At 44.2% G+C, this 72,089-nt stretch overlaps 3 protein-coding genes and 1 long non-coding RNA gene across 4 annotated transcripts; all 4 read right to left on the bottom strand.

The window, feature by feature from the left end:
- Positions 1–4,572: 4,572 nt before the first annotated feature.
- Positions 4,573–6,351, bottom strand: LOC129638776 (melanoma-associated antigen B4-like). Its single transcript, XM_055563437.1, has one exon. It carries the CDS (start codon positions 5,964–5,966, stop codon positions 5,034–5,036), a length of 933 nt encoding a protein of 310 aa, XP_055419412.1. The 5' UTR covers positions 5,967–6,351; the 3' UTR covers positions 4,573–5,033.
- Positions 6,352–24,584: 18,233 nt separating this feature from the next.
- LOC129638686 (uncharacterized) lies at positions 24,585–29,376 on the bottom strand. The gene is made up of 2 exons (XR_008707968.1): positions 28,080–29,376; positions 24,585–25,246 (listed from the first exon to the last, which is right to left on the bottom strand). It is a non-coding gene; the product is annotated as an uncharacterized LOC129638686 (long non-coding RNA).
- Positions 29,377–37,951: 8,575 nt separating this feature from the next.
- LOC129639689 (melanoma-associated antigen B2-like) lies at positions 37,952–39,187 on the bottom strand. Its single transcript, XM_055564875.1, has 2 exons — positions 38,139–39,187; positions 37,952–38,042 (listed from the first exon to the last, which is right to left on the bottom strand). Exons 1-2 carry the CDS (start codon positions 39,185–39,187, stop codon positions 37,952–37,954), a joined length of 1,140 nt encoding a protein of 379 aa, XP_055420850.1.
- A 13,237-nt stretch (positions 39,188–52,424) lies between these two features.
- Positions 52,425–57,861, bottom strand: LOC129639003 (melanoma-associated antigen B1-like). The gene is made up of 2 exons (XM_055563796.1): positions 57,752–57,861; positions 52,425–53,991 (listed from the first exon to the last, which is right to left on the bottom strand). Exon 2 carries the CDS (start codon positions 53,932–53,934, stop codon positions 52,924–52,926), a length of 1,011 nt encoding a protein of 336 aa, XP_055419771.1. The 5' UTR covers positions 53,935–53,991; positions 57,752–57,861; the 3' UTR covers positions 52,425–52,923.
- Positions 57,862–72,089: the final 14,228 nt, after the last annotated feature.

Raw genomic sequence — 72,089 nt, forward strand, 5'->3', positions numbered from 1 at the left:
CTTCTCAGGCAACCTCTGTTCTAATAAATAAATTTTATATTTTAGATCTAATAGATATTTTTTTATTAAAAAAATGGTTATGTGATGATTGTTGTGTGAGTCCTTGATCTTTAAGCTTATCTGAAACCTCATATGTATGCATAGATGATCTTATTGCCAGCAAATATTATCTCTTCTTTCCTCTCTTCATATGTCACATTTGTTTTGGCATTATTATTATTATTGCTCTGGCTATGTATTACAATGTAATAGTTCGACCTCAGAGTCTTTCTTCTTATTGCTTCCAATACATTTCACAGTAATGAGAATAAGAAGGGAATTAAGGGTACAAGGTCAGCTCAGGCTTGCAGGAGTGAGAGGGTGAGCTTTAGACTAACTCAGATCAAGGACCTATGTCACTTACCAGCCATGGAAAAGTCTGTCACATCATTAAAGTGAGAGAGCCTCGGGCTCTTTAACTGTGAAGGGAGTTTGACAAGCCCTGTCTGGAAAGACTGGTGGCATGTGGTGGTAACTGTAAAGCATCTGCCACAGGGCCTGGCAGGCACCATATCCCTCCCTTCTCATGACTGGTGGCTGCACTTTCCAACAAAGATCTCACCTCCCTTAGGGCTGATATCGAGCTTCCCTGGTGGCTCAGCAGTAAAGGATCCGCCTGAGATACAGGAGCTGCAGGAGACGCAGACTCAGTCTCTGGGTCAGGAAGATCCCCTGGAGGAGGAAATGGCAACCCAGCCTAGAATTCTTCCTTGGAATATCCCATGGACAAAGGAGCCTGGCGGGGTACAGTCCATGGAGTCACAAGAGAGTCAGACATGACTTAGCAATTCAAGAAGAAGAAGAAGAAGAAGGCCTGGTATAAAGAAGTGAGGGAGAGCCTTGCCTGACAGTCTTCCCCTGAGCTTTCTAGAACTGACATCAAAGGGGAGGGCATGACTCTCCTTTGTCCCCTCTTATTCAGGGATGAGTAGACCCCTCAGTCTCTACTTGAGCTTCACAATTTGACTTCTGGTGGGGCCTGGGGAATCCCCTCCTTCTTGACCTGAGGCCTATCTCCTCATAGTAAGACCGATACCTCCCTGTGAGCCTGGAGGAGGAAATAAGAGTGGCCTTATCTAGCCACCCCTACCCATAGTCTCACAAGAATGAAAGCTGTGGCAAGGTCCTTGAGGATGACAGGTGGTTCCTCTCAGGGTCCCAAGTCAGGGTCCCAAATTTGACTCTCAGCCAAGCCCAAGACTCCCTCTCTGTTGACATGGGACCACCACCATCTGACCAAAACCCTAACTTTCCTGCTACTCCTCGGTCAGAGCTGAAGGGCCCCTTGGCCTGACAACTCTACCTGTGGCCTTCTAGCCTGACAGTAGGGAAGATTCTCTGTGGCCATCCTGGCATGTATGTTTAAACAGTTTTACCATCCTCACCCTGACTTGGAAATAACCTGGAAATATTCACAAACTGGAAATGTTCCCTGACTTGCCTTACAGCTTCTCCCCTCAGGCCCCCAATTCCGAGACCCCCCAGGAGGAAGTGGAGTTTGCCTCATCGGGCCACAACAGTCTGTGGTCTTCCGAGGCCAACAGTAGTGGAAGCAATATGTTCTGCCCTCATTGTTTTGAGATGGATGGGCTTTTCAGTCATCAGGGTCCTTACCTTCTGGTACAATCTGGAAATCATCCTTCTGCTGACCTGTGGTCTCTCTGTTTGATCAGGATGAGATTCCTTACCTCCATGTGATCGTCTGGAGGGAGAGAGTAGGACTCACCATGTCACCAGGCCTAAGTGGCAGTCTAAGACCTAACGGGGACAGTGCCCTCCGAGGCCCCCTTCTTTCTGAGAGGGATCCTTCATTGTCAGTCAGTGCCATCGATTGAATACTATTAGGAACTGGGTACCCTACATCAGCTAAATGAGGCCTCCCCATTAGCCCAAGGACTTTAAGGCCCTGAAGCCATTCACCTTCAGAAAATAAGGGATAAACTTAGTCTGAAAGCCCTGCCTGTTCCCTCCCAGGGCCCATTACATTTGCAGGACTTTCTAAGAATTTATCTGTAATGGGGTAGTTGCCTGCCGCACTCCTCAGACAAGTGTGCCACTGTCATACCTGGGATTTCCACTCTCTGATGAACAGCCAGCCTATAAACCAAGGTCCTCATCTCCTTGACACCAACCAGGCAGAAGTCACGGGGCCCTTGAGCTGGCCAGCACTTACCTATGCCTCCCAGGGCTAACCGGAGAAGATGAGCTAAGTGTAGTCCTGTTGGCTGTGAGTTGAGGGGCTTCCATATCCACACCCTGGGTCTTCACTTTGACTCTTCACCTTTCCTGGGGCTCTATTCTCTGCTGATCTGAGGCTGAGGGCTCTGCTGATTCCCAAAATCCCTACCTTCCCGGGACCTGAGTTGAAAGTGTTAACCACAGCAGCCCGGATTGTTCTGGACTTCATATACTTGCCAATAAGGACAAGTATATCTTTACAGGTTCCTACTATGGGGCTGCGTCTTTCATTCACCCTCATTCAGGTTAATCACTGTCATTTCTGAGAGATTGATCCTCTCTGCTCTACCAACCTCAGAACTCTGCACCAAGACCAAGTTTCTTAGGTCTCTGAGAAGCCTGAAGAATAAGCGAGGCCATGCTTAGCCCAACAGTTCTGAGATCCCCTGTGACTGAGAGCAGTTGGGAGTGCTGTTCCAGTGACCAACCTCCATATTCTGGGGTGTTGCTCTCCTCAGTCCTCCTACATGGGGCCCTCATCTTGCTTTCTGTGTCTTGGATTAAAGGCTTCTGGGGAAATTCCACATCTCTGCAAACACTTGAACTGTGTTTGCTCTGCAATGCTATGGAAAATGAAAGGGGCCCTGTCCCAGGAGTGATAGGAGATGGAGAAGCTACAGCCCAAGGCAGGAGTTCCAGGATAGGTGGTCATCCATCAGAGAAAAAAAGTACATAAATCTATCTCATCAGCCAGGTGAAGATTCTCATGTCATTTCTGTTCTGGTAGATTTACTTTCTACAGACAAGAGACTGTAAGCATGGTATGGAGAGCCCTTGGTCTTCAGAGCTTATCTAACATGGCCAATGCACATGCTAATACTGTCACCGAATAGTGTCTCTTTCATTTATCTATGAGTAATGAATAAGGGATATGCATTTCTGGTTAAATATATTTGGTATTCTTACTGCTCTGGCTACACATTCTGATCCAGGAGCTTGAGCAAAAGGACATTCTTTTTTTATCACCTAGGACAAATTTTGAAGTACTGAGAAAAACACTGAAATAAAAGTTACAGGGTGGGGACTTTCCTGGTGGTCCAGTGGCTAACACCTCAGGCGCCCGATGCAGGGAGCCCAGGTTCGATCCCTGGTCAGGGAAGTAGACCCCATGTGCTGCAACTAACATCTAGCACAGCCAAATAAATAAATAAGAAAAAGGACAAGTGAAAAGTGAAAGTGAAGTTGCTCAGTCATGTCCGACTCTTTGTGACCCCATGGGCTATAGCCTATCAGGCTCCTCTGTCCATCAGATTTTCCAGGCAAGAGTACTGGAGTGGGTTGCCATTTCCTTCTCCAGGGGATCTTCCCAACCCAGGGATCTAAATAGGGTCTCCTGCATTGCTGGCAGAGGCTTTTACCATCTGGACTTCCCTGGGCCATCAGGGAAGTCCAAAAGAGAGAATTACCATGTGAAAGTGAAAGTCACGTCCGACTCTTTGTGACCCCATGGACTGTACAGTCCATGGAGTCCATGGAATTCTCCAGGCCAGAATACTGGAGTGGGTAGCTTTTCCCTTCTCCAGGGGACCTTCCCAACCCAGGGATCGAACCCAGGTCTCCCGCATTGCAGGAGGATTCTTTACCAGCTGAGCCACAAGGGAAATGAAATATCAAATGTTAAAAGTACTTGTTTAAAAGACAAGACAAGGGTATGTCTCAGGGTGGGGGGAGAAGAACAGTATGTACGCTAGAGTAGTTTAGGGCAGGAGTCTAGTCCTAGGTCTGTCATTTACCAGCCTTAAGTATTTTGGCACAAAACCAAACTCTAACTCTATGAGCCTTGGGTTCTCCCCTGTGAAGTGAGTTTGATAAACCCTGCCTTGTCAGACTGGTGGAATATATGTATTTATCGAAAGCATCTGTCACAGAACCTGTCTCTATTGAGAAATTAGGGGCAATCCCAGTTATTACGATGATCTTGACCTCAGATGTTACATCAGCTGGGTTTCTTTTCTTTTTTTGCATCTATCAGATGTCAGAAACTATGCAGCGTTCTAACTGAAAGAAAAAAAAAAAATAACCCAACCTCCCCAATCAGCCAAAATTCTGCTTAGCAATGAAACCAAAGTAATATATTCTCTCCACCCGCTCTTTACCCTGCTTCTTTTTTGTTCTTCTTGAAGTAGAGAGTCTCTCAGCCTCTTCCATAGAATGACAGCTTCCCTGGAAACTATAAGTGAATGGGCAGAAACTGGGAGTTTCTTTGACTAAACATCGCCAATACAGGCATGAAAGACTTCTTAAAAGCAGATGCTCAATTAATGTTTGTGTAAAAGAAGAGCCACAAACAAATCATTTGCTTTAATTTATATTCTCAAACATTCTTGAAAACCATAAGCAGATCCAAGCATATATCTTTTATATTTACAAAAAGGGAGACTAAACAGAGTAAAGCAAACCAAAACTTGAAGAACTTTTGGCTATCTCTCTATGTATCTATGTTCTGAGCTTCTATTAGTGTGGTGTCTTTCACATTTCTAAGGATATTCTTATCCTAAAGTGATGTTATTCTCATCCGGGATCACAAAAGTGATATGAGGATTTCCAATATGCATTTCAAAAAACAAAATTGTTACTCATAAATCTGACAAACAGCAAACTGTGTGTGACCCATTTTACTCAAATACTTGTATCATGAACCTAAATAAAGTTTCTGTTGAAAAAAGAAAGAACTGAAAACTAGGGGGGGGAATCAACAGGAACACGGGTTGACAGGCCTTTCTGACCACAAAGTGAAGAACGGCCTTCCGACCACACTAGGGGCGAGATGAGTGGCTGGATACGGCCCTAGCGTGGGCACTGGCCGAGGCAGAAGGGCCAGCGCTGGCTGCAGTAGAAATGCCAGGCCTGGCTGAGGCAAGATACTGAGCCTGGGCTGCAGCAGAACGGCTATCCCAGACCGAGGCAGACATGCCTGCAGTAACCCAGGCTGACATGCCAGCCATGCCTGAAGCAGAAAAGTCAGCCATGCCCAGGGCAGAAGTGGCAGCCATGCCCGAGGCAGAAGTGGCAGCCATGACTGAGGCAGAAGTGCCAGCCATGACCGAGGCAGAAGTGTCAACCCTGGCTGCAGATCTGGTCCCGGTGCTCTTTACTTCCTGTCTGAAAGACTCCTCATATTGCGCCAGGAAGGCATCAGGGACCGTATCATTGACCTTGGCCAAAAACTCCATGACTTTATTCTTGTTGGTTTCTGTAAGCGCTTTAGGACCCCAGAAGAACTCATAGCGAGGGGGATTGCTGCCGGGCACCTGGCGGTACTCCAGGTACTCTTCCCGCACCAGATCTTCTGTGATGAGCTTCCTGGTGTCTCCAAAGATGAAGTGCCTTCTTCCATCATAGATGCCCAGAATATTCAGGAACTTCCAGATGTGCTCCTCAGAGATACGGGGGCCATTCAGGTAGATGAAACTCAGCAGAGGCATCATAAGACCATTCTTCGGCAGCCCCAAGTCACCTCTCATAGACTCACTGTCGCTGAGATCTAGGTTGCTCACCAGGGTATAGCAGTGACTGTTGGGTCTAACTTCCTTCAGCACCAGGCCAAACACAACCTCCATGTGCTCAGAGGCCCTGCTGAGGATCTCTGGGAATTGCTTCATGTACCTTCCACTGATTGCCTTCAGCATTTCAGACCTCTTAATGAGCTCCCTCATCTTATACTTACACAGCATGTGCTGCACCAACATCTGTGCCTTCTTGGTCAGAAGATCTGTGTGAGAGCTCGCCGCAGCAGCTGAAGCCTGGGAGGAATTTTCACCTCCCTGAACTTGGCCCTCGGCACCTACACCAGATCTCGAGCGTGCTGCGCCACCACCACCAGATCTTTTGGGTATAGCACCTGCAGCAGCACTGGTGGTGCCTTGGGCCCCCTGAGGCCCCTTGGGGGTGCCAGCAGCAGACGAGCTTGAGGGAGCACTCTTTGAATCAGGAGGGGAGGAGGAGGTGGTTTCTTCTCCCCGAGATGTGGTGGCCTGATCATGAAGACCCTGGGTCTCAGATCAGGCCTGGTGACGTTTCTCACGAGCACGGACCTTACTCTTCTGCCGACGGGGCATGATGGCTGTGGTCAGGGACCGCAGGCAGGATTCTGGGCCAATAGACAGGAGATTGGGGCACCTGGAGGATGGAGAATGAGGTGACATGAGCACCTTAAAACAGGGAGATTCTACCTTGGCCTAATCAAAGGCCACCTCTGCAGGTGTCCTTGAGGACACTGCCCTAGGAACCCACAAGCCTCCTGTTTTCCTGCTCAGCCTGTCCCCACAGAATCCCACAGAGGAAGAACAGAAGCCTTAAGACTTTTCCTCTGCATCCTCTCAGCCCTGCTTTGGATTTACTGACGTGACAGCAGGTCCCGGCAGTGGGGTCCTCTCAGCTCATCTTTCGTATTACCATGTCAAGTCCTGGCGGAGCCTGGGCACCCTTCTCTCTGCTATTCTGCTACAGACACTTTAGACCTCCACATGATCCAGAAGCAAGTGAAAGGATGCCTCAGTCCACCTCCCTCCAAGGGGATACCCAGTGCTGAGAGCTCAGTAGGGTTTTTTTCCATCCCGAGTTCACTGGGATCATCATTCAAGGTCCTTACCTTGGCTCCTTAAAACATCGGGCACCTTTTATACTGTGTGCTACTGTGAGTCCACTTTCAGGTCCTCACATTGACACCTGACAAATCCTGTAACTCTATTCTCTGTTTTATGAAGCTTCTTGTCTTACATGAAGGTCCTAGTCTCCTGAGAATTCCAAGTTGGAAGTCAGGATGATCCTCATGTGATCCTAGTCCATCAGGGCCTCTGAGAATAGACAGTGGGGATGCAACTTGAGTCCTTCTGATTCCTCTTGCTTAGCATCCTCACTACATCTACCACAGCCTGGGACTGCTCCTTCTACTGAGCTAAGATTCCTCTTCTTAGTCTTTGGGTCACCACTATTATCAGGGTTGATTGTCTCCTTAGTCCTCCTTCCTGGAGGTTCCCATATCAGCTTCTGTCCCTCGATCAAAGGCTTCTGGGGGAATGCATATTCCTACAAACAGTGAGCAGTTACCCTCTAGCAAATCTTGGAGAAAACGGGTCTCAGTCCCAAAAGTGATGTAAGATTAGGAAAATGCAGCAGAAATTAAGGAACTCAGGACAGATGTTATGATGTCAAAGAGATAGAGGGGATATATTCCTGCTCTTCAGCCAGATTTAGGGTGTGTGCTTAATCACTCAGTCATGTCCCACTCTTTGGGACCCCATGTACTGTAGCCTGCCAGGCTCCTCTGTCCATGCAGAATCTCCAGGCAAGAATACTGAAGTGTGTTACATGCCCTCCACCAGGGATTGTGCCCAACCCAGAGATCGAACCCAGGTCTCCCGCATTGCAGGCGCATTCTGTACCATCTGAGTCACCAGATTTAGGGTAGTTCTAAAATATTTACTCTCGACACCTCCCTGTTGCTCCAGTGGTTATGCGCTCCCAATGCAGGGGTCCTCGGTTTGATCCCTAGTCAGGTAACTTGATTCCACATGCCACAACTAAAAATCTCACATCCAACAACTAAGAGTTCTGGTGCCACAACTAAAATCTCACATTCCACAACCAAAGACCCTGCATGTGGCAACAAAGATTCCAAGTGTCACAACTAAGACCCAGAGCAGTCAAAAAATAAATAGAAATAATTTTTTTAATTAAAACAATAAAATATTTACATTCTACATAGAAGGATAGCGCCAGATAATCTTGAAAGCCCTCGATCACTTGAGGGTGTCTGAATTTGCACATGCAGGTGATCATATGCTACCTGAGCATTATCTCCTTCTCTCCTTTATTCACACCTCTTAATTATTTTGGTGTTTGTATTGCCTTGGCTATGTATTCCATCCCAGTGTTTTCATCACAGAGTCCTTTCCGTCACTCAAGATACATGTTGGAGTGCTAGAAGACAGTGAACTAACTGACTCATGAGCACCTCAGGCCGGGACAAGTGGAACGGTACATGCTCTGGACCAATTCAGACCAGCGCTCTAGTCTCAGCTCTGTCTCTTATCAGTTGTGAGGACTTGGGTCCATCCCCAAACTCGGGGAGCCTCAGGTGAAGTGGCTTTTGTAGGGCTAGTGGCATGTAGCTAAAGCACCTGGCACAGTGCCTGGACCACACTGAGACTTTACACAATATCTGTTTTTACTATGAGTATGATTATTTTCATCCTGGAGGATACCACCGACCCTGAAGAATCTTTTAAATCTAGGAGATGTCAGAGAATCTGTGGCATTCTCGGACATGAAACACCAAATCAGTCCAAAATGCTGTTTAGAAAGAATCTTTCATTTCCACCACTAGATCGTATTTTGAGTGTGGGGGTACTTTTTTAACTGAACGAAATTCAAAGAATCTAAATTTGATTCTGAGACTAATTCTGTCTTCCTTCCCGGCTGCTCTTTCATCTGTACAACTCCTAGAGACCTCCTTAGTGGTCCAGGGGTTAAGACTCTGCACCCCCAATGCAGGAGGCCTGGGTTCCACTGCTGATCAGGGAACTACGTCCCACATGCCACAGCTTTGTTGCAACTAATAGTTCACATGCCACGACTAAAGAGCCTATATACCACAACTGAATCATTCCTCATGCTGCAACTAAAGAACTCTCAGGCTGCAAGGAAGATCAAGGATCCTGCGTGTCAAAGTTAAGACCAAGCATAGCCAAATAAATAAGTAACTAAAATAAGCCCCTATCTTCATCTCTTTCACCATCACCTAAAAGAGACTCACCTCACAGACTTTGGTGGAATTATCAATGTAGCCAAAAACGCTGAATGGAATGCCCTTTCAATAAAATGAGCTCTGTTTCCACGACTCACAGCAAAGAGTGTCATCCCACTGGCTTCTGAGTTTCCGGTTTCATTCTACTATTACTTTTATGTCACAGAATCTCCTTGGAGATGATGTGCATGAAACATCTAGGTTGTGCACTGTGTTCACGGGCACTGGGGCAGGAGCACAGGGCACATTCCATTCCCTCCCCAGGGGGGATTTCTCTCTAGTCTACTCATGTTGCTGTTTAGTCACTTGGTCGTGTCTGACCCTTTACTACCCCATGGACTGAACAGATTGCTCTGTCCATGGCATTCTCCAGGCAAGAATACTGGATTGCGTAGCCATTTCCTCCTCCAGGGGCAGCTTCCTGACCCAGGGATTGAACCCATGTCTCCTGCATTGGTGGGCGAGTTCTTTACCACTGAGCCATCTGGGAAGCCCCATAATTCCAAAGCAATTGTTCAGGGTAGTTTTCCATTCCAGGCTTAAGTCTCTCAACTTTGAGACCCGCCATCTGAGGGTCTGACCCCTATTCAGTGTTTCCACAGCCTCCCTGGTGGGCTCGCCCTGTAGCCTAACTTAAAACTACCTTCCACTGCCAGACTTTTATTGTCCTAAAGTCTCCAAGTGCCTTGCCTCAGTGTATTTACACTAGACTCCTCATGAGGAAGCCCTCAATCCCCTCACCTCCTTACACCTCATTTTTATTAGGCCCCTAGATCTCAGTTCACCAGCTACTTTATATGAATGCTGCTCTTAGACTCTAGAATTCTATAAGAAGGGGTTGAGTTTATTTTTCTTAGCATCCCCAAAACCACCCAGAAGCCTTCCAAAGAGCAGATGCTAAATTGATATTTGAACAATTACAGTGCAAGTGTGCAAGAAAGCAATTTACTGGGATTTCACTTCTCCCACAGTCTTAAATAAGCGAAGCCAATCCAGGTAAATAAACTTCAATTTTACAAAGAAAGACTAAAGCAAATAAAACAAACGAAGAAGTGAATGCCTCTTAAGACTTTTTTCTGCATCTGATAATCACAGACTTCACTGTGGAAAAATTACCATTTTCACAAAAAAATCCATATTCCAATATCATGTTATCTTGTTCCAAGTGACAAGAAATGATTCAAGGATTTCAGTCTGTGCTATGCGATAACGAAATTTCTTATTTTTCGACTTGATAATATGCAGTACATGTGGGAGCTATGCCATTAGTATACTTGGACTTTGAAGCCAAACACATCTTTAATTAAAGGGAACAACATTTAAAAACAGAGAAAAGAAAAACTTCCAATTTGTGCATATTATATAGGAACACAAATACTTTATATGCTGAATTTCCATGAGCCCCACCGTGGCCCTCCGCTAGTGGGAAGATTGCCTGCTTTCTTGAAAAGCAATGTGAAGTATCTGCTCAGATTTCACTAGGGGTGGGAGGAAACTTGGACATGCTCCAGAAAGTGCACTGGCCCTGGCACCATAGGAGCCCTGGCTGCAGCTCTGGCTCTGGGTCTCTCTTCTTCAGCTCTCAAAGCCTCCTCATACCAGAATGGGAAGGCACTGGACTTGGTATCATCGACATTAGCCCCAAACTCCCACATTCTTTTATATATCTATATCTATCATGGAAGCACTTCATATTACTTTACAAAATTGTACTCATTCCTTTTTATAGCTTCATAGTACTCCACTCTGTGGATATATCATGTTCCCTCAATTAACGTGGGCACAGGCATTTACGTATTTTCATATGGTTGTGGATGTCTCTTCAGAGTTAATTTCTGAAAACACTGAATTACTGGCTCAAATGTAAAAGCACATTTAATTTTCTGACATTACCAAATTGTATTTACGCTCTAATCTCATTCTTAGACATGTAGCTCTCAACTAATGAGATCAGTATATTCTCTAACACTATATACAAAAGTAAACTGAAAAGGGATTAAAGACCTAGCTATAAGAGTGGAAACCATAAAACTCTTCTTAGAAGATAATATGTGCAGAACACCCTTTGACATAAATCATAACAACAGTTTTTTATATCTGTCTCCTAAAGCTAGGGAAATATAAGCAAATTAAAGTTAAAAGCTTTTGCACAGGAAAGGAAACCATCAACAATATGAAAAGCTAACCTACTACATGGGACAAAATATTTGCCAATGATGTAACCAATAAGGGGTTAATATCCAAAATATATAAACAGTTGATATAACAGTTTAAAAAAAAATCAAGAAAAAGACGGGCAGAAGACTTAAATACACAGTTTTCTAAAGAAGACATACAGCTGGTAAGAGGCACATGAAAAGATGTTCAACATCATTAATCATCATATGAATGCAAATTTAAACCACAATGAGGTATTATCTTATACCTATCAGAAGGGCTATCATCCAAAAGGAACAGAAGTAACAAATGTTGGTGAGCATGAGGACATGATCTGTACACTGTTGTTGGGAATGTCAATTGGTGCAGCCACCATGGATAACAGTAAGGAGGGTCCTGAAAATCTAAAAAGAGAACTAACACATGACCCAGCAATCTCACTCCCTGGTATATATCTGAAAAAAAAAAAAAAAAAAAAAAGAACCCACTAATTTGGATGGTCTCCGTCAGGTACTCGATGCTTGTCTGAGTCTAAGGGTTTCCACTGCTCGTCACCCCTTCCCTCCAGCCTCATCTACTCTCTGCCATGACCCCACCCCAGTCCAACCTCCCAGTTTATTAAGAAGCCACCTGTGACTGGCAGAGCCAGTGTGAGATGAAGAGATAGTCCTTCCCAGCCACCAGATAATCAGGAGTTTTGACTGGAATTTGAATACACACTGAGACAGTGAGGAGTCAGACAAAATGCACAGACTGTGGCGCTGAAATGGATTAATACTTGGAGATGTGGCCAGGGACCTTCCAGCACAATATTCTACAGGTCCAGTTGGGGATGATACATTTCATTGGCAAACCACAATTATGAAAAAGTGTGGCAGACCCTATTGAGGCAGTGTATTCTCTCTTACAATTCATTTCCCTAAAAACTACCTGTTCACACTACCTAAGGGTGCATTTGCAACAGAATTTATCATCCAGACATGAACACTAATGGCAACACTTGGTTTGCTACTCTAAGATCACTGTGGTCTCTTGCTTTCATGATTTCTAAAGTTCTTATATCCATTTGTTCACTGCTACATGATCCGAACCCAGATGATAGCCTCCCCAGTGGCATAGGTTGCATAGATCTATAAAACAGAAATAAGTACAAAAGAATTTTTCAGGAATGTACTCAGAAGTATGCCATGTGATGCTACCTTAAAGTCAGAATAACCTGCATTAAAGCTTGAAAAAACTTTCAGTTCAGTTCAGTCAGTCGTGTCCAACTCTTTGCGACCTCATGAATTGCAGCACGCCAGGCCTCCCTGTCCATCACCAACTCCCGCAGTTCACTCAGACTCACATCCATGCAGTCGGTGATGCCATCCAGCCATCTCACCCTCTGTCCTCCCCTTCTCCTCCTGCCCCCAATCCCTCCCAGCATCAGAGACTTTTCCAATGAATCAACTCTTCACATGAGGTGGCCAAAGTATTGGAGTTTCAGCTTTAGCATCACTCCTTCCAAAGAAATCCCAGGGCTGATCTCCTTCAGAATGGACTGGTTGGATCTCCTTGTAGTCCAAGGGACTCTCAAGAGTCTTCTCCAACAACACAGTTCAAAAGCATCAATTCTTTGGTGCTCAACTTACTTTTAAATTACTGCTAAAAATGAAAAAAAAAAAACCCACTAATTTGAAAAGATCCACACACACACAATGGAATATTACTCAGTCATAAAAAAGAATGAAGTTTTGCCATTTTCAAGAACATGGATTGATTGGAAGGCATTATGTTATCTGAAATATGTGAGAGAGAGGAAGACAAATGCTGTATAATTCCATTTATATGGAGAATTAAAAAATAAAACAGACTAGGGAGATGAAGCAGACGGACAGATACAGAGAACAAGCTAGTAGTGGTTACCAGGGGAGAGCGGCAAGGGGGAGGGTAAGGGCAGGGATAGAAGATTAAGAGGTGCAAACTCATATGTATAAAATAGATAAGCTACAAGGATATATTGCAAAACAAAGGGGATATAGCCAATATTTTATAACAACTATAAATGGAACATAACATTTACAAATTGTGAATCACTTTGCTGTGTCCCTGAAACATAAAATATTGTACATCAACTATGAAAATGAAGTGAAAGTGTTAGTTGCTCAGTCTTGTTCAACTCTTTTTGACCCTAAGGAGGGTAGCCCGCCAGGCTCCTCTATCGATGGAGTTCTCCAAGTAAGAATTACCCACTGGAGTGGGTAACCATTCCCTTCAACAGGGGATCTTCCTGACTAAGTGATCAAACCCAGGTCTCCTACATTGCAGGCAGATTCTTTGCCATCTGAGCCACCAGGGAAGCCCACAACAACTATAGTTTGCTTTAAAAACATATATATTCTCTCAGGAACTTTCACATATACAAGACAGTAGTATTAACTATGTGCTTCCCTGGTGGCTCAGTGGTAAAGAATCTTCCTGTTGATGCAGGAAATGCGGGTTCAATTCCTGGGTCGGGAAGATGCCCTGGAGGAGGACACGGCAACCCAATCCAGTATTCTTGCATGGAAAATTCCAAAGACAGAGGAGGCTGACAAGCTACAATTCATGGGGTTGCAGAGAGTAGGAAACCACTTGGCAACTTAACAACAGCAATGATTAACTACAGTTACCATGCTGTACATTATATCCCTGCTGCTGCTGCTGCTATGTCGCTTCAGTCGTGTCCGACTCTGTGCGACCCCATAGACGGCAGCACACCAGGCTCCCCTGTCCCTGGGATTCTCCAGGCAAGAACACTAGGGCTTCTTTATTTTGTAAGTGAACTTTGTGAATGTTTATGCCATTTGGTCATTTACACACATTTCATCCATCCTCCAATCCCCTTTTGTGGCAACCGCCAATCTGCAACATGATGGACCTAGAGAACATCATACTGACTGAAGTGACTCAGACAGAGAAGGAGAAATATTATATGACATATCTTAAATGTATAATTTTAAAAGAGATGATACAAATGAATTGAACTACAAAATAGAAAGACTTACAGTTTCAGAGAACAAATTTATGGTTGCCGCTGGGGAAGGATGTGGGACAGGGATAGTTAGGGGATTTCTGATGGACAGGTACACACTGCTATATTTAAAATGGATAAGCAACAAGGATGTACCGTGTAACACAGGGAACTCTGCTTAGTATTATGTGGCAGTATTGATGGAGGTTTGGGGGAGAGTGGATACGTGTATATGTATGGCTGAGTCCCTTCACTGTTCACCTGAAAACTGTCACAATATTGTTAATTTGCTATACCCCAACACAAAATAAAAAAGTTAAAATTTTACAAACACTGTGCCTCCAGTGCAAGGGCTGTGAATTCAAACCCTGCTTGGGGAATTAAGATCCCATGTGCCACATAGCAAACCAATCAACAAAATATCACCACAGAAAAAAGTGATGGGGATCCATGAAAGAAAAAATTGATAAGCTACATTTCATTCCCTTTAAATTTCTGCTCTATAAAACTACACCAAGAGAACAAGTAGATGAGCCATAATCTTGGAGAAAATTTTTGCAAAAAACATATCTGATGAAGGCTCTAATCCAAAATATACAAAGAACTCTTAATATTAATAAGAAGAAAACTAACATCTAATAAAAAATGGACAAAAGATAGGAATAGATACCTCACACTGGAAGATACAGAGATGGCAAACAAGCATATGGAAAGATGCTCCACATCATATACCATTAGGGAACTGCAAATTAAAAAAACAAGCAGATACCACGACATGCCTTTCAGAATGGCCAGCTTTCAAAGGACCGATAATACCAAATGCTGGTAAGGACGTGAATCAACAAGAACTCTCATTCCTCAGTGGTGGTGATGCAAAATGGTAGAGCCACTTTGGAAGACAGTTTGCAAATTTCTTAGTAAACTATACATATTCAACACTGCTGGTAGGAATATAAATTGGTACAGCCAATTTGCAGGGAAAACAGTATAGCAGTTCCTCAAAAAGTCAAAAATAAATCATAATACTTTCCGCAATTCCACTACTATACAAAGTAACTGAACTCAGGACCTCGAAGAGAGCTCTGCACTCCCATGTTCATTGCAGCACTACTCACAATGGCCAAGAAAGGGAAGCAGCCTAGGTGTCCAGTGACAGATGAATGGATAAAGAAGATGCAAAATATACATATAATGGAGCACCATTCAGCCTTAAAAAGAAACTAACCTCTCCAGTTATGACAACGTGCATAAACCTAGAAGACCTTCTGCTACAGTGAAATAAGCCAGACACAGAAGGACAAATACTGCATGTCATTTATATGAAGAATCTAAAATGGTCAAAGTCACAAAAACAGAGTAGAGTGGTGGTTGCCATGGTCTATGGGAGGGTGAATGTGATGGAATTGTAGACTTAAAAAACATTCACAGTCTATACATGAGACAGGGTGCTCAGGGTGGTGCACTGGGATGACCCTGAGATACGGGATGGGGAGGCAGGTGGGAGGGGGGCTCAGGAAAGGGAACAATGTACACCCATGGCTGATTCATGTCAATGTATGGCAAAAGCCACTACAATATTGTAAAGTAATTAGCCTCCAATTAAAATAAATAAATTAAAAGAAAAAATAAAAAACATTCACAGCCTAAAAGCTGACAGGTATGTTCTCTTTGGTACAAACGTTTAGGACTTCAACCCAGGAGGCAGCGTCTCGAGTAACCCTGAGAGAACTGCTCCAAAGAAGGGAGGGGAGGAGCCAGGTTACATAGAAGTTTTGCAACAAAGGGCAGGTAGTCTGAATATCAAAAGATTATGATAAATGAAGGAGAACCAGATAACCCTGGTTAAGGAATTTAGCCCTTTTCCATATATGGAAAGATGCAAGAATCGGGGCTCACTGAAATCATTCCTTTGATATGAACTTCACATATCTGGGGCCCGTATCCTGTATTTTTACATCCTGTGTTCCCTCAGGGTTCACCATCCGTGGTGGCTGCAACTGTCAATAACTGACAGTGTTTATTCACTGATACAGCAGGCAGTATTTCAATTCTCAGTATTAATCAAAAGTTACAAAGTTTAATTATACAAAATGAATAAGTTCTAGGGATCTACTACATAATATAGAGATTATAGTTAAGACTACTATATTGTACACTCTCTAAGAGGTTGTACACTCTCTAAGAGGTCAAATCTTACGGAAAGTGTTCTTATCACAAATACAAAACATAAAGGGTGAGATGGCATCTGTCAAAATGGCCGTCATCAAAAAGATTATAAACAATAAATGCTGGAGAGGGTGTGGAGAAAAGGGAACTCTCTTGCATTGTTGGTGGGAATGTAAATTGATACAGCCTCTATGGAGAAGAATATGAAGTTTCCTTAAAAATTTGGACTAAAACTACCACATGACTCAACCATCCCACTACTGAGCATAAACCCTTAGGAAACCATAACTGAATAAGACACATGTACTCCAATATTCATTGCCACACTATTTACAACAGATAGGCCACAGAAGCAACCTAGATGTCCATCGCCGAATGGACAAAGAAGCTCTGGTTTCTGTATACAATGAAGTATTACACAGCCATAAAAAGACCATATTTGAGTGAGTTCCAATGTAATGGGTGAACCTAGGGCCTATTATACAGAGTGAAGAAAGTCAGAAAGAGAAATATAAACATCGTATCCTGACACATATACATGGAATCTAGGAGACAGCATTGAAAATGTATTTGCTGGGCAGGATGGAGATGCAGACATAGAGGACAGACTTGGTGACACAGGGGTGGACGAGAGGGAGGGACAAACCGAGAGTAATACTGAAACATACACATTACCATATGGAACATCGACAGCCAATGGGGATTTGCTGTGTGATGCAGGGAGCCCAAACTGGTGCTCTGTGATAACCTAGACGGGTGGGAAGGAGTGGGAGGTGGGGGAATGTTCCAAGGGGAGGGGACATATGCATACCTATGGCCGAGTCATGTTGATGTATGGCAGAAACAACACAATATTGTAAAGCAACTAAACTCTGATAAAAAATAAACTTAAAAAAGGATGAGAGGGAAATTTTGGAGGTAATGGATATGTTTATGGCATAAACTGTGGTGGTCATTTCACAGGAGTAGACTTATCTCCAAACTCATCAATAAATAAATCAGAAAAATACTGGTTAGCAAGGAAAACTAGCATATCCCAGTTAAGAGTATGCCACTGAAGGTCACCATGAGGTAGACACCCTCAGTGGATGTAACACAAAGCTCCAAAATGTTTCAAGGGCCCCAAACTTACCTATCTCTCACTTGCCCTTTTTCATAAAGCACTCCCTCTTTCATTCATTTAACCACCCACAAGTGTCTATTCCTTCCCTATTGTTTGCCAAATTACAGTCAAGATAACTTGATTTCAATTATTATTATTTTTTAGTGGCGTGGGCTCTGGCTCCCCCATCGAGGGCAGAGTGCGCCAGTCTAGTGGCTTTAAGGCATCATCCCACCTCAGGGGAGTGCCACTCTGATTTCTGGGAAACTCCATAGCCACTCTGATTTCTGGGAAACTCCATAGACATAAGACAACTTGAATAAACCATCTAATCTCCACAGGGGTTTCCTGTACTGGAATAAGAGCACAGGACACATTCCATGCCAGTTTCACATGATGTCTCTCTGATTTACTCACAATCCCAAAGCACAGGGAGATTCAGAAAATATTGCAGGTTTGGGTCTCAACCCCCAAAGGAAATTCCATATCACAATTGAGTCATACAAATTTTTTGGTTTCCCAGTGCTTTCATAAAATTTATGTTATACTGTACTATAGGTTATTAAGTGGGCAATAGCATTATGCCTCAGAACAATATAGATATCTTAAATAGAAATACCTCTTTGCTACAAGAAAAAAGATGCTAACCATTATGTGAGCCTTCACTGAGTCCATCATTTTTGCTGCTGAGGGTGTGAACATTGCAAGAGGTATCAAAACGTGACACACAGACATGCAGTGAGCAAAGGTGATGGAAACATGGAGCCGAAAGACTTGCTGGAAGCAAGGTTGACTGACACAAACTTATAATTTGGTAAAGAAAAAGAACAAAGAAAAGAAAAGCAGTACCTGTGAAATACAATAAAGCAACATGCAACAGAGTGAAGTGTGCCTGTAATTATTAAGGGCAGTTTCCAATCCCAGGCTTTGTCTTTAAACTATGCGGCCCGCCATGTGAGAACCTGGTCCCTGGTCACGATTACCACAGCCAAATCCAGCCCGCCATGCACTCAACTTATAATTACTTCCCACCGAAAGCCTTATCCTTTCCCGAGGCCCACCACTACCTTGCATCAGGGAATTCACATTTGACTGCTGTCATGTCACCATTTCCTTTACATGACAGCTGCTTCTCGACTCTATAATTTTATGGTCAGTGGCTACCTCTTTTTCTCAGCTCTCCAAGTACTAGCATGGAGTCTTCTATGAGCAGAGGCTCAATTACTGTTTAGGGAATAACTGAGCATGAGGATGTGAGCATGAGGATGAATTTCTTAGAATTTAATTTTACATTTTTGAATTAGCGAAGCATACATGGTCACTTATAATTCTGTAAAACACAGACTACAAAAGATGGGGAAACAAAATACCATCCATCTTACTTTCCCTCTATTTCTTGATCCCACATATTGCACTGCTTAATTTTTTCATATTGCCAAGGAAATAACATATTGAAATGCCAGGTTATCTTGCACCAGCTGACTAAATAAGAGTGAAGCTTTCCCATTTGTTTTACACAACAGAAAAACTGTTATCCTTAAGACAGATAAACAACAGTGTGACTCATGTCATTGGTACACTTAGATTATAAGCTTTGAGGAGCAACCTTTGAAAAGTAGCAAGAACATAAAAACACAGATTTATCTCTAAATTCCTCATACAGAACACAAACCCCAAGGAATTATACACTGACCCTCTGGGATGCCCAGTTCTATACTACATATAGAACACTGAATGCTATCTTCAGCCACAAAGTACAGAATTTGGCTCAGCTTCATTAGGTGTGGGAAGAATTGCTGGAGGAACACTGGGACATCCGCTGGCTTGGGCCCTCTCTTCCTCACCTCTCAAAGCTGTGATACCCAGGATCTCTGATAGCTGACAGAAGAGGTGGGGTTGGGGGAGGGGGAAGAAGCCTGGCAGGGTGTTCTACAGTCCTCATTCAGAGTCTCCTTCTTCGTATCTCTCAGAGTCTGACACTCCTCCCTTTTCCGAACTGTGTCCACAAGCCTCCAAACAGAGTTCACCTCTTAGAGTTCGGCAGGGGAGAAGTCCGGGAAATGAGCGCATGGGTGATGCTTTGTGTCGCCATCTTTACTGCCCCATGCCTCGTTCGCACTCGGCGCTCTCCCGGTGACTGGAGTTAGGGCCTAGGTTTCCTTCATTTACAGAATCAAGTAATCGCTTACCTTACAGAATGTCTTAGATCAAGATATACCGAAGAAATCGGCCTGAGAGAGTTGTAGGAACCTTCCCCTGCCGATCACAGAGATGAGACTTTGGGAGTTATCTTTGTTACAGGACGGGGGAATGGTCCCTGGAGTCCACATTCAGGTCCTCACCTTGCCTACAGATCAGTTCTGGGAATCCACTCTTAGCCACACGAACACGCTGAACATCAGTCCGAGCTCTTCGCAACCAGCACGGAAGTTTTACAGAGACACTTCTGGCTATGGCTGCCCTGTGCATGATCTCTGAGGGATGATGGAAGGGGTGGGGCTCTGTGGGGACCCGTCATTCAGTGTTCAGCAGTCCCTGGGTCATCCCTTAGGTTCCTCACCATGCCGTCTGTCAGAGCCCAGGACCCTTCGCACTGAGGACTTGAGTCCTCCTGCCCCCAAACGAAGCCCTCACCTCTCCGAGTCCCTAGTGGGGAATCAGGGCACTTCTCTGTGCATCTCTCCTTGACAGGGGGAGCGCCACTCCATGAGCCTTCCTCCTTGGTGGGAGAGACCCTCTCATCAGCACTGATGGTCCTCATCTTCCCAGTGATGATGGCCAAGATGCCACCCTCCTAGGAACTGGGGTTCCATCCATTCCCTCGCTGAGACCAGACAGAAATGAAGAGGCTTCTCATCCCTATAACTCTGCCTGGAGCCTCTGAGGTTAGGAATAGGGGCAGGGGTATGTAAAGCCTCCTCATTTGTGGGTCTAGTGATACTCCTTTCTTCACTCAGGGACCTCACCATGGTCCTGGCCAGTCCTGGGACCTGACTCTCCAACGTGAGATTCTCCCTCTACTGAACTGAGGCCATTCTTCTTAGAATGAGACTTTGACCTCACAGAGAACTACAAGGCTTATAAGAGGGAATGTCCTGTCTGGGCATTTTAGACCTGAGAGAAAGTTTGGGCAGGTCTCTGAATGACCTGTATTTTATGGTGGTTGTCTCTCCAGTCTCCACTTATGGGGGCCCATATTTGGCTCTCTCTTGGATTAAAAGATTCCTGGGGAACACCACATCCAAGCAAACTCTTGAGCAGTGTCCCTAATGCAAACCTTACAGTTTCATGTCCCAGACTTGATCTGAGATGGGGAAAATAACACAGAAGGCAGGGGGCAGAATGAGGTGTGCTCCCAGAGAAAAATGCTGCTCCATCCTTTTCAAAAGCCAGAGTCAGTCTCTTTTCATGACTTGTTTTAATTGATTGACAGGCATATTTTTCAAACATTGTACTGCATGTAATCATGCGTCACAAATACTGTGTTTCATTACAAACTGAAAGTTTATGGTAAACCATGCATTGAACACGTCTATGGCATCATTTTCCCAACATCATGTATTCACTTGGGGTCCCTGTTCCATATATTGTTAATTCTTTAAATATTTTAAACTCTTTCCTTATTTTATTTCTTATGGTGCTCTGATCAGTTGTCTTTGTTACTATTGTAACACACTTGTAATTAAGCTATGTGCATTTCTTAGACATCTTCTAGTAAGTGTACAATAGGATTAAAAACTTTTATAAGCACTGGGAACCCCCCAAATTCCTAATGATTTACTCTATGGCAATTTTAACTTTACTACAGTGATCTACAACCCAAGTCACAATATCTGAGATATGAGTACAATTCTAAAGGAAAAAAGCCATCCAAGATGGTTTTGTGCTATTCTTATTGAGGTTATTAGACACTGCACAGAGAGACGATCTTACTGTCACTATCATCTGTTTCTCTTCTTTATTCCTGTCATTTATTGATATAGCCTTCAAGGCTTTGTGCCTGAAGAAGTGTATTGGAATATATCCCGAGTCCTTGCTTTTATCCCAAGATACATTTGAGTGTTAAGGAACACAAGCCCTGCTTTAGGGCAAGAGGAGTATAACAGCATCGGATCTAGAGGAATTCAGAGAGGAATCTAATTCCAGGCCTATCAGTTACTAGTGTTCCCCAGCAAGGGCTCACTGCCCGATGCACCTAGAAGCCAATACTATGGAACAGGCTTTTGAGAGACAAACTTTAATCCAAGGTGGAGGAGCAAGAAGACAGGAAGTGGGGCTCTGAAATCTGTCTCCTCAATCCAGAGTTTTAGGTAAAATGAAAGGGTTTAGGGGAACTGCAAACTTGGAAGCTAATTGGCTAGTCTTAAATTAGTTCATGTAAGCTATTCATCGGAGAAGGCGATGGCACCCCACTCCAGTACTCTTGCCTGGAAAATCCCACGGACGGAGGAGTCTGGTAGGCTGCAATCCATGGGGTCACTAAGAGTCGGGCACGACTGTGCAACTGCACTTCCACTTTTCACTTTCATGCATTGGAGAAGGAAATGGCAACCCACTCCAGTATTCTTGCCTGGAGAATCCCAGGGATAGAGGAGCCTGGTGGGCTGCCGTCTATGGGGTCGCACAGAGTCGGACATGACTGAAGCGACTTAGCAGCAGCAGCAGCAAGCTATTCATGCTGCTAGAAGCCAGATTTTCCGTATTGAAGGACTTCATACAGTTCTTCCCTGGCAACATTCCTACTCTCAGAGTTTCACAGACTGAACCCTCTTGGTTCTGCAGTCATCCTGGAAACATAGGTTCCTTTTTGGCACATGCATAGTGCTGCCTCTAAAAATAACTCAAGGTTTGATTAATCAACAACCTGTTTTAAGGAGGCAAAACCACTTTAAACTGGTCAATGCTTTATGCTTCAATCCCCCCATTTCTCTTTGTACATTCTTCAAGCTTGTGGGAAATCATCCTCAATTTGGTTAATGAGTCTCAAATTCTGTAGAAAATGATAATCCCAGGTCCCAGAGTTTTGTACCTCCAGGACTGGAGTGTTACTTACGCACTGACAAGGTTGGATTAATTGGCATTTAAGAAAGGTGATTATCAAAGGCTTTTTTTCCTTCACATGTCTTTTCAGGCTATTGCTTGAAGTTTGGCGTTTTGGTGCCTGCATGGAATTTATTACTATTGGGTCATCTGTCTTGGCTCTTCCTGGCCACTCCTCAGCCCAAACTGAGCTCTGCAGTTGACTGACCAATTTCTCCCACTGTAGTACTCAAAATAGTTTACATCTTGGCCAGCAAACAGAGCCTGGATCTACTGTCTTTAAACAATGCTTGCTGCCTCTTCCCAGCCTTCATGGATTGAAGTGGACATCAACCAGCACTCTTATCAGGAACTTAAGTTCTCCCTGGAAAGCCCTTGCATTCATGGGAGCTGTAGGAAAGCCTTCAGGGCTTCTCTATCTGTGGCTCAGAGCGCTTAGTTCCTCTCTAGGGAGAAAAATGGGCAAACTTGAGGCATCGCCCCTTAATTTAGGACCCAATTCCATCTCCTAGTTTGGTTTCTGGAAAGCATTGGCTGTATGAGTTCCCTGGAGAAACCACTGAGAAGAATGGACAGTCTCAAGCTGACCAGCTTGGATCTGAGGATTCACTTAAAAAACCCTGAAATGTTTTCCCTTATTATATGTGGTTGTCAAACTGTAGCTCGAAAGGCACGCATGCTACCTAGCTTCCAAGATATCTGTCCCACCAGTTCCAAGACTGGAGCCCATTTGGTCACAGGCTCCTAATGTTTCTGCCTGGCCATGTGCTGAGGGCATGCTTGTCTACTGAAGAGGGTCCTATAGAAGTTCAGGCTCTGTCTCAGTCTCCACGTAGAAAAACTTACCTAGTGAGTGATTGCATCGCATTGAAGAAAGTGAAAGAGGAAGCTGTCTTAGACTCAGGCAGAGCTGACTTTCAGAGAGCAATTCAGGAGCACACACATTCAAACACCGATTTCCTCACTTCCTTTCTGAGCATGCTGGGGTTTAATCTGTCTGGTAGATGACCAAAATACTTTACCCCTCCAGCAGAGATCACCGACAAGCAAATCTAGATGTCTGGGCAATTTCCAGGGGAAATACATTCACTCCAAGGCCTCTATGTACCCCATGGCCTTTAAGACCACAACCAATGGCTATTTTTCCTGGTAAAATTTCATTTTTAACATCACACATGCACAAATATATAAAAGTAGTTCAGTACGACCTCCCTGCTGATACAGAATAGGATTATACTCTTCAGTGAGGAAACACCAGAATGTGGCCTTTTGTATGAAATTCCTTAGCCGGATTAGGGTGCATTCTTCTGTTTGTGAGAGGGACTTTTCCTGCTTTATACTCCCTCATCTTACATTTATGCTCATACCACAACAAGGTAATCAGGGCTGGTTTCATTAAGAATACACTTGTGTGGAACTCCAAATATCATAAGAGACTACTACAAACAACCATATGCAAATAAAATGAACAATCTAGAAGAAATGCACAGATTCTTTGAGAGGTACAGCCTTTCAAGACTAACCAAGGATGAAATAGAGAACGTGAGTAGATGGATCACAAGTACTGAAAGAGTGATTTAAAATTTTCCAATAAAATGTCCAGGACCAGGTGGCTTCTCGGGTAATTCTATCAAACAATTAGAGATTCTATCAACCTCTTCCAAAAAAAAAATACAGAGGGAGGAACACTCTCAAGCTCATTCTATGAGGCCACCATCACGCTGAGAGCAAAACCAGATAGAGAAGCACACACGAAAAAAAAGAAAAGAAAAGAAAATGACAGGCCAATATCACTGAAGAACACAGATGGAAAAATCCTGAACAAAATACTAGCGAACCAAAATAGACAGTCTCTTCAATAAGTGGTGCCTTGAAAACTGGACAGTTACATGTAAAATAATGAATTTAGAACATTCTCTAACACTATACACAAAAATAAACTCAAAATGGATCAAAGACCGAAATGTAAACCCAGATTCTATAAAACCCTCAGAGGAAAACCTAGGAAGAACACTCACTGTTTGACATAAGTTGCAGCAGTATTTTTTTCTTTTAGTAAAATGGTTTTTGATCCACCTCCTGGAGTAATGAAAATAAAAAGAAAAACAAACAGGTGACCTTTAATGAAAGTCAAAAGCTTCCACACAGCAAAAGAAACCAAAAACAAAAAGACAACTCACAGAATGAGAGGAAATATTTGCAAACAACAGTACAATAATCTCCAAAATATATAAATAGCTCATGCACCTCTGTGTCAAATAAACAATCCCATAAAAAAGAAGGCAGAGTGTATAAACAAACATTCCTTCAAAGAAGACATACAGATGACCAAAAAGCCTATGAAAAGATGCTCACCATCACTAATTATGGGAAAAATGCAAATGAAAAGTACAATGAGGTATCACCTCACACCAGCCAGAATGGTCATCAACCCAAAATCTGCAAACAACAAACGATGGAGTGTGGAAAAAAGGGAACACTGTTGCACTCTCAGTGGGAACACAAATTGACACAGTCACTACGGAGAACATTATGGAAGTTCCTTGAAAAACAAAAAATAGAGTTACCATATGATTTACCAATCCCACTCTTGGTACATATCCAGAGAATACCATGATTCATAAATATACATGCACTCCAATCTTCATTGCAGCACTATTTACATTAGCGAAGATATCAGTTCAGTTCAGTTCAGTAGCTCAGTCGTGTCCGGCTCTTTGCGAACCCATGAATCGCAGCGAAGATATGGAAGTAACCTAAATGTCTATCAACAGAGGAATGAATAAAGCAAATGTCGTAAATATATACAGTGGAATATTATTCAGCCATAAAAAGAATTAATTAATGATATGTGCAGCAACATGGATGGACCTAGGGAATGTCATACTAAGTAAAGTAAGACAGAGGAAGACAAATAACATGTTATCACTCGTAAGCGGAACCTAATTTTTAAAAAAGGACACAAATGAACTTGCTTCCCTGGTGGCTCAGCTGGTAAAAAATCTACCTGCAATGTGGGAGACCTGGCTTTGATCCCGGGGTTGGGAAGACCCCCTGGAGAAGGGAACGGCTACCCACTCCAGTATCCCGGCCTGGAGAATTCCATGGACTGTATAGGCCATGGGGTCGCAAAGAGTCAGATAAGACAGCGACTTTCATTTCACTTCACAAATAAACTCATTTACAAAATACAAACCGACTTATGGATATCGAAAACAAGCTTATGATTACCACTGGAGAAATGTTGGGGGAGGGATACTTTAGGAGCCTGAGATAAACATACACGACTGTTGTGTCTGACTCTTCGTGACTCCATGGACTGTAGTCCACCAGGACCCTCCATCCATGGAATTTTCCAGGTCAGAATACTGCAGTGAGTTTCGATTTCCTGCTCTAGGGGATCTTCCTGACCCAGGGACTGAACCCACTTATTTTGTGTCTCCTGCATTGGCAGGTGATTCTTTACCACTGTGCTACTTGGGAAGCCCACATCTACAACTAATATATATAATAGCAATAACCCCAAAGTGCCTACTGTATAACACAGGGAACTGTACTCAATAATCTGTAGTAATCTGTATGACAAAAGAGTCTGAAAATGAGTGAATATGTGTATGTATAACTGAATCACTCTGTTATATACCTGAAACTAACGCAACATTTTAAATTAATTATACTCAATAAAACACAATAGAAAAATAATACTACCATAATATCCAGCAATCTGACTCCTGAGCACATAGCCTGAGAAAATCATAATTTGAAAATGGAAGAAACACCCCAATGTAAATTGCAGCAGTATTTACAATACCCAAGACATGGGAGCAACATAAATGTCCATCAACAGAGGAGTAGATAAACATGTGGTCCAGAAATACAAAGGAATATTACTCAGCCATAGGAAAGAATGCCATTTGCAGCAACATGGATGGACCTAGGGATTGTCATACTAAGTGAAGTAAGTCAAAGACAAATATATCCTTCATATGTGGAATCTAATTTTAAAAAGTGATAAAATGAACTTAATACAAAACAGAAAACTTACAGATCCTGAAAACGAACTTATGGGTACTAAAGGGGAAATGTAGTGAGGGAGGGATATATCAGGAGCTTGAGATCAATGTACACACACCCCTATATATAAAATATATAACCAATAAGGACCTCCTGCATAGCACAGGGAACTCTAATCAATATTCTGAGATAACCTATATGAGAATAGAAACTGAAAATGAATTTATACGTGTGTGTGTGTGTGTGTGTGTGTGTGTAACAGCATTACTTTGCTATATGCCTAAAACTAACACAACATTGTAAAACTATACTCCAATAATTTTTTAAAAATAGAATACCTGGGCATATATCTGAAGAAAACCATAATTTGAATAGGAACAAGCACCCCCATGTTCCTTGCAGCACTGTTTACAAGAGCCAAGACATGGAAACAACCTAAAGGTCCATCAACACATGAAAAAGATGTGATACATAAATACAATGGAAGAATACTCAGCCATAAGAAAGAATGAAAGAATGCCATTTTCAGCAACATGGATGGACCTAGAGATTGTCTGAGTAAGTCAAAGACAAATACCGTAGTATATTGCTCATAGGTAAATCTAATTTTTTAAAATGACACAAATGGACTTATTTACAAAACAGAAACAGACTCGCAAAATTTGAAACAGACTTAGGGTTACCAAAGGAGAACTTTCTGGGCAAGGATACATTAGAAGCTTGAGATGAACATACACATACAACCAATATAGAAAATAGATAACTGAACAGAACCTCCTATACTCAATATTCTATAATAGCCTATATGGGAAAAGAATCTGGAAAAGATTGAATATATGTGTAACCGAATCACTTTGCTGTACACCTGAAAATAACACAAGATTGTAAATCAACAAATCTCCAATAATTTTTTTTAAAAGAATATCCATCTGTAACAATACCTCTGTGCTGTCACCTTAGGCAAAGGGGAAAACCCCCATCACCTCCATACAGCAAGGTTTCCAGTCCAGGAGCAAGGTGCTTTATCTCCCGATTCAGAGGACCCTCATTAATTACAGGTTGAATGAAGTCTCACCACATTCATCCCATAGCCAACTCCTACTAGCCAATCCCAACACATAAAACAGTCAGACACAGACAAACATAGGCAATTAAATCCAAAGGCCTGGAACCTTAAGCCAGTGTTCAGAGCTCTAACCCAATCATTTGAGCACCTCAGTAGCGCTAACCTCTGACATTGTCCTCTTAGGTTGGGTCTTTAACCCAGGACTGTAGCCTTAGGATTCGAATCAGACAGAAGAAACTCTCCTAGGTGGGACTCTAACCCACAGTGGTATTGTCGTTCTTCAATCAATTCATCACATCTGACTCTGTGCAACCAAATGGACTGCAGTATACAAGGCTTCCCTGTCCTTCACTTTCTCCTCAGGTTTGCTCAAACTCATGCCCACTGAGTCAGTGATGCCATCCAACCATCTCATCCTCTCTTAACACATAGTCCTGATGAGATTATTAGACTACAGGCACATTCTAACTTCATATAGCACATTTAGTAACAGGCATATTTTAAGGAGTTTACTCACCCCAAAGATGTCTGATCCAGGAGCTGTTTCCTTCCTTAAAAGTGAAAGGAGCCCCAGAAGCCAGAGGAGCCCAGAGTGCCATGGCTAGGAAACAGGAACCTGAGAGCCAACTCTCTAGACAAACTCAGTATAGGTGACACTCAGGGTTGGTGTTGAAGGCCCACCAGGGGCTATAGTGCATCAAGCAGATGGTCACAAGTCCTAAACCTCAACAAGGCTGCCCAAACTCACGGAACATGGGCTCACTGCCCGATGCTCAGAGAAGTCAACACTTATGGCAAGAGTTTTAGAGAAAAGAGCTTTACTGCAAGGCCTACAAATGCAGGACGCAAGGTATCAAATCTCTGTTCAACCCAGGAGCCTGGGTGCAATCTAAGGGGTCAGGGGAATTTCTAACTTGGAAGCTAATTGGCTAGTCTTCAATTAGTCCCTTTTCGCTACTTAGGTTACAGGAAGCCAGGTTTTCCTCATTGAAGGAGGTCTCACTTTGTAAATGGCCGGGGGCAATATTTCTCTTCTCTGAGTTTTGCAGACTGAAGAGCTTGGCTCCGGGGTCATATTGAGGTCATGTGTTCCTTCTTGGACACATGCAGTTCTTTCCTTGTAAAATGACTCAAGGTGTGATTAATCAACAATCTATTTGAGAAGGTCAAACCAGTTTAAGCTGGTCAGTTGTTTCACATGCTGTTTCACTAGCCCCCTGAACCCCAGCACATTACCGAAACTCCTAGGCAAAGAAAATCTCAGTGAACTAAATGTTGCCTAGCAAGGAAAATCATGTAACCTTCACGCCAGAGGATGTGACATAGAATGTGCTTGAGGTAGAATCTTTCCCAGTTGGAAAGAACTCAGAGTTCTTAGAAATTTTGTCATTGATCAGTATCTTCCCTCCCAGATACCCTTTCATCTAAATAATGAATATTTCCACGTATTTAAGTACTAACAAAAATCTAGAACTTGCCTAGAATTTGCCCAATTACACACAAGATAAAAGAATCAAGTAGGTCCTTAAGGAGAGGTCTCTGGCTCCCTCAACTCAGTGTAAAGGTCACCAGTCCAGGAGATTGTGGATTCTCTGAGGCCCTCCATCTGAGGATCTGACCGTGCTCACCACTCCCACTGTCTGGAGTAGCCCACCAGGCAACTTCCCTTGAAATGACCTCTCGCTGAAGGCTCTGCGTTTTCCTAAGGCTCTGAAGCGAGACTGTGTATTAAAAAATGGAGATATCCGTTTGCGGACAAAGGTCCCTGTACTCAAAGCTATGGTTTTTCCAGTAGTCATATATGGATGTGAGAGTTGGACCATAAAGAAGACTGAGTGCTGAAGAACTGATGCTTTCAAACTGTGGTCTTGGAGAAGACTCTTGAGAGTCTCTTGGACAGCAAGGAGATCAAGCCAGTCCATCCTAAAGGAAATCAACCCTGAATATTTATTGGAAGGACTGATGCTCAATCTGACTGCAATACCCTAGCCACCTGATGCGAAGAGCTGGCTCATTGGAAAACACCCTGACGCTAGGAATGAAAGATTGAGGGCAGGAGGAGAAGGGGGAAGCAGAGGGTGAGATGGTTGGATGGCATCACTGATTCAATGGACATGAGTTTGAGAAAACTCTTGGAGACAGTGAAGGGCAGGGAGGCCTGCTGAGCTGCAGTCCATGGGGTCTCAAAGAATCAGACACAACTGAGTGACTGAGGATGCACACACACACACACACACACACACACCACTCCATGATATGTATATATCATATATCTATCCATTGATACATCAACGGACATTTAGGCTGCTTCCCTGTATTGGTTATTGTGAATAATGCTGCAACAAATACAGGAATGAAAATATCTCTTGGAGAGTCTAATTTTAATTTTTTTGGATTAAAACCCAGAAGTGGGCTTGCTGAATCATATGGTAATTCAATTTTTAATTTTTTGAGGAACCTCAATACTGTTTTCCACGATGGTTGCACCCATGGACATTCTCACTAACATTATAAAAGAGTTCTCTAAATGCTTGCACTTAATCATCTTACTCTGTCCTGGAGAGGGAGCAAGACAATCAACTTTTCAAATGATTGTTGTGGTAAAACCACTTAACATCAGATCTACTCACTTAAATATTTAGGCACACAATACAGTAATGTTAAATATAGGCACAATGTTACCCAGCAGATCTCTGGAATTGCTTCATCTTGCATAACTGAAACGTTATACCAAGTGAAAAGCAACTGCTCATGCACATGCACATGCAGTCACCATGTGCAGTGATCTTGGAGCCCCCCAAAATGAAGTCTCTCACCGTTTCCATTGTTTTTCCATCTATTTGCCATGAAGTGATGGGACCGGATGCCATGATCTTTGGTTTTTGAATGTTGAGTTTTAAGCCAGCTTTTTCTCTTCTCTTTCACTTTCATCGAGGCTCTTTAGTTCTTCTTTGCTTTCTGCCATAAGGATGGTATCATCTGCGAAACCGAGGTTATTGATATTTCTCCCTGCAATCTTGATTCCAGCTTGTGCTTCATCCAGCCAAGCATTTTGCAAGATGTACTCTGCATATAAGTTAAATCAGCAGGGTGACAATATACAACCTTGATGTATTCCTTTCTTTCTAGTTGACGTAGCTATAAGTATTAGCTATTGTATTCTTACAATAATGTAAGCTAGAGAAAACAAAATGTTATTAAGAAAATCTTAAGAGAAAATATATTCACAGGACTGTATTTATCAATATTGTAAGTTTACAGCATGCATTTGCAAGAATTGTCTGTAATTGCCTTATTGACAATATTATATATATTGTCATATAAGGCAATATATATATTGCCTTATATGACAAAAAGACTACAGATGCAAAACACTAAATATCAACAATGAAAAAATAATGTGAAAAGCAATTCGTAGTTAGTTACAGGTATAATGATTCAAGCATCGATAATGAAGAAGCAGCAATATGATTGCTTTATAGTAGACTAGTGTAACGATAGGATTGCTTCATGGTAGCCAAGCATATATAGTAATGAATGGATGGCTAAAAATTTTTATATCCTATGCTATTTCAGTCATATTTATAATAAAGTGCTGAAAATATTTTACTTTAAGAGAAAACACTTACCTGTGATGACAGGCTGATGTGCCGTTTATCCATTCACAAGAGAGAGATGGGACAGTGTATAGTAATAGAATTCTATCACACCACATTTTTTTTTTTTCAGAATTAAAGGCAAATGTTTAATGAATCATGTTCAAACACAAGCTAGTCAGTGAAGAACTTTAGGTTCAAAGGGCCAGATGTTCTACATCCCTAAGAAACCGCAATCAGCTTCTCAACCTGATTGAGTATTTTCACACTGTATCTTGCTGCCACAAAATTAGTTGCGCATTTTTGAGTGTTGATCTATCACTAAAAGCACACCACATTTGAGTGACGGGATATTTGTCTTTGTCTGACTACACTTAAGGAGAAGTCGATGGCACCCAACTCCAGTACTCTTGCCTGGAAAATCCCATGGACAGAGAAGCCTGGTAGGCTGCAGTCCATGGGGTCGCTGAGGGTTGGACACGACTGAGCGACTTCACTTTCACTTTTCACTTTCATGCATTAGAGAAGGAAATGGCAACCCACTGCAGTGTTCTTGCCTGGAGAATCCCAGGGACGGGGGAGCCTGGTGGGCTGCCGTCTATGGGGTCGCACAGAGTCGGACACGACTGAAGCGACTTAGCAGCAGCAGCAGACTTCACGTAATATGAAAATTTCAAAGATGTCCATTTTCTCCACTTTTACTCAACATGATTTCAGAAGTCTTAGCCGTGGCAATCAGAGAACAGAAGAAATAAAAGGAATCCAAGTTGGAAAAGAAGTGAAACTGGCACTGTTTGCAGATGACATGATACTAGACATAGAAAAGCCTCATGTTGCTGCGAGAAAACTACTGGAGCTCATCAATGAATTGGTCAAGTTGCAGGATACAAAATTAATACCCAGTGATTTTCTTAATGACATATGGGAAAGCACCTGTTGCCTCTTGTTTGCAAAAGCTGCTTCCCCTATTATTTAGATATTTTGAAGTCAAACCTCTTTCTGAAATTATCAGATCATCCTTTGCTGGCATTAAATTTTCCAGCTTTAGATCCTTCACCCACTTTTGCTTTACGTTGTCATAATGACTTTGCTTTTTCCTCAATCATGTTCGAGTCTATGGATATGCCTTGCTTATAGCAATCCTGCACCCACATACAAGCTATATTTTCAATACAAGATAAAAACTTATTTCACAAAAAGCACAAGTTTTTCACACCTGCTGGTGTAGCTGCAGTGATGGCTTCATAAAGTCCCTTTTCTTTTTCTTACAGTGGTCCTTATGCTGGATTCATTCATCTTGAAATGGTGGCAACCATGACTGCAGAATCAAACCAGTATACAAGGAGCAACTCAACTTTTTTGTATAATGTCATGACTTTCTCTGCTTCGTGAGAGCACTTCCAGCACCACTAGGGGCACTTCACATGAGTCCTATTGTGTTACTCAAAGTTTACAGTATCGTACTAAACAGAGTAAGAAATAGCTGTGAACCACTGGTGATCACATTTGCTGAGATAACAGTTTAGTATAGAAACTATTCATCATAGATGAATAATAGTGCTATTCATGATCCATAAGTGCGTGTGTGTGTGTGTGTTGTTCTTACCCATTTCAAGTGCAGCTGATCTAAGTTGTATGCTTACCTGTGGTACTGCAATTTCTTAATTGGATTCTGGACCTTCTATAAAGGTTATTTTGCTACTTATATACTCTTAACATCTGGGTTGCTGAGGGGAAACAGGGGCTGGGAATTCCCGTTCCACTGTATTGCAGATGCCACACAGACAAGACCTTTTTTTTTTTTTTTTATTTCCCAATAGGAACAATTTCACTCACTGTCCATTATCATTGGCAAAAAACTCCCAATTCTCTTGTCCTGTCATCTTGTTCTGAACCACAAAAGGAGATTCACGGATTTCTGACTCAATATAAAAACCTTTGTACGTATACTGAAATACAGCAATAAATGGGATATACTTTGTTCATAAACACAAATACAGAAGTCAAATTAACCTTCAATTACAAGAAGGGTATTTCAATAGTGCCACAAAGAAAGCCCTAAACAGAAAAAGATACATCTCCCAGTTACTGAGGTCAAGCAAGAACAAGACAAGACATAAAATGTGTTCCCTTCAGATCCACCTTGGCACTCAATTACTTGGAATACTTACTTTTCAACCATAAGATGAAGGATCTTCCCTGGATGTCACTATGTGGGAGGAGCTGGCAGACTTGGTTCTGGAACGTGCCCTGCCCATGGCGGTAGCGCTCTTGTCTTTCTCAGCTCTCAAGGCCTCTCTCTACCTCATCCCATGATGGAATTCAGGACCCCTGAGGGCTGACAGCAGCAAGTGGACACTACAGAACCCCAGTGGTTCTGGGTGGCTATTTCTTTCCCTTCTTTTTAAGGGGCTTCACATATATATTTGACAATTCCTACTCTGACCTGAGATTGCCCTCCTTAGACCAAAGGTCTCACGTCCCTGACAACTGTACTGAGACAACAGAGAAAAGAGATGTTCGGCTTGAGAGCTCTGGCTGAAGCCTTCTTACACCTAATAATCTGGGGCATTGCATTCCTCAGTCCAGTTGCATGGGTGTCTTCCTAAAGGCCCTTGCCCCTTTGATTAAAGCCTTCTTGGGAAATGCCACATCCCTGAAAGGCCCTGAGTGCTTTCTCTACTGCGGACCTTGCAGAGAAGGAATCCCTGTCCTAGGAGTGATAAGAGATAGGAAATCCATGGCATAAGTAAGGGGGCCCAGGCAGAGACCTGTGAGGGAAACAAAACGTGGTAACCTGTCCCTTCTCTCCTTCAGCCAGACTTCTCAGGCAATCTCTGTTCTAATAAATAAACTTTATATTTTAGATCTAATAGATATTTTTTATACAAAGGAATGGCTGTGAGATGATGTTTTTGAGTCCCTTACTGATCTTATAAGCTTATCTGCAAGTTAAAACGTTCAGATCTTTTAAGATGTCTGAATCCTCATATGTATGGACAGATGACCCCCTTGTCAGCAAATACTATCTCTTTTTTCCTCTCTTCATATGTCACATTTATTTTGGCATAATTATTATTATTATTGCTCTGGCTATGTATTACAATCTAATAGTTGGACCCGAGAGTCCCTCTTCTTAATGCCTCATACATTTCACAGTAATGAGAATAAAAAGGGAATTAAGGGCACAAGGTCAGACCAGGCTTGCAGGAGTGAGAGGGTGAGCTTTAGACTAACTCAAATCAAGGGACTATGGCCATCCCTGTCACTTAAACAGCCATGGAGAAGTTTGTCACATCATTCAACTCTCTGAGAGTGCCTCGGGCTCTTTAACCGTGAAGGGAGTTTGACAAGCCCTGTCTGGAAGGACTGCTGGCATGTGGTGGTAACTGTAAAGCATCTGCCACAGTGCCTGGCAGGCACCTACCATACCCCTCCCTTCTCAGGACTGGTGGCTATACTTTGCAACGAAGATCTCACCTCCCTTAGGCCTGATATAGGGCTTCCCTGATGGCTCAGCAGGAAAGGATCCGCCTGAGATACAGGAGCTGCAGACTCAGTCTCTGGGTCAGGAAGATGCCCTGGAGGAGGAAATGGCAACCCAGCCTAGAATTCTTCCTTGGAATATCCCATGGACAAAGGAGCCTGGCGGCCTACAGTCCATGGAGTCACAAGAGAGTCAGACATGACTTAGCAATTCAACAAGAAGAAGGCCTGGTATAAAGAAGTGAGGGAGAGCCTTGCCTGACAGTCTTCCCCTGAGCTTTCTAGAACTGACATCAAAGGGGAGGGCATGACTCTCCTTTGCTCCCTCTATTCAGGGATGAGTAGGCCCCTCAGTCTCCACTCGGGCTTCACAATCTGACTTCTGGTGGGGCCTGGGGAATCCCCTCCTTCTTGACCTGAGGCCTATCTCCTCATAGTAAGATCGATACCTCCCTGTGATCCTGGAGGAGGAAATAAGAGTGGCCTTATCTAGCCACCCCTACCCATAGTCTCACAAGAATGAAAGCTGTGGCAAGCTCCTTGGGAATGACAGATGGTTCCCCTCAGGGGCCCAAATCAGGGTCCCAAATTTGACTCTCAGCCAAGCCCAAGACTCCCCCTTCTGTTGACATGGGAACACCACCATCTGACCAAACCCTAACTTTCCTGCTACTCCTCCCTCAGAGCTGAAGGGTCCCTTGGCCTGGTAAATCTGCCTGAGGCCTACTAGGCTGAGAGTAGGGAACATACTGTGTGGCCATCCTGGTATTTGTGTTCCCACGTTCTTTGCTGTCCTCACCGTCTTGGAAAGAACCTGGAAATATTCCCCAACTGGAAACATTCCCTGACTTGCCTTAAAGCTTCTCCACCCAGGCCACTAGTTTCCTGATCCCTGAGGAAGAAGAGGAGTTTGCCTCACAGGCCCACCACAGACCATGGTCTTCTGAGGTTAACAGGAGTGGAAGGAATATGTTCTGCCCCCACTGTGTTTGAGGCGAGGGGTCTTTTCAAGAATTCAGGGTCTTTACCTTGACTTCTGGCACAACGTGGAAATCATCCTTCTGCTGAGCTTCTGCTGCTCCCTTTGATCAGGATGAGGTTCCTTACCTCCATGTGATCCTCTGGGAGGAAGTGAGTAGGACTCACCATGTCACCAGGCCTAAGTGGCACAGTGAAGGGAGTTTGACAAGCCTGAAGAATAAGTGAGGCTATGCTAAGGCTTATAGGCTAAGCCCACCAGTTCTGAATTCCTCTGTGTCTGAGATCAGAAGGGAGTGCTGTCCCAGTGACCACCATCCCCCATATTCTTGGGTCTTGCTCTCCTCAATCCTCCTACCTGGGGCCCTCATCTTGCTTTCTGTGTCTTGGATTAAAGGCCTTTGGGGGAAATTCCACGTCTCTACAAACTCCTGAGCTATGTTTGCTCTACAGTGCTACAGAGAATGGGTCCCTGTCCCAGGAGTGATGAGAGATGGAGAAGCTCTAGTCTAAGGCGGGAGTCCCAGGACAGGTGGCAGTCCTTTAGGGAGAAAAAAGTAGATCAATCTATCTCATCAGCCAGGTGAAGATTCTCATGTCATTTCTGTTCTGATAGGTTTACTTTCCACAGGGAAAAGACTGTAAGGATGCTCTTCAGAGGTTATCTAACATGGCCAACGTACATGCTTGTACTGTCCCTGAATATTGTTTCTTTCACTTATCTATGAGTAATGAATAAGGGATACATATATTTGGTTAAGTACATCTGGTATTCTTACTGCTCTGGCTACACATTTCAATCCAGTAGCTTGAGCATGAGGGCATTCTTTTCTATCACCTAGGACACATTTTGGAGTACTGAGAAAAGCACTGAAATAAAAGATACAGGGTGGAGACTTTCCTGCTGGTCCAATGGCTAGGACTCCAGGCTCCCAATGCAGGGGGCCCAGGTTCGATCCCTGGTCAGGGAACTAGACCACACGTGCAGCAACTAAGATCCAGCACAGCCAAATAAATATAATAAATAAATAAGGAAAAGGAAATGTCAAATGTTAAAAGGACTTGTTGAATAAAAAAGACAAGGGTATGTCTCAGGTTGGGAGGACAACAGTATGAGTCCTAAAGTAGTGTAGCTGCTACTGCTGAGTCGCTTCAGTCGTGTCTGACTCTGTGCGACCCCACAGACGGCAGCCCACCACGCTCCCCTGTCCCTGGGATTCTCCAGGCAACAACACTGGAGTGGGTAAAGTAGTGTAGAGCAGGAGTCTATTGCCAGCTGTCATTTACCAGCCTTATGTATTTCAGCACAAAACCAAACCCTAACTCTATGAGCCTTGGGCTCTCCCCTGTGAAGTAAGTTTGATAAGCCCTTTCTTGGCAGATTGGTGGAATGTAAGTATTTATGGAAAGCTTCTATCACGTCACCTGTTCTATTGAGAAATTCAGAGCAACAGCAGTTATTACTATGATTATCTTGACCTCAGATGTTACATCAGCTGGATTTTTTTTTTCATTCTATCAGATGTCAGGAACTATGCAGTGTTCCAAGTCGGGAAAATAGAGACCCAACCTCCCAAATCAGCCAAAATTCCACTTAGCAATGAAACCAAAGTAATAGGTTCTCTCCAACCCCTCTTTACCCTGCTTCTTTCTTGTTCTTCCTGAAGTAGAGAGTATCTCAGCCTCTTCCATAGAATGACAGCATCTCTAAGAAACTATACTGAGTGGACAGAGGCCATGACTTTTTTTGACTAAACATCACCAGTACAAGCATGAAGACTTCTTAAGAGCCGATTCTCAATGTTTGTGTAAAAGAAGAGCCACGAATAAATCATTTGCTATAATTTATATTCTCAAACATTCTCGAAAACCATAAACCACAAGCAGAGGCAAGTATGTGTCTTTTACATTAACAAAAAGGGAGACTAAGCAGAGAGTAAAGCCAGCCAAAATCTGAAGAAATTTCAGCTCTCTCCCTAACAATGTATCAATGTTCTGAGCCTCTATTAGTGTGGTGTCTTTCACATTTCTAAGGACACTCTCATCCTAAAGTGATGTTATTCTCATCCTGGATCACAAAAGTGATGTGAGGATTTCCAATATTTATTTGAGAAAACAAAATTCTGACTCCTAAATTTGACAAACAGCAAAGTGTGTGTGACCCATGTTATTCATATACTTATATCATGACTCTAAATGACCTTTCTGTTGAAAAGTTTTAACAACTGAAAATTGGGGGAAATAAAGACAACAAGTTATTGATGCATATCAGGAACACAGGTTGACCGGCTTCTCCAGCCACAAAGTGAACAACGGGCTTCAGATCACACTAGGCGCGAGATGAGCGGCTGGACTCGGCCCTTGGGTGCGCAGTGGCCAAAGCAGAAGGGCCAGTGCTGGCTGAGGCAGCAGTGCCAGGCCTGGCCGAAACAGAACGGCCAGCAGCGGCTGAAGCAGCAGTGCCAGGCCTGGTTGAGGCAGAACTGCCAGCAGCGGCTGAGGCAGCAGTGCCAGGCCTGGTTGAGGCAGAAGTGCCAGCCCTGGCTGCACCTCTGGCTCCGGTGCTCTCTACTTCCTCTCTCCAAGCCTCTTCATATGGCGGCTGCAAGGCAGGACGGACCGAATCCTTGACCTTGGCCAAAAACTGCAGGACTTTTGTCTTGCTGGTTTCTGTGAGCGCTTTAGGACCGCACAGGAACTCATAGCGAGGGGGATCGCTGCCGGGCACCTGCCGGTACTCCAGGTACTTTTCCCGCACCAGATCTTCTGTGATGAGCTTCCTGGGCTCTCCAAAGATGAAGTGACTTCTTCCATCATAGATGCCCAGCATATTCAGGAACTTCCAGATCTTCTCCTCAGGGGCGTGGTTGCCATTCAGGTAGATGACACCCAGCAGAGGCATCAGAAGACCATTCTTCGGCAGCCCCCCGTCACCTCTCATAGACTCACTGTCGCTGAGATCTAGGTTGCTCACCAGGGTATAGCAGTGACTGTTGGGCCTGACTTCCTTCAGCACCAGGCCAAACACCAGCTCCATACGCTCAGAGGCCCTGCTAAGGATCTCAGGGAATTGTTTCTTGTACCTTCTATTGATTTCCTGCAGCATTTCAGACCTCTCAATGAGCTCGCTCATCTTATACTTAAACAGCAGGTACTCCACCAATATCTCTGCCTTCCTGGTCAGAATATCTGTGTAAGAGCTCGCAGCAGCAGCTGAGGCTTGGGAGGAATTTTCACCTTTATGAACTTGGCCCTTGGCACCTACACCAGATCTATAGCGTGCTGCGCCATGCGCTGCAGATCTCGAGCGTGCTGCGCCACCACCACCAGATCTTTTGGGTATAGCACCTGCAGCAGCACTGGTGGTGCCTTGGGCTCCCTGAGGCCCCTTGGAGGTGCCAGCAGCAGACGAGCTTGACGGAGCGCTCTCTGAATCAGGAGGGGAGGAGGAGGTGGTCTCTTCTCCCCTAGATGTGGACGCCTGATCATGAAGACCCTGGGTCTCAGCTCGGGCCTGGCGACGTTTCTCACGAGCACGGTGCTTACTCTTCTGCCCACGGGGCATGATGGCTGTGGTCAGGGACCGCAGGCGGGAGTCTGGGCCAACAGACAGGAGATTGGGGCACCTGGAGGATGGAGAATGGGGTGACATGAGCACCTTAAAACAGGGAGACTCCACCTTGGCTTAATCAAAGGCCGCCTCTGCAGGTGTCCTTGAGGACACTGCCCTAGGAACCCACAAGCCTCCTGTTTTCCTGCTCAGCCTGTTCCCACAGAATCCCATAGAGGAAGAACAGAGGACTTACTTGTCCTCTGCGTCCTCTCAGCTCTGCTTTGGATTTACTCAGGTGACAGCAGGTACCAGCAGTGGGGTTTTCTAAGTTCTACTTCAGTATTATCACGTCAAGTCCTGGCGGAGCCTTGGCACCCTTCCCTCTGCTACTCTGATGTAGACACTTTAGACCACCCCATGATCCAGAGATAAGTGAAGGGATGCCTCATGCCACCTCCCTGCCAGGAGACAGATGACCAGTGCTGAGAGCTCATTAGGGTCTTTTCTATCCTGAGTTCACTGGGATCATCATTCAAGGTCCTTACCTTGGCTCCATAAAAAGTTGGGCACCATTATCCATTTGTGGACTGGTGTCTGCACCTTCAGACTAGACATTTTCCCTCCCATAGACTTCATATAGAACAGTAAAGAAGGGGCTCAGCCTCACAGCCCTTCCCTGAGATTTCCTGGGCTGAAATCCGAGGGTTGAGATGGATGCACTCAGCCTCACAGCCCTTCCCTGAGATTTCCTGGGCTGAAATCCGAGGGTTGGGATGGATGCACTGAGTCCTCACTCAGGTTCATCAATTGAGCTCCCAGTAGAGAAGCTCAGAGAAGGCAATGGCACCCCACTCCAGTACTCTTTCCTGGAAAATCCCATGGATTGAGGAGCCTGGTAGGCTGTAGTCCATGGGGTCGCTAATAGTTGGAAATGACTGAGCAACTTCACTTTCACTTTTCCCTTTCATGCATTGGAGAAGGAAATGGCAACCCACTCCAGTGTTCTTGATTGGAGGATCCCCGGGGCGGGAGAGCCTGGGGGCTGACGTCTATGGGGTCACACAGAGTCGGACAGGAATGAAGTGACTTAGCAGTAGCAGTAGAGAAACTCAACTTTTTCCTGTAGTGATGACTGCTTGATAGTAAAAGCCAATCGCTCTGGGTCCCAAAAGCAGGAAGTGAAGATGACCATATCTTACCAAACACAGTCTCCTGAGAACAAAATCTGGTGCAGGCAGGTTGATGTCCCTGTGGACCCTCACAAAATCCCAATTCAAGGTCTAAAATATTTTTTTGCTTCTGGTTTCTCCTATACGTCTTTTCGAAAATAATTTTTTTACAATATTAATTCAAAATAGTGTACCAGTTTCTGCCACACATCAATATGAATCAGCCATAGGTATAGCTTATGTCTCCTCCATCTTGAAACTCTCTCCCACGTCACACCCCTCTTAAGATATCACAGAGCGCTGGCTTTGAGCTCCCTGGTTATAAAACTACTTCCCACTGGTTATCTATATTCCATATGGTAATGTGCACGTTTTCAATGTTAATCTGCCCCTCCCTCTCCTTCCCCCACTGTGTCCACGAGTCTGTTCTCTATGTCAGCATCTCCTGGCTGCCCTGCAAATAGGTTCATCAGTACCATCTTTCTGGATTCCATATATATGCATTAATATAGGATATTGGCTTTCCTCTTTCTGACTTAATTCACTCTGCTTACAAGAACTAGAAATAAAACTACCACATGAACCAACAATCCCACTAGTGGGCGTATACCCTGAGGAAATGGTGATGGAAAAAGACACTTGTACTCTTCACTGCAGCACTATTTTCAATAGCCAGGACACAGAAGCAACCAAGCTCTACATTTAACTCATGAAAGGGTCTAAGGTTTCTCCCTCTGCTGACCACTCCTTTCAGACCAAGACCCTTACTTCCCCATGAGCCTGCAGTGGGGACAGATATGTATTCTTGAGGTCTCCCAGGGATGACGACAGGGACATGTGGTCCAATTGACGTGGTGTGGAACATCCACAGCCTCCAAGGTTCTCACCATCCACCAGGACACCTGAAACCCTCCCTTGTCAACCTGAGACTGCCCCCACTGACCTGGTCTCTCATTTCCCTGAGATGTCCCAGGAAGTGTCATGTCAAAACGCCTGATTCTCCCAGTCCTCAAAATAGGACTGGCGCCTTATGTGACTCCATTTCTTATGGGAGCAGCCTCCATCCTCACTCAGCGTCACAGCCATTAATACTGGGGACTAGGTCCCTTTGTTGAGCTGGGTTTATTCCATTACAGCAAGGCTCTCACTTCCCCCAAACCACCTCCAGTGGACACCAGGGGGCACCACAGTTGGCCAGCTCTACCCGGGGCTTCCTAGAGCCTAGTACAGGGGAGCCGTTAAGTGTGGCCCCCTTGGCAGTGTCGAAGTCTGCTCATCAGCCCTCAGGGCTTTCATCTAGGTCCTACAGCTCTTCCGGGGGTAGAATCCAGGCCTACCCCCACAGACCAATGCCTTAGCCTGAGACACTCTAGACCATATTCAGCCGATAGCTCTGAGGGACTCATAAGAGCCATATCACAGGGGTGGGATGTGGATGGGTCACTTTTATTACTGGGAGGGTTGGGAAAGTCCCTTCACCTCCATTCAGGTCCTCACCTTGGTTCCGGACGAGTCCTGAACACTAAGTCTCCGCCATACGGTCGCCGCGGCTACCGGTCGATCCGCTGGCTTTCAAAGCGGAAGTGCAGGGGAGATGCGTAAGGTCCTACGTGGGGTCTCTCAGGGATGACAGCAGGGGCAGCGTGCTACGGGAACACCAGTAGCTCAATATTCATCCGTCCGTGGGTCCTCCTTGTGCGGTGTATCAGAGCCCAGGATGCCCCCTCCTATGAACCCGAGTCTTCCAGCTCCCAAACAAAGCCCTCGCCTTCCCAAGTCCCTGGTGGTGGGAGGCCAGCTCTGCTCTGAGCATCTCTGCTTGTCAGGTGGGTTGCCACTCTGTGAGCCTCCTTCGTTGGGGGAGAGATCCTCTCACTAGCACTGATGGTCCTCACCTTAAGTCCATTTATGGTCAAGACACCCCCATCTGCAGATCTGGCTTCTGATCTGGCTAGAGGAGACTCTGCCCTCCCTAAGATCACACAGGTTGAATGAGCAGACCACTCAGAAGTAGCTCCTGTGGGCTTCTCAGGGCTAAGAATTTACAGAATTCTGTTCGGCTCCCTCTGCAGGGGTCCCCGCTAACACTCAGCATCGCATGTGAAGTCCTCCTTGGATTCAGGTCCCTCCCTCTGCGAAACTGCAGCTGATTGTATTAGACAGAGGTCTCACCTCGCTAAGACTTTCTAGACTGAAATCAACCTGACATCTGTGCCCAGAGCTTCCTGGGGACCACAGCATCAGTGATTTTCCAGGGCCTCCTTTTATACTGTGTGCTACTGTGAGTCCACTTTCAGGCCCTCACATTGACACCTGACAAATCCTGTAACTCTATTCTCTGTTTTATGAAGCTTCTTGTCTTACATCAAGGTCCTAGTCTCCTGAGAATTCCAAGTGGGAAGTCAGGATGATCCTCATGTGATCCTAGTCCATCAGGGCCTCTGAGAATAGACAGTGGGGATGCAACTTGAGTCCTTCTGATTCCTCTTGCTTAGCATCCTCACCACACCTACCACAGCCTGGGACTGCTCCTTCTACTGAGCTAAGATTCCTCTTCTTAGTCTTTGGGTGACCACTATATTCAGGGTTGAATGTCTCCTTAGTCCTCCTTTATGGAGGTTCCCATGTCAGCTTCTGTCCCTCGATTAAAGTCTTCCTGGGGAATGCATATTCCTACAAACAGTGAGCAGTTACCCTCTAGCAAATCTTGGAGAAAACGGGTCTCAGTCCCAAAAGTGACGTAAGATTGGGAAAATGCAGCAGAAATTAAGGAACTCAGGACAGATGTTATGATGTCAAAGAGATAGAGGGGATATATTCCTGCTCTTCAGCCAGATTTAGGGTGTGTGTTTAATCGCTCAGTCATGTCCCACTCTCTGTGACCCCATGTACTATAGCCTGGCAGGCTCCTCTGTCCATGCAGAATCTCCAGGCAAGAATACTGAAGTGTGTTACATGCCCTCCACCAGGGATTGTGCCCAACCCAGAGATCGAACCCAGGTCTCCCGCATTGCAGGCGCATTCTGTACCATCTGAGTCATCAGATTTAGGGTAGTTCTAAAATATTTACTCTCGGCACCTTCCTGTTGGTCCAGTGGTTGTGCTCTCCCAGTACAGGGGTCCTAGGTTTGATCCCTCGTCAGGTAACTTTATCCCACATGCCACAACTAAAAATCTCCCATCCAACAACTAAGAGTTCTCGTGCCACAACTAAAATCTCACATTCCATAACTAAAGACCCTGCATGTGGCAACTAAGATTCCAAGTGTCACAACTAAGACCCAGAGCAGTCAAAAAATAAATAGAAATAACTATTTTTAATTAAAACAAATAAAATGTTTACTTTCTACATAGAAGGATAGCGCCAGATAATCCTGTAAGCCCTCGATCACTTGAGGGTGTCTGAATTTCCACATGCAGGTGATCATTTGCTAACTGAGCATTATCTCCTTCTCTCCTTTATTCACAGCTCTTAATTATTTTGGTGTTTGTATTGCCTTGGCTATGTATTCCATCCCAGTGTTTTCGTCACAGTGTCCCTCTTTCTGTCACTCAAGATACATGTTGGAGTGCTAGAAGACAGTGAATTAACTGACTCATGAGCACCTCAGGCCGGGACAAGTGGAACGGTACATGCTCTGGACCAATTCAGACCAGCGCTCTAGTCCCAGCTCTGTCTCTTATCAGTTGTGAGGACTTGGGTCCATCCCCAAAATCGGGGAGCCTCAGGTGAAGTGGCTTTTGTAGAGCTAGTGGCATGTAGCTAAAGCACCTGGCACAGTGCCTGGACCACACTGAGACTTTACACAATATCTGTTTTTACTATGAGTATGATTATTTTCATCCTGGAGGATACCACCGACCCTGAGGAATCTTTTAAATCCAGGAGATGTCAGAGAATCTGTGGCATTCTCGGACATGAAACACCAAATCAGTCCAAAATGCTGTTTAGAAAGAATCTTTCATTTCCACTACTAAATCATATTTTGAGTCTGGGTGTAGTTTTTTAGCTGAATGAAATTCAAATAATCTAGAATTTGGTTCTAAAGCTAACTCTTTCTTCCTTCCAAGCTGCTCTTTCATTTAAACAACTCCTAGAGAGTTGCCTAGTGGCCCAGTAGCTAAGTAGCTAAGAATCTGTGCTCCAAATGCAGGCGGCCTGAGTTCCACCCCTGATCAGGGAACTAGACCCCACACACCACAAGTAATAGTTCACATGCCACAACTAAAGATCCTATATACCAGAACTAAAACATTCCTCATCCTGGAACTAAAGAACTCTCAGGGTGCAAGGAACATCAAGGATCCTGGATTCCGAAGATAAGACCAAGCACAGCCAAATAAATAAGTAACTAAATAAAATAAGCCCCTACCTTCATCAATTTCACCATCACCTAAAATATACTCATCTCATACACTTTGTGGAATTATCAACACAGCCAAAACCGCTGAATGGAATGCTCTTTCAATAAAATGAGCTCTGTTTCCATGACTCACAGCAGAGTGTCAGCCCACTGGCTTCTGAGTTTCCGGTTTCATTCTACTATTACTTTTATTTCACAGAATCTCCTTGGAGATGATGTGCATGAAACATCTAGGTTGTGCACTGTGTTCACGGGCACTGGGGCAGGAGCACAGGGCACATTCCATCCCCACCCCGGGGGGGATTTCTGTCTGGTCTACTCATGTTGCTGTTTAGTCACTCGGTCATGTCTGACCCTTTTCTACCCCATGGACTGAACAGATTGCTCTGTCCATGGGATTCTCCAGGCAAAAATACTGGATTGGGTAGCCATTTCCTCCTCCAGGGGATCTTCCTGATCCAGGGAATGAACCCACATGTCCTGCATTGGCAGGTGGATTCTTGACCACTGAGCGGCCTGGGAAGCCTGATAACTGAAAAGTAATTGTTCAGGGTAGTTTTCCATTCCAGGCTTAAGTCTCTCAACTTTGAGACCCACCATCTGAGGGTCTGGCCTCAATTTAGTGTTTCCACAGCCTCCCCGGTGGGCTCAACATGTAGCCTAACTTAAAATTACCTCCCATGGACATTTATTGTCCTAAAGTCTCCAAGTGCCTTGCCTCAGTGTATTTACACTAGACTCCTCATGAGGAAGCCCTCAATCCCCTCACCTCCTTACACCTCATTTTTATTGGGCCCCTAGATCTTTGTTCACAAGCTACTTTATATGAATTGTTCTCTTAGACTCTAGAATTCTATGGGAAATGGTTCGGTTTATTTTTCTTAGCATCCCCAATACTACTCAGAAGCCTCCAAAGAACAGATGCTAAATTGATATTTGAAGAATTACAGTGAAAGTGTGCAAGAAGTAAAGTTTACTGGGTTTTCACTTCTCCCACATTCTTAAATAAGCTAAGCCAATCCAGGTATATACACTTCAGTTTTACAAAGAAAGACTAAAAGGAAGAAAACAAACCAAGAAGTGAATACCTCTGAAGATTTTTTTTTCTGTATCTGATAATCACACAGACTTCACTGTGGAATAATTTCCATTTTTGCAAAAAATCCATATTCCAATATCATGTTTTCTTGTTCTGAATGACAAGAAATGATTCAAGGATTTCAGTCTGTGCTATGTAATATGAAAATTCTTATTTTTCAACTTGATAATCTACAGTACAAGGGGGAGCTGTGCCATTAGTATACTTAGACTCTGAAGCTAAACACATCTTTAATTAAAAGGAACAACATTTAAAAACAGAAAAAAGAAAAACCTCTAATTTTTGCATATTGTATAGGATCACAAATACATTACATGCTGTGTTTCCATGAAACACCTTGGCCCTCTGCTAGTTGGAAGACTGCTTGCTTTCTTGAAATGCAATGTGAAGTATCTGCTCAGACTTCACTAGGGGTGGGAGGAGCTTTGGACATGCTCTGGAAATTGCACTGGCCCTGGCACCGTAGGAGCCCTGGCTGCAGCTCTGGCTCTCTCTTCTTCAGCTCTCAAAGCCTCTTCATACCAGGATGCGAAGGCACTGCACTTGGTATCATTGACATTAGCCCCAAACTCCCACATTCTTTTATATATCTCTATCTATCATGGAAGCACTCCATATTAGTTTACAAAGATCATGCTCATTATTTTTTATAGCTGTATAGTACTCCACTCTGTGGAGATATATATATATATATATATATATATATATATATATATATATATATATATATCATGTTCCTTCAGTTAACATGTTCATGGATATGTAACTATTTTCATATGGTTGTGGATGTCTCTTCAGGGTTCCTTTCTGAAAACTAATTACTGGCTCAAATGTAAAAGCATATTTAGTTTTCTGATAATACCAAGTTGTGTTTAAGCTCTAATCTTATTCTATGACATGTTGCTGTGAAAGAATGAGATTAGTGCATTCTCTAACACTATATACAAAAATAAACTGAAAATGGATTAGAGACCTAAATATGAGTGGAAAGTATAAAACTCTTAGAAGGCACTATGAGTGGGACATTCTTTGATATAATTCATAATAATATTTTTTTTGATCTGTCTCCTAAAGCTAGGAAGATAAAAGCAAAAATAAATAAATGAGATGTATTTAAAGGTAAAAACTTGCACAGAAAAGGAAACCATCAGCAAAATGAAAAGACAACCTACTATATGGGAAAAAATATTTGCCAATAATATAACCAATAAGGGGTTAATATCCAAAATATATGAACAGCTTATATAACTCAACAGTTTAAAAAAAGATTAAAAAAAAATGGGCAGAAGACTTAAATACACATTTTTCCAAAGAAGACATACAAATGGCTGAGAGGCACATGAAAAGATGTTCAACATCCTTAATCATCATATGAATGCAAATTTAAACCACAATGAGGTATTATCTTATACCTATCAGAAGGGCTATGATCCAAAAGGAACAGAAGTAACAAATGTTGGTGAGCATGTGGACATGATCTATACACTGTTGGTGGGAATGTCAATTGGTGCAGCCACCATGGATAACAGTAAGGAGGGCCCTCAAAATCTAAAAAGAGAACTACCAAATGACCCAGCAATCCCACTCCTGGGTATATATCTGAAAAAAAAAAAAAAAGAACCCACTAATTTGCATGGTCTCCGTCAGGTACTCGATGCTTGTCTGAGTCTAAGGGTTTCCACTGCTCGTCTCCCCTTCCCCTCCAACCTCATCTATTCTCTGCCAGTGAGCCCACCCCAGTCCAACTTCCCTGTTTATTAAGAAGGCACCTTTGTCTGGCAGAGCCAGTGTGAGATGAAGAGGTAGTCCTTCCCAGCCACCAGATAATCAGGAGTTTTGGCCGGACTTTCACACACTGATAGTGAGGAGTCAGACAAAAAGCACAGACTGTGGCGCTGAAATGGATTAATAAGGAACTTAGTGATGTGGCCAGGGACCCTCCAGCACAATATTCTACAGGTCCAGTTGGGGATGATACATTTCATTGGGAAACCACAATTACGAAAAAGAATGGCAGCCCATATTGAGGCAGTGTATTCTCTGCGACAATTCATTTCCCTAAAGACTACCCGTTCACGCTACCTGAGGGTGCATTTGCAACAGAATTTATCATCCAGACATGAACACTAATGGCAGCACTAGGTTCGCTACTCTAAGATCACTGTGGTCTCTTGCTTTCATGATTTCTACAGTTCTGGTATCCATTTGTTCCCTGCTATGTGTTCTGAACCCCAATGACCCCCTCCCCAGTGCCAGAGGTTGCATAGATCTATAAAACAGACAGAGAGAAGTACAACAGAATTTTTCAGGAATGGACTCAGAAGTATGCCATGTAATGCTAACTTAAAGTCAGAATAACCTGCATTAAAGCTTGAATAAACTTTAAATTACTGTTTAAAATGAAAACAAAATTCACTAATTCAAAAATTCCATGCACTCCAATGTTCATAGCAGCATTACTGACATTTGCCAAGGTACAAAAGTAATCTATATGTATACAACCTACACACACACACACACACACACGTGTGTGCACGCATAATGGAATATTACTCAGTCATTAAAAAGAATGAACTTTTGCAATCTTTCAACAGCATGTATGGAGTTGGAGGGTATTATGCTATTAATTAGTAAATAGTTGGATGGTATTAATGAAATAAGTGAGATAGAGGAAGACAAATGCTGTATGATACTACTGACATGGAGAATTTAAAAAATAAAAGACTAGGGGAATGAAGCAGACTCACAGATATAGAGAACAAGCTAGTGGTTACCAGTGGGGAGTGGCAAGCAGGAGGTGAAGGACAGGGACAGAAGACTAAGAGGTGCAAACTAATATGTACACAATAAGCAACAAGGATATATTGTACAACAAAGGGGATATAGCCAGTATTTTATAATAACTGTAAATGGAACATAACCTTTAAAAACTGTGAAGCACTTTGTTATTCATCTGTAATTTATAAAATATTGTACATCAACTATGAAAATGAAGTGAAAGTATTCGTTGCTCAGTCTTGTCCAACTCTTTTTGACCACATAGACTGTAGCATACCACGCTCCTTTGTCCATGGAATTCTCCAGGCCAGAATACTGGAGTGGGTAACCATTCCCTTCTTCAGGGCATCTTCCTGACCCAGGGATTGAACCCAGGTCTCCTGCCTTTCATGCAGATTCTTTGCCATCTGAGCCACCAGGGAAGCCCACATCAACTATACCTCACTTCAAAAAAATCAATTCTCCCAGGAACTTTCACATATACAATACAGTATTATTAACTATGGGGTTCTCTGGTGGCTCAGCAGTAAAGAATCTTCCTGTTGATGCAGGAGATGAGGGTTTGATTCCTGTTTCGGGAAGATCCCCTGGAGAAGGACATGGCAACTGAATCCAATATCCTTGCAAGGAAAATTCCATAGACAGAGGAGGCTGGCAAGCTACAATCCACGGGGTTGCAGAGTAGGAAACCACTTGGCGACTTAACAACAGCAATGATTAACTAGTCACCATGCTGTACATTATATCTCCAGGACTTCTTTATTTTGTACATTAAAGTTGTGAAAGTTTATGCCGTTTGGCCACTTATACGCATTTCATCCATCCTCCAACCCCCACTGGCGGCAACCACTAATCTATTCTCTGTGAGTTCCTTTTTCAAAAATCTTCACATATAAGTGAGATTATATAGTATTTGTCTTTGTCTGACTTATTGCACTTAGCATAATGCCCTCAAGGTGCAACTGTGTTACTGCAAAGGGCCAGATTTCCTTTTTTTCTTTTATTGGCTAAAGAACATCTGAGTGAGGATGAGTGTGTGTGTGTGTGTCTATGTGACATTATCTTTATCCATTCATCCATTAATGGGCAGTTATATTGTTTTCATAATTTGGTTATGGTAAATAATGTTTCAACGAACATGGGGGGTGCAGATATCTTTTCCAGGTGTTGGCTTCATTTCTTTCAGCTAAATTTCCAGGAGTAGACTTGCCAGATCACATGGTAGTTCTATTTTCAATTTTTTTATGAGCATCTATACTACTTTCCATAGTGGCTGCATCAATTTACATTTTCATAAACCCACATTTTCTTTAATAATTTAAGTATATCCTAAATGCAAAAGTTATATATGCTTCTAAATTTAAAAGGTATACATCTTTGAAATTTAGGAATGAGAGACTGAATACAGTAAGCTAGACCCATAACTGAACCACTTTAATTTTTTTTCCTCTTCTTATCCTATCTTAGTGTGGGGTTTTTCACATGACCAAGGATACCCCTATTCCAATGCCACGTAATCTTGCTCTGGATCACACAGATGATTTAAAATTTTTCAGTTTGTATTTCAGAAAGCAAAATTCTTATTTCTAAATCTGGTAAACAGCAATAAGTGTGTGACCCCGTGTCATTCATAAGCTTATGATCTGAATCTAAATAAACTTAGTACTGAAAAGAAAATCACTTGAAAATTACCGCCTCACCCCCCGCAAGAAAAGGGTAAGTCGAAAAGTTATTGACGCGTATCAGGAACACAGGTTGACAGGCTTTTCTGATCACAAAGTGAAGAACAGATTCAGACCACACTAGAGGTGAGATGAGCGGCTGGATGCGGCCATGGACTGGGCACTGGCCACAGAAGGGCCATCACTGCCCGAGGTAGAAGTGCCAGCCCTGGCTGCAGCTCTGGCTCCAGTGCTCTCTACGTCCTCTCTCCAAGTCGCCTCATAATGGGGGCAGGAATGCAGTGGGGACAGTATAGTTGACCTTGGCCAAAAACTCCAGGGCTTCTACCTTGCTGGTTTCCATAGCGGCTCTCAGACCCCACAGGAGTGCTCTCGTATCCCCCCATAGCGAGGGGGATCACAGCCAGGCAGGGGGATTGTGACCAGGCAGTGTCAAGAGAAATGAACTGACAATATGTCAGCCTCAGACTGGGAGGAGTGAAACATTATGGCCTCTAGAGCAATTCAGACCAGGCTCTACACTCAGTTCTGTCACTTTATCAGCCTGGAGAATAGAAATTCTTTGTCTGCTAAGTGAATTTGATAAGCCTTGTCTTACAGAAGTATCAGAACATATGTAGCTTGTGTAAAGCACCTGGCACTGCAGCTGGCAATGTTTAGGTCTTATGATGCTTATTTTCATACCAGAAGAAAATCTATGGGAATTTCTACCTTCATCTATGGGAATTTTTCTTTACCCAGGAGAAACTAGAGACTATGTAGTCTTCTAAACAAAGAAAGCTAAGTCAATCAAACTGCTGCTTAGCAAGAAACTGTAGGGCTTCCCTGGTGGCTCAGTGGTAAAGAATCTACCTGACAACCAGATGTCAGTTCAATCCCTGGGTTGTGAAGATCCCCTGGAGAAGGGATTGGCAATCCACTCCAGTATTCTTGCCTGGAAAGTTCCATGGACAGAGGAGCCTGCCAGGCTACTGTCCATGGGGCCACAATGAGTCAGACACGACTTAGCAACTAAACAAGTAATCCTAAGTAAATTTACTCTATCAGAGAATATGTTATTGAATTTAGAGGCAAGTGTTTTACCAGGATGCAACGCAAAACCTTATAGAATTTGTGTCAAGGACCAGTAATTCCCCTGCCTCCCAAAGCCCTCCCGACATAACACCCCGATTTTCATGTATTTCACCACCACTAAAATCTAGCCCCGATCAGGAGGTCTACTAGATTACACTCGAGATACCCTCATGTTTGGAGTGTGCTGGGGCTCCTTCCGTTCAGGGCCCAGAGTGCCAGCACAGTGACGTCTCAACATCCCATCACAAAGGAGACAGTAATATGCATCAAACACCTGGTTTGTGGACTGTGTTCACCTGCACTGGGGCAGGAGCACTGGATACCTTCTGTTCTTTCCCCCAGGTGGAGATTCCCTCTGGTTGACTCACAATCTCAGGGTAACTGTTCAGGGAAGCTTCGCATTTCAGTCTCAGCCTCCCAACTTTGAGGGCCACCATCTGGGGATCTGGGCCCGGCTCACCATTATCACAGGTTCATCCAGCCCACCACGCAGCCAACTTAAAATGACCTCCCACGAAGGAACAGGAAGACAGAGAAGATATATATTATGATTAGCTTTCCAGCCCCACCTTAGCCTCTCACAACTTAAAAGGTTGGGAGTGTTGGTCGAACACAGTGAAATAGTTGCCTCAGACCTGACTAGGGGCTGGAGGGACTGCTAGACGTGACTTTGGAGCACACACTGGCCTTGGCAGGACTATAAACCCTGACTGCAGCTCGGGCTCTCTCATCATCCTCTCTCAGAGCCTTTTCATAATCGGGTGGGAAGGCACTGGGGATGTTACCATTGACCTTGGCCAAAATACCAAACCTCAAAGTTTTGGTTTAAGAGAATAAAGGCTGAGAATTTATACCTCACTGCTCTCATCCCAACTCCCTCCCCAGCATCCTCCCTGCTTTTTGTCACTTGTCTTAGATCATCACACCACCTTCCTTATGGAATCACTGCTCATATACTCAAGACATCTACAGGCAGGTACAGGGTCTCCTTTATCTTTGCATCACCCCCACCAGCACAGAACCTTCTGAAGAGCAGATGCTCAAGTAAAGATGGGAATAAAGGAGCCACCAAGCAAGGAATGTAGTTTCTCATTGTTTTTATCGGCATTCTTGAATAAGCTAACAACATCTAAATATATCGCTAAGGGTACTACTGAATGTTATAGAGAGAGAGACAAAGGTGAATAACATAAATCAAAACTTGACTATAGCTTACTTGATTTTCATCTGTTTTAAAACTACAACATTCTTTCACATTTCCAAGAAAATTACTATTCCAAAGCTATGTTATCATGTTCTGGATCTCAAAAGAGGAAGGATTTTCTGAATTACACTACGCAGTACCAAAACTCTTACTCTTAGATCTGACAGACAACAACAAATCTGTGATCCATGTCATTTGTAAATTTGGATTCTGAATCTAAACAAACATTCTGGGAAATGAAACAACATTTGAAAGGTAATAGTGTAAAACAGGAACACAAAGAAGATACGTATTGACATTTCCAGCCCTACTTTAGCCTCTCACTTCTTAAAAGGTTGGCAGTATTGGTCAAAGAAAGTGAAGCTGCCGCCTGAGAACTCACTGGGCACTGGACGGATCTCTGGGTGGGACCCTGGAGCAGGCAGTGGCCCTGGCAGCACCACGAGACCTAACTAGAGATCTGCCTCGGGATCTCTTCTCTTCTCCCAAAGCTACAGCATAATGCAACGGGAAAGCACTGGGGATGGTACTCTTGATCTTGGCCAAAAACTCCAGCACCTTCATCTTTCTGGTTTCAGCGTAGGCTCTTGAGCCCCACAGGAACTCATAGCTCAGGGGATCGCTGTCGGGAATCTGATGATACACCAGGTAATTCTGCTGCACCCACTCTTCCGTGATGAGCTTCCTGGGATCCCCAAAGATTACATGCTGCTTTCCATCATAGATGCCCAGAACATTCAGGAACTCCCAGACATCAGCCTCAGAGGCGCGGTTGCCATTCAGGTAGATCACATTCAGCAGAGGCATCAGAAGCCCATTCTTTGGCACCTCACAGCTGCTGCTCAGCACCTCATCACTGATGAGGCCTATCTTGCTGACCAGGGTATAGGAGTAACCATTCGGCTTGCCTTCCTTCAATTCAAGACCAAATGACAGCTCCATGCATTTAGCTGCTCTCCTGAGGATCTCGGGGAAGCGTGTCTTGTACCTTTTGTGAAAAAGCTTCCGCATATCTAGCCTCCTAATGGGCTCTTTCATCTTACACTTATCAAGCAGGAAATTGACCAACACTCCTGCCTTCTCCGTCAGAGGATCTAGAGGAGTGGTCTTAGCAGAGGTTGAGGCCCGGGAGGAATTTTCACGTTCCTCAACTTGGCCCCTGCCACGTGCTTTAGATCTTGGGTGTGAAGCCCCTACAACAGGAGAGCTAGTGGCTGCAGCTCCCTGAGGCTTCTGGCCTGCACCGGCAGGGGGGGAGCCCGGGGGCATACCCCCAGAAGTAGGGGTGGGGGTGGCAGCAGCCAGAGCATTCCCGAGATCCTTGGCCTCCATGCGTGCCTGGCGGCGTTTCTCACGTCCACGGCGCTTGCTCTTCTGCCCCCGAGGCATGACTATCAGCAGGCACAGCGGGCAGGGAAGCAGGCAGGAAGTAGGTGATGCTGGAACCTGGAGAAGGGAAGATTAGTGGATGAGCTCCTTCAGCATGGAGGGAATGAGGCTGCTCTGCCCGTTTCCTTGAGAGCCCTACTCCAGGAACCGCTGGCCTCTTGTTCTTGGTCAGCCCATCCCCTGAGAACCCTGTGTAAGAAGTGAGCGCGTGCCAGCCTCAGGCCACAGCCTGCCTGTGGCTGCCTCCAGTTGACAGAAGATCCTGGGACCGGGGCCCTTTCTGGGTCCCTTCGTTCACACACACAACTGTCACATCAGCTCTTAGTGGGGTCGGGACCCCTGCCATGTGCCGCTTGAAAGGTGACACCTCAAAGCTCCCTGGGACCCATGAGAAGGAGCCGAGTCGTGGACACGGTAGGGGTGGATGGCACTGGCAGTTCTGGGGGCCTGCTCTGTCCTGAACTCGGTTCTCCACCATTCAGGGTCCTCATCTTGTCAACACCAAGGGTTTGGGCCCCTCCCTCCTGCCTCTGGTGCTGCCTCTTCAGGTGAAGAACCTCATCTCCCTTAGAAATGACACAAAGAAATGAGGGGCCTCAGCAGAGGATCAGGCAAGGCTCTAGTGTTCATTTGATTAGCTGGAAGGGGGAGCGTGCTACCTTCAGTCCTCATTCGCAGTCCCCACTTTGACTCCTGGGAGGATCTGGGGGCTCCTTTCTCTCCTGGCTTGAGGACCTTTCTTCACAGCAAGGCCAACAGCTCCCTGAGATCGAATGGGGAAAGCCAGGGTGGCCTTACCTGGCCCTACCGCCCATGGTCTCTGTGGCCAGAAGAGCTGCAGCAGGACTTTGAGGCCCTGTAACGGGTGCTACTCATGCAAGGTCCCCAGATTTTACTCAGGGCAGAGTCTAAGATTCCTTCCTCTGCTGACCCATTAGACTAAGGTGCTCACTTCCCTGTTAGCTGTGAGTGAGGCACACTTCTGCCGGCCATGTATGCCTGGGGGCACCAAGGAGTGACAGTGCGAGGAATTCTGGGAGTTTCCCACAGTCCTCAGCATCTTCTCTGTGAGTCCTGGCAAATGTTAGAAATTCTCCCTCTGCTGACCTGAGCATGCTGAGGTTCCCAAGGTGAAAGAAAGTGTGAGCCACCTCTCGGCATCCCTGTCCCTGACCTCCCTGGGATGGCAGCAGGGGCTGGACTCTGTGGGACTTCACTGTTCTGTCATCACTGGCCCCTTTAGTCCGCACTTGGATGTGATTTATGTTCCTCCCTTAGTCCACCCTGAGTTTTCTGGCCTCAGATCAAGGCCCACATCTCCCTGAGTTCCTGGGGCTGAAAGTGAGGGGTGACATCTGGCAATCTCTGCCTGAGGTGCCCCAGGGCAGACAGGGACTGGGACTTTGCAGGCCCCCACTGCTTTGGGTAGGTGCTCATCTAAGTCATGTCTCTGGGTCCTTATCATGACTCTGTGACTCCTGGCAAGACTAGGAAATCTCTGTCTCGACTTGAGATCTCTCCCCTCCTACTAAGGCCCCCATCTCCCTGAGACCCACTAGAAAGCAGCGACATTTTCCCGATCTCTAGCTACAGCTGTGTGTGGACTCCTGATGCGGACAGTCAGGAAGAGATTCTGCACTGCCCTCTGTTGTCGAGGGGTAGCTGGATGGTCCCTCAATTCTTAGGTCCTCTTCTGGGCTCCTGGTACTAGCTGCAAATGCTCCAGTGGTGGACCTGAACCCATACCCCCATCATCGAGGTTCCTCACCTCCCTGCGAGGCTCTGGGCAGAAGCAAGTGGGGGTCATCTGGTCCCCATGCCTGGGTCTCCCAGGTCTGAGAGGAGTGATGCGACTATGTGGTTCACTCCCTTCTGGGTGGGGTTCTCGCATGTTCATTCAGTGTTACCACTGTCACTCCCTTTAGGAACCGGTCTTCCTCCCTATGTTGAATGAGGCCTCACCCATCAGAGTCAAACCTGAATGTCCCTGATACCATCCTTGGAGAAAATGAGAGGGCATCTCTGCCTGAGAGCTCTAACCCGGCTTCCCAGGGTGACGGCAGAGGCGGCACTCTGTGTGGGCTCCTCTGTTCTGGGGGAGTCAGTTGTCTCCTTCCTCACATAGAATTGGTGCTTCAACATCTCTCATGGCCTAGGACTCCTCGTTTTCTCCTAACCTGGGCAGGCAGACCTGAAACCAGGCCCTCATCTCCCTCGGACCCCACAGGCAAAATCAGGGGCACCAGAACTGGCCAGCTCTTCCCTGGGACCCCCAGGGCTGACAGCTGAGGCGGCATCAGATGTGGCTCTCTCTACCGTGTATGGATCTTCCCCTCGACTCTGCATCCTTCCTGGGACTCTGCCTTCTGCAGACCTGAGCCCAAGACCCTGTGAAAGGTCTTCACCTTTCCCAAGAGGACCCAAGCTGACAGAGTGAGCCACATTCCGCCAAAAATGATTTGGGGCTATGCTGCTAACCACAAGGGCAGCACTCTCGACCCCCACCCCCTGCCCCAGTTCTGGAGTCAGGGGCTCCCTCAGTCCTCACTCAGGATTCTGGCCTCCAGTTTGGGTAGGGTTTGGGGTCTTCCCTCTGCTGACCCGAGTCTGCATGCCCCAGAGCAAAGCTCTCACCTCCCTGAGTGGCTAGAGGAGATGCTGGGGGCTCCATATCCAGCTACCTTGTTTGGGGATGCCCAGACCTGAGAGCAGGGCTGCTCCTTAGTGCAGCAATCTGCTTGGATGCCAGGCCTGCTGACTAGCACTGAAGGTCCTAGCTTGACTCCTTCTAAGGCTGAGACTCCTCCCTATGCCTCATGGGGTTACCTTATCTATCATTCTATGTCTTTATTTATTTACCTTTCACACCCATTGCTTTTTATTATGTAACTGGTAGTTACATCTTAACCTTTCTCACCTCTTTCTCTTCTCCCCCACACCCCTAACCCTAACCCCCATCAACCACCTGTTTTTTCTCTCTTGCTTCTATAATTGTTTCTGTTTTTCAGATTCCTCACAGAAGTGAAATCATATAGTATTTCATTTTCTCTGACTCATTTCACTTAACATACATAATACCCTCTAGGTCCATATCCTTTTATATAAAGGCCTTTCTCTACCTGAACGCCCCTTATCCCCAAACCCCGCCAGACCCCGCACACCATGCAAAAATGACGGGTTCTCTCAGCCTGAATTACACTATGGTAATTTGGACCCCTATGGTAGGGGTCCAAACCTTCTTATTCTAATGATCTAATGATCAGATCTAATGATCTGAGCGGGAGGGGATGTAATAATAACAGAAATAAAGTAAACAATGTAATGAGCTTGAAGCATCCTGAAACCATCCCTTTAGCCTACCCACCCTACCCTCATGCCACCCCACCCTCCTTTGTCCACCGCATCACACCCCATCCCACACTGCACCCCACCCCATGCAAAAATTGTCTTCCAAGAAACCCATCCCCCGGTGCCAAAAAGATTGGGGGCCACTACTGTGTGGCACTGCAGCATTGGTTGCAGGAATGACTTCTGTGCAGCCACCACTTTCGAAGGAGATATCCCTGTGAGCGCTGAAAGCCCCATCTTTTCACCTGTTGAGGGCAAATACCACTTCCAACGCATAAAGAATCCATCCTCTTTCAACAAAGCAGCCCGAGCCGCCACCGACCCTCCACGTGGCAACAAGATGGCTCCTCGGCCCGCAACTCGGGACAGGGCATGTTACACTGTAGATTGCAGGGGTGGGATGCGGTTGGGTCACTTTTCTTACAGGGAGGGGTTGGGAAATTCACTTCAGCTACATTCAGGTCCTCACCTTGGCTCCGGACGAGTCCAGTACACAATCTCCGCTGAACAGACGCTGCAGCTACCAGTCGCGCTCCTCGCCTCGAAAGCGGAAAAGAGGAGTCCTGCATACGTTCGTACGTGGGGTCTCCTAGGGGCGGGGCAGGGGCAGGGGGCAGGGGCGGGGTGCTACAGAAACCCGGTAGCTCAATATTCATCCGTCCCTGGGTCCTCCTTGTGCAGTGTTATCAGAGCCCAGGACACCTCCTTCTACGAACTCGAGTCCTCCAGCTCCCAAACGAAGCCCTCGCCTTCCCAAGTCCCTAGTGTTGGGAGTCAGGGTGCTGCTCTGAGCATCTCTGCTTGTCAGGAGGGGGCGCCACTCAGTGAGCCTCCCTCGTAGGGGGAGAGACCCTCTCACTAGCACTGATGGTCCTCACCTTAAGTCCGGTTATGGTGAAGATGCCCCCCTCTGCAGATCTGGGGTCCGATTCTGCTAGAGGAGGCCCTGTCCTCCCTAAGATCACACAGGTTGAATGAGGGGACCACTCAGAAGTAGCTCTTCTGGGTCTCTCAGGGCTAAGAATTTACAGAAATGTGTTTGGCTCCCTCTCCAGGGGTCCTGTCTAACACTCAGCATCGCATGTGAGGTCCTCCTTGGGTTCAGGTCCGTCCCTCTGCGAAACAGGCTGATCCTATTAGACAAAGGCCTCACCTCGCTGAGACTTTCCAGACTGAAGTCAACCTGACATCTGTGCCCAGCGCTTCCTGGGGACCACAGCATCAGTGATTTTCCAGGGCCTCCTTTTATAGTGTGTGCTACCATGAGTTCACTTTCAGGTCCTCACATTGACTCATGACGAATCCTGTAACTCCACTCTCTGGTTTATGAAGCTGCTTGTCCTACGTCAAGGTCCTAGTCTCCTGAGAATTCCAAGTGGGAAGTCAGGGTGATCCTCATGTGATCGTAGTCCATTAGGGCCTCTGAGAACAGACAGTGGGGATGCAACTCTAGTCCTTTCGGATTCCTTTTGCTCAACATACTACATCTACTACAACCTGGGTCTCTGCCTTCCACTCATCTAACATTCCACTTCTTAGTCTTTGGATGACCACTATATTCAGTGATGATTGTCTCCTCAGCCCTCCTTCATGGAGGTTCCCATATCAGCATCTGTCACTTGATTAAAGGCTTCTTGGGAAATGCATATTCCTACAGACATTGAACAGTTAACCTCTAGCAAATTTGGAGAAAACAGGTCTTGGTCCCAAAAGTAATCTAAGATTAGGAACATGCAGTAGAAATCAAGGAACTCGGGAAAGATGTTATGCTGTCAGAGAAAAGGAGCTGATATATTCCTTCTCTTCAGCCAGTTTAGGGTGTCTGCTTATTTGCTCAGTCATATCTGACACTTTACAACACCATGGACTGCAGCCTGCCAGGCTCCTGTGTCCATGGGGATTCCCCAGGCAAGAATACTGGAGTGGGTTGCCCTCCTCCAGGGGATCTCCCCAACCCAGTGATTGAACTCAGGTCTCCCGCATTGCAGGCAGATTTTTTACCATCTGAGCCACCAGATTTAGGGTAGTTTAAAAATCTTTACTTTCAGTACCCTCCTGCTGTTGGTTGAGTGGTTAAGACTCTGTGCTCCCAATGCAGGGGGCCTGGGTTCAATCCCTGGCCAGGTAATTGGATCCCACATGTCACAACCAAGAGTTCATGTGCCACAACTAAAAATCTCACATGCCACAACTAAAGAGCCTGCAGACATGGCAGCTAATTCCAAAGCAATTGTTCAGGGTAGTTTTCCATTCCAGGCTTAAGTCTCTCAACTTTGAGACCCGCCATCTGAGGGTCTGACCCCTATTCAGTGTTTCCACAGCCTCCCTGGTGGGCTCGCCCTGTAGCCTAACTTAAAACTACCTTCCACTGCCGGACTTTTATTGTCCTAAAGTCTCCAAGTGCCTTGCCTCAGTGTATTCACACTAGACTTTTCATGAGGAAGCCTTCAATCCCCTCACCTCCTTACACCTCATTTTTATTGGGCCCCTAGATCTCAGTTCACCAGCTACTTTATATGAATGCTGCTCTTAGACTCTAGAATTTATGGGGTTGAGTTTATATTTCTTAGCATCCCCAAAACCACCCAGAAGCCTTCCAAAGAGCAGATGCTAAATTGATATCTGAACAATTACAGTGCAAGTGTGCAAGAAAACAATTTACTGGGATTTCATTTCCCCACATTCTGAAATAAATGAAGCCAATCCAGGTAAATAAACTTCAATATTACAAAGAAAGACTACAACAAAACAAGAAGTGAATACCTCTTATGATTTTTTTCTGTATCTGATAATCACACAGACTTCACTGTGGAAAAATTTCCATTTTCACAAAAGAATCCATATTGCAATATCATGTTATCTTGTTCCAAATGACAAGAAATGATTCAAGGATTTCAGTCTGTGCTATGTAATACGAAATTTCTGATTTTTCAACTTGATAATCTGTAGTACATGTGGGAGCTGTGCCATTAGTACGCTTGGACTCTGGAGCTAAACACAACTTTAATTAAAGGGAACAACATTTAAAAACAGAGAAAAGAAAAACCTCAAATTTGTGAATATTGTATAGGAACACAAATACCTTATATGCTGAATTTCCATGAGCCCCACCATGGCCCTCCGCTAGTGGGAAGACTGCCTGCTTTCTTGAAATGCAATGTGAAGTATCTGCTCAGACTTCACTAGGAGTAGGAGGAAATTTGGACATGCTCCAGAAAGTGCACTGGCCCTGGCACCATAGGAGCCCTGGCTGCAGCTCTGGCTCTGGCTCTCTCTTCTTCAGCTCTCAAAGCCTCCTCATACCAGAATGGGAAGGCACTGGACTTGGTATCATCGACATTAGCCCCAAACTCCCACATTCTTTTATATATCTATATCTATCATGGAAGCACTTCATATTACTTTACAAAATTGTACTCATTCCTTTTTATAGCTTCGTAGTACTCCACTCTGTGGATATATCATGTTCCCTCAATTAACATGGGCATAGGCATTTTCGTATTTTCATGTGTTCGTGGATGTCTCTTCAGAGTTAATTTCTGAAAACACTGAATTACTGGCTCAAATGTAAAAGCACATTTAATTTTCTGGCATTACCAAACTGTATTTACGCTCTAATCTCATTCTTTGACATGTAGCTCTCAAAGAATGAGATCAGTATATTCTCTAACACTATATACAAAAGTAAACCGAAAAGGGATTAAAGACCTAGCTATAAGAGTGGAAACCATAAAACTTTTGAAGATAATATGAGCAGAACACCCTTTGATATAAATCATAGCAATAGTTTTTTGGATCTGTCTCCTAAAGCTAGGAAAATAAAAGCAAATTAAAGTTAAAAGCTTTTGGACAGCAAAGGAAACCATCAACAATATGAAAAGTCAACCTACTATATGGGAGAAAATATTTGCCAAAGATATAACCAATAAGGGGTTAATATCCAAAATATATAAACAGTTGATATAACAGGTTAAAAAAAATCAAGAAAAAGATGGGCAGAAGACTTAAATACACATTTTTCTAAAGAAGACAAACAGCTGGTAAGAGGCACATGAAAAGATGTTCAACATCGTTAATCGTCAAATGAATGCAAATTGAAACCACAATGAGGTATTATCTTATGCCTATCAGAAGGGCTCTAAGCCAAAAGGAACAGAAGTAACAAATGTTGGTGAGCATGTGGACATGATTTGTACACTGTTGTTGGGAATGTCAATTGGTGCAGCCACCATGGATAACAGTAAGGAGGGTCCTCAAAATCTAAAACCAGAACTAACACATGACCCAGCATTCGCACTCCCGGGTGTATATCTGAAAAAAAAAAAAAAAATAATAACCCACTAATTTGGATGGTCTCCGTAAGGTACCTGATGCTTTTCTGAGTCTAAGGGTTTCCACTACTCGTCTCCCCTTCCCTTCCAGCCTCATCTACTCTCTGCCAGTGACCCCACCCCAGTCCAACCTTCCTGTTTATTAAGAAGGCACCTGTGACTGGCAGAGCCAGTGTGAGATGAAGAGATAGTACTTCCCAGCCACCAGATAATCAGGAGTTTTGGCTGGACCTTTGAGCACACACTGAGACAGTGAGGAGTCAGACAAAATGCACAGACTGTGGCCCTGAAATGGATTAATAAGGAACTTAGTGAGGTGGCCAGGGACCCTCCAGCACAATATTCTACAGGTCCAGTTGGGGATGATACATTTCATTGGCAAACCACAATTACGAAAAAGAGTGGCAGACCCTGTTGAGGCAGTGTATTCTCTCTTACAATTCATTTCCCTAAAAACTACCTGTTCACACTACCTAAGGGTGCTTTTGCAACAGAATTTGTCATCCAGACATGAACACTAATGGCAACACTCAGTTCACTACTCTAAGATCACTGTGGTCTCTTGCTTTCATGATTTCTGAATTTCCGGTATCCATTTATTCACTGCTACATGATCAGAACCCAGATGATAGCCTCCCCAGTGCCAGAGGTTGCATAGATCTATAAAACAGAAATAAGTAGAAAAGAATTTTTCAGAAATGTACTCAGAAGTATGCCATGTGATGTTACCTTAAAGTCAGAATAACCTGCATTAAAGCTTGAATAAACTGTCAGTTCAGTTCAGCTGCTAAGTCATGTCCAACTCTTTGCGACCCCATGAATTGTAGCATGCCAGGCCTCCCTGTCCATCACCAACTCCCGCAGTTCACTCAAACTCACATCCATCGAGTCGGTGATGCCATCCAGCCATCTCATCCTCTGTCCTCTCCTTCTCCTCCTGCCCCCAATCCCTCCCAGCATCAGAGTTTTTTCCAATGAGTCAACTCTTCGCATGAGGTGGCCAAAGTATTGGAGTTTCAGCTTTAGCATCACTCCTTTCAAAGAAATCCCAGGGCTGATCTCCTTCAGAATGGACTGGTTGGATCTCCTTGCAGTCCAAGGGACTCTCAAGAGTCTTCTCCAACAACACAGTTCAAAAGCATCAATTCTTCAGTGCTCAACTTACTTTATTGCTGCTAAAAATGAAAAAAATAATCCACTAATTTGAAAAGATCCACACAAACATGTGTAATATCATATATGAAACGAGTTGCCAGTCCAGGTTCAATGCACGATACTGGATGCTTGGGGCTGGTGCACTGGGACAACCCAGAGAGATGGTGTGGGGAGGGAGGAGGGAGGAGGGTTCAGGATGGGGAGCACATGTATACCTGTGGCAGATTCGTTTTGATGTTTGGCAAAACTAATACAGTGTTTCAGGTTTAAAAATAAAATAAAATTGAAAAAAGAAAAAGAAAAGAAAAGATCCACACATACACAATGGAATATTACTCAGTCATAAAAAAGAATGAACTTTTGCCATTTTCAAGAACATGGATTGATGGGAAGGCATTATGTTAACTGAAATATTTGAGAGAGAGGAAGACAAATGCTGTATAATACCATTTATATGGAGAGTTAAAAAATAAAACAGACTAGGGAGATGAAGCAGACGGACAGATACAGAGAACAAGCTAGTAGTGTTTACCAGGGGAGAGCAGCAAGGGGGAGGGTAAGGGCAGGGATAGAAGATTAAGAGGTGCAAACTCATATGTATAAAATAGATAAGCTATAAGGATATATTGCAAAACAAAGGGGATATAGCCAAAATTGTATAACAACTATAAATGGAACATAACATTTACAAATTGTGAATCACTTTGTTGTGTCCCTGAAACATAGAATATTGTACATCAGCTATGAAAATAAACTGAAAGTGCTAGTTGCTCAGTCTTGTTCAACTCTTTTTGACCCTAAGGACGGTAGCCCGCCAGGCTCCTCTATTGATGGAGTTCTCCAAGTAAGAATTACCCACTGGAGTGGGTAACCATTCCCTTCAACAGGGGATCTTCCTGACTAAGTGATCAAACCCAGGTCTCCTACATTGCAGGCAGATTCTTTGCCATCTGAGCCACCAGGGAAGCCCACAACAACTATAGCTCGCTTTAAAAACATATATATTCTCTCAGGAACTTTCACATATACAATACAATATTATTAACTATGTGCTTCCCTGGTGGCTCAGTGGTAAACAATCTGCCTGTTGATGCAGGAGATGTGGGTTCAATTCCTGGGTTGGGAAGAGGCCCTGGAGGAGGACACGGCAACCCAATCCAGTATTCTTGCATGGAAAATTCCCTAGACAGAGGAGGCTGACAAGCTACAATCCATGGGGTTGCAGAGAGTAGGAAACCACTTGGCGACTTAACAAGAGCAATGATTAACTACAGTCACGATGCTGTACATTATATCCCTGCTGCTGTTGCTGCTGCTACGTCGCTTCAGTCGTGTCTGACTCTGTGTGACCCCATAGACGGCAGCCCACCAGGCTCCCCCGTCCCTGGGATTCTCCAGGAAAGAACACTAGGGCTTATTATTTTGTAAGTGAAAGTTGTGAATGTTTATGCCATTTGGTCATTTACACCCATTTCACCCATCCTCCAACCCCTTCTTGTGGCAACCGCCAATCTGCAACATGATGGACCTAGAGATCATCATTCTGACTGAAGTGACTCAGACAGAGAAGGAGAAGTATTATATGACGTATCTTAGATGTATAATTTAAGAAGAGATGATACAAATGAATTGAACTACAAAATAGAAAGACTTACAGTTTCAGAGAACAAATTTATGCTTGCCGCTGGGGAAGGATGTGGGACAGAGATAGGGGATTTCCGATGGACATGTACACACTGCTATATTTAAAATGGATAAGCAACAAGGATGTACCGTGTAACACAGGGAACTCTGCTTAGTATTATGTGGCAGTATTGATGGAGGTTTGGGGGAGAGTGGATACGTGTATATGTATGGCTGAGTCCCTTCACTGTTCACCTGAAAACTGTCACAATATTGTTAATTTGCTATACCCCAACACAAAATAAAAAAGCTAAAATTTTACAAACACTGTGCCTGCAGTGCAAGGGCCGTGAGTTCAAACCCTGGTTGGCGATTTAAGATCCCATGTGCCACACAGCAAACCAATCAACAAAATATCATCACAGAAAAAAGTGATGGGGATCCATGAAAGAAATAATTGATAAGCTAGATTTCATTCCCTTAAACTTCTGCTCTATAAAACTACACCAAGAGAACAAGAAGATGAGCCATAGTCTGGGAGAAAATATTTGCAAAAGACATATCTGATAAAGGCTTTAATCTAAAATATACAAAGAACTCTTAATATTAATAAGAAGAAAACATGTAATAAAAAAATGGACAAAAGAGAGGAATAGATACCTCACCCAGGAAGATACAGAGATGGCAAACAAGCATATGGAAAGATGCTCCACATCATATATCATTAGGGAACTGCAAATAAAAAAAACAAGCAGCTACCACGACATCCCTTTCAGAATGGCCAGATTTCAAAGGACTGACAACGCCAAATGCTGGTAAGGACGTGAATCGACAAGAACTCTCATTCCTCAGTGGTGGTGGTGACGCAAAAGGGTAGAGCGACTTTGGAAGACAATTTGCAAGTTTATTAGTAAACTATACATATTCAACACTGCTGGTAGGAATATAAATTGGTACAGCCAATTTGCAGGGAAAACAGTATAGCAGTTCCTCAAAAAACCAAAAATAACTCATAATACTTTCCACATGCCACTCCTATCCAAAGGAACTGAAATCAGGACCTCGAAGAGAGCTCTGCACTCCCATGTTCATTGCAGCACTACTCACAATGGCCAAGAAAGGGAAGCAGCCTAGGTGTCCAGTGACAGATGAATGGATTAAAAAAAGATGCAAAATATACATATAATGGAACACCATTCAGCCTTAAAAAGAAGCTAACCTCTCCAGTTATGACAGCGTGCATAAACCTAGAGGACCTTCTGCTACAGTGAAATAAGCCAGACACACAAGGACAAATACTGCATGTCATTTATATGAATAATCTAAAATGGTCAAAGTCACAAAAACAGAGTAGAGTGGTGGTAGCCATGGTCTATGGGAGGGTGAATGAGAAGGAATTGTAGACTTAAAAAACATTCACAGTGTATGCATGAAACAGGGTGCTCATGGCTGGTGCACTGGGATGAGCCTGAGAGATGGGATGGGGAGGGAGGCGGGAGGGGGGTCAGGAAAGGGAACAATGTACACTCATGGCTGATTCATGTCAATGTATGGCAAAAGCCACTATAATTTGTAAAGTAATTAGCCTCCAATTAAAATAAATAAATTAAAAAAAAACAAAAAAACATTCATGGCCTAAAAGCTGACAGGTATGTTCTCTTTGGTAAAAACGTTTAGGACTTCAAGCCAGGAGGCAGCGTCTTGAATAACCCTTAGAGAACTGCTCCAAAGAAGGGAGGGGAGGAGCCAGGTTACATAGAAGTTTTGTAACAAAGGGCAGGTAGTCTGAATATCAAAAGATTATGATAAATGAAGGAAAACCAGATAACCCTGGTTAAGGAATTTAGCCCTTTTCCATATATGGAAAGATGCAAGAATCGGGGCTCACTGAAATCATTCCTTTGATATGAACTTCACATATCTGGGGCCCGTATCCTGTATTTTTACATCCTGTGTTCCCTCAGGGTTCACCATCCGTGGTGGCTGCAACTGTCGATAACTGACAGTGTTTATTCACTGATACAGCAGGCAGTATTCCAATTTTCAGTATTAATCAAAAGTTACAAAGTTTAATTATACAAAATGGACAAGTTCTAGGGATCTACTATATAATATACAGCTTATAGCTAAAAATACTATATTGTACACTCTCTAAGACGTCAAATCTTATGGCAAGTGTTCTTATCCCAGACACAAAACATAAAGGGTGAGAAGGCATCTGTCAAAATGGCCATCATCAAAAAGTCTATAAACAATAAATGCTGGAGAGGGTGTGGAGAAAAGGGAACTCTCTTGCATTGTTGTTGGTGGGACTGTAAATTGATACAGCCTCTATGGAGAAGAGTATGAAGTTTACCTAAAAATTAGGACTAAAACTACCACGTGACCCAACCATCCCACTACTGGGCATAAACCCTTAGGAAACCATAACTGAATAAGACACATGTACTCCAATGTTCATTGCAGCACTATTTACAACAGATAGGACAGAGAAGCAACCTAGATGTCCATTGCCGAATGGATAAAGCAGCTCTGGTTCATGTATACAATGAAATACTACTCAGCCATAAAAAAGACCGTATTTGAGTGAGTTCCAATGTAGTGGGTGAACCTAGGGCCTATTATACAGAGTGAAGAAAGTCAGAAAGAGAAATATAAACATCGTATCCTGACACATATACATGGAATCTAGGAGACAGCATTGATGAATGTATTTGCAGGGCAGGATGGAGATGCAGACGTAGAGGACAGACTTGGTGACACAGGGGTGGACGAGAGGGAGGGACAAACCGAGAGTAATACTGAAACATACACATTACCATATGGAACATCGACAGCCAATGGGGATTTGCTGTGTGATGCAGGGAGCTCAAAATGGTGCTCTGTGATAACCTAGACGGGTGGGGAGGAGTGGGAGGTGGGGGGATGTTCAAGGGGGAGGGGACATATGTATACCTATGGCAGACTCATGTTTATGTATGGCAGAAACCAACACGATATTGTAAAGCAACTAAACTCCAATAAAAAATAAACTTAAAAAAGGATGAGAGGGAAATTTTGGAGGTAATGGATATGTTTATGGCATAAACTGTGGTGGTCATTTCACAGGAGTAGACTTATCTCCAAACTCATCAATAAATAAATCAGAAAAATACTGGTTAGCAAGGGAAACTAGCATATTCCAGTTAAAAGTATGCCACTGAAGGTCACCATGAGGTAGACATCCTCAGTGAATGTAACAGAAAGCTCCAAAATGTTTTAAGGGCCCCGAACTTACCTATCTCTAACTTGTCCTTTTTCATAAACCACTCTTACTTTCATTTATTTAACCACCCACAAGTATCTATTCCTTCCTTATTGTTTGCCAAATTACAGTCAAGATAACTTGATTTCAATTATTCTTATATTTTTAGTGGCGTGGGCTCTGGCACCCCCACCCTGAGGGCAGAGTGCACCAGTCCAGCGGCTTCAAGGCATCATCTCACCTCAGGGGAGTGTCACCCAGATTTCTGGGAAACTCCACAGACAGAAGACAACATGAATAAACCATCTAATCTGCACAGGGTTTCCCTGTACTGGAATAAGGGCACAGGACACATTCCATGCCAGCTTCACATGATGTCTCTCTGATTTACTCACAATCCCAAAGCACAGGGAGATTCAGAAAATATTGCAGGTTTGGGTCTCAACCCCCAAAGGAAATTCCATATCACAATTGAGTCATACGAATTTTTGGGTTTCCCAGTGCTTTCATAAAATTTATGTTTATACTGTACTATAGGTTATTAAGTGGGCAATAGCATTATGCCTCAGAACAATATAGATATCTTAAATAGAAACACCTCTTTGCTAAAAGAAAAAAGATGCTAACCATTATCTGAGCCTTCACTGAGTCCATCATTTTTGCTGCCGAGGGTGTGAACATTGCAAGAGGTATCAAAACGTGACACACAGACATGAAGTGAGCAAAGGTGATGGAAACATGGAGCCGAAAGACTTGCTGGAAGCAAGGTTGACTGACACACTTTTAATTTGGTAAAGAAAAAGAATAAACAAAAGAAAAGCAGTACCTGTGAAATACAATAAAGCAACGTGCAACAGAGTGAAGTGTGCCTGTGACTGTTAAAGGCAGTTTCCCATCCCAGGCTTTGTCTTTAAACTATGCGGCCCACCATGTGAGAACCTGGTCCCTGGTCACGATTACCACAGCCTCATCCAGCCCACCATGCACTCAACTTATAATTACTTCCCACCGAAAGACTTACACTTTCCCGAGGCCCACCACTACCTTGCATCAGGGAATTCACATTTGACTGCTGTCATGTCACCATTTCCTTTACATGACAGCTGCTTCTCGACTCTATAATTTTATGGTCAGTGCCTAGATCTTTTTTCTCAGCTCTCCAAGTACTAGCATGGAGTCTTCTATGAGCAGAGGCTCAATTACTGTTTAGGGAATAAATGAGCCTGTGAGCATGAGGATGAATTTCTTAGAATTTAATTTTACATTTTTGAATTAACGAAGCCTACATGGTTACTTATAATTCTGTAAAACACAGACTACAAAAGATGAGGAAACAAAATACCATCCATCTTACTTTCCCTCTATTTCTGAACCCCACGTATTGCACTGCTTAATTTTTTCATATTGTCAAGGAAATAACATATTTTAATGCCTTGTTATCTTGCACCAGCTGACTAAATAAAATGGAAGCTTTCCCATTTGTTTTACACAACAGAAAAACTCTTATCCTTAAGACCGATAAACAACAATAAGTCTGACTGATGTCATTCGTACACTTAGAATATAAGCTTTCATTGAGGAGCAACCTTTGAAAAGTAGCAAGAACATAAAAACACAGATTTATCTCTAAATTCCTCATACAGAACACAAACCCCAAGGAATCATACACTGTGCACCCTCTGGGATGCCCAGTTCTATACTACTTATAGAACACTGAATGCTATCTTCAGCCACAAAGTACAGAATTTGGCTCAGCTTCATTAGGTGTGGGAAGAACTGCTGGAGGAACACTGGGATATGTGCTGGCTTGGACCCTCTCTTCCTCACCTCTCAAAGCTGTGATACCCAGGATCTCTGATAGCTGACAGAAGGGGTGGGGTTGGGGGAGGGGGAAGAAGTCTGGCGGGGTGTTCTACAGTCCTCATTCAGAGTCCCAATCTTCATATCTCTCAGAGTCTGACACTCCTCCCTTTCCCCAACTATGTCCACAAGCCTCCAAAGTTTCACCTCTTAGAGTTCAGCAGGGGAGAAGTCCGGGAATTGAGCGCATGGGTGCCGCTTTGTGTCGCCATCTTTACTGCCCCATGCCTCGTTCGCACTCGGCGCTCTCCCGGTGACTGGAGTTAGGGCCTAGGTTTCCTTCATTTACAGAATCAAGTAATCGCTTATCTTACAGAATGTCTTAGATCACGATGTACCGAAGAAATCGGCCTAAGAGAGTTGTAGGAACCTTCCCCTGCCGATCACAGAGATGAGACTTTGGGAGTTATCTTTGTTACCAGACGGGGGAATGATCCCTTGAGTCCACATTCAGGTCCTCACCTTGCTTTCAGATCAGTCCTGGGAATCCACTCTTAGCCACACGAACGCGCTGAACATCAGTCCAAGCTCTTCGCCACCAGCACGGAAGTTTTGCAGAGACACTTTCGGCTATGGCTGCCCTGTGCATGATCTCTGAGGGATGATGGAAGGGGCGGGGCTGTGTGGGGACCCCGTCGTTCAGTGTTCAGCGGTCCCTGGGTCACCGCTTAGGGTCCTCACCATGCCGTCTGTCAGAGCCCAGGACCCTTCACACTACGGACTGCAGTCCTCCTGCCCCCAAACGAAGCCCTCACCTCTCCGAGTCCCTAGTGGGGAATCAGGGCACTTCTCTGTGCATCTCTCCTTGACAGGGGCAGCGCCACTCTGTGAGCCTTCCTCCTTGGTGGGAGAGACCCTCTCATCAGCACTGATGGTCCTCATCTTCCCAGTGGTGATGGCCAAGATGCCACCCTCCTAAGAACTGGGGTTCCATCCATTCCCTCGCTGAGACCAGACAGAAATGAAGAGGCTTCTCATCCCTATAACTCTGCCTGGAGCCTCTGGGGTTAGGAATAGGGGCAGGGGTATGTAAAGCCTCCTCATTTGTGGGTCTAGTGATACTTCTTTCTTCACTCAGGGACCTCACCATGGTCCTGGCCAGTCCTGGGACCTGACCCTCCAACCTGAGATTCTCCCTCTACTGAACTGAGGCCATTCTTCTTAGACTGAGACTTTGACCTCACAGAGAACTACAAGGCTTATAAGAGGGCATGTCCTGTCTGGGCATTCTAAGCCTGAGAGCAAGTTTGGGCAGGTCTCTCAATGACCTGTATTTTATGGTGGTTGCTCTCCAGTCCCCACTTACGGGGGCCCAAATTTTCTCTATCTCTTGGATTAAAGGATTCCTGGGGAACACCACATCCCAGTAAACTCTTGAGCAGTGTCCCTAATGCAAACCTTACAGTTTCATGTCCCAGACTGGACCTGAGATGGAGAAAATAACACAGAAGGCACGGGGTAGAATGGGGTGTGCTCCCAGAGAAAAATGCTGCTTCCATCCTTTTCAAAAGCCAGAGTCAGTCTCTTTTCATGACTGGTTTTAATTGATTGACAGGCATACTTTTCAAACATTCTACTGCATGTAATCATGCATCACAAATACTGTGTTTCATTGCAAACTGAAAGTTTATGGTAACCATGCATTGAACATGTCTATGGCATCATTTCCCAACATCATGTATTCACTTGGGGTCCCTGTTCCACATAGTGTTAATTCTTTAAATATTTTAAACTCTTTCCTTATTTTATTTCTTATGGTGCTCTGATCAGTGGTCTTTGTTACTATTGTAACTGTCTTACATTTGTAAATTAAGCTATGTGCATTTTTTAGACATCTTCTAGTAAGTGTACAATAGGATTAACAACTTTTATAAGCACTGGGAATCCCCCAAATTCCTACTGATTTACTCTATTGCCATTTTCACTTTACTGCAGTGATCTAGAACCCAAGTCACCATATCTGAGATATGAGTACAATTCTAAAGGAAAAAAGTGATCCAAGATGGTTTTGTGCTATTCTGATTGAGGTTATTGGACACTGCACAGAGAGACGAACTTACTGTCCCTATCATCTGTTTCTCTTCTTTATTCCTGTCATTTATTGATGTAGCCCTCAAGGCTTTGTGCCTGAAGAAGTGTTTTGGAATATATCCACAATCCTTGCTTTTATCCCAAGATACATTTGAGTGTTAAGGAACACAAGTTCTGCTTTAGGGCAAGAGGAGTATAACAGCGTCGGATCTAGAGGAATTCAGAGAGGAATCTAATTCCAGGCCTATCAGTCGCTAGTGTTCCCCAGCAAGGGCTTACTGCCTGATGCACCTAGAAGCCAATACTATGGAACGGGCTTTTGAGAGACAAACTTTAATCCAAGGTGGACTAGCAAGAAGACAGAAGTGGGGCTCTCATATCTGTCTCCTCAATCCAGAGTTTGAGGTAAAATGAAAGGGTTTAGGGGAACTGCAAACTTAGAAGCTAATTGGCTAGTCTTGAATTAGTTCATGTAAGCTATTCATGCTGCTAGAAGCCTGATTTTCCATATTGAAGGACTTCACAGTTCTCCCCTGGCAACATTCCTACTCTGAGAGTTCCAC

Source organism: Bubalus kerabau, chromosome X (assembly GCF_029407905.1).
Source record: "Bubalus kerabau isolate K-KA32 ecotype Philippines breed swamp buffalo chromosome X, PCC_UOA_SB_1v2, whole genome shotgun sequence".
Taxonomy (NCBI): domain Eukaryota; kingdom Metazoa; phylum Chordata; class Mammalia; order Artiodactyla; family Bovidae; genus Bubalus; species Bubalus kerabau.

Bases quoted from the DNA above. Each gene is read 5' to 3' on its own strand.
- LOC129638776 (XM_055563437.1), bottom strand. From the start codon at position 5,966: ATGTTGGTGCAGCACATGCTGTGTAAGTATAAGATGAGGGAGCTCATT.
- LOC129639689 (XM_055564875.1), bottom strand. From the start codon at position 39,187: ATGCCCCGTGGGCAGAAGAGTAAGCACCGTGCTCGTGAGAAACGTCGC. The intron at 38,043-38,138 runs GCCTGGCACTGC...TGTTTCGGCCAG, and splicing joins GGCACTTCTGCCTCAACCAG to GCCTGGCACTGCTGCCTCAG.
- LOC129639003 (XM_055563796.1), bottom strand. From the start codon at position 53,934: ATGCCTCGGGGGCAGAAGAGCAAGCGCCGTGGACGTGAGAAACGCCGC.